Source organism: Triticum urartu, chromosome 3A, assembly GCF_056163025.1.
Source record: "Triticum urartu cultivar PI428250 chromosome 3A, HENAU_Tu73, whole genome shotgun sequence".
Lineage (NCBI taxonomy): Eukaryota > Viridiplantae > Streptophyta > Magnoliopsida > Poales > Poaceae > Triticum > Triticum urartu.
Genome location: NC_141875.1, coordinates 681131777 through 681203865, shown reverse-complemented (window position 1 = coordinate 681203865; position 72089 = coordinate 681131777). Strand labels below are relative to the sequence as shown.

Genomic DNA, 72089 nt, shown 5'->3' with positions numbered 1-72089 from the left:
AATAGTGATGGTTCTCCGAAGTCATTACCACCAAGCTGCTAGAGCTTCGTGATGAACTATAATATATCAGGGACATATATGTTGATCCTTGAGATATTCCCGATGTTTGACACCACAAAAGTAGAAATCAAGAAGGAGCATCAATTGTTGATGGTTGGTGAAACCACTAGTTTCAAGAAGGGCAAGGGCACGAAGGGATACTTCATGAAACGGCAATTCAGCTGCTGCTCTAGTGAAGAAACCCAAGGTTGAACCCAAACCCGAGACTAAGTGCTTCTGTAATAAGGGGAATAGCCATTGGAGCAGAATTACCCTAGATACTTGGTAGATGAGAAGGCTGGCAAGGTCGATAGAAGTATATTGGATGTACATTGTGTTGATGTGTACTTTACTAGTACTCCTAGTAGCACCAGGGTATTAGATACCGGTTCGGTTACTAAGTGTTAGTAACTCGAAATAAAAGCTACGGAATAAATGGAGACTAGCTAAAGGTGAGATGACGATATGTGTTGGAAGTATTTCCAAGGTTGATCAAATATCGTACGTTCCCTCTACCATCGAGATTGGTGTTTGCATTGAGCATAGACATGATTGGATTACGTCTATCGCAATACGGTTATTCATTTAAGGAGAATAATGGTTACTCTGTTTATTTGAATAATACCTTCAATGGTCTTACACCTAAAATGAATGGTTTATTGAATCTCGATCGTAGTGATACACATGTTCATGCCAAAAGATAATAATGATAGTACCACCTACTTGTGGCACTACCACGTAAGTCATATCGGTATAAAACGCATGAAGAAGCTCCATGTTGATGGATCTTTGGACTCACTCATTTTTGAAAAGTTTGAGACATGCGAACCATGTCTATTGGTGTATATGCATGAAGAAACTCCATGCAAATGGACCATTTGAACTCACTTGATTTTGAATCACTTGAGACATGCAAATCATACCACATGGGCAAGATGACTGAAAGCCTCGTTTTCAGTAAAATGGAACTAGAAAGCAACTTGTTGGAAGAAATACATTTTGATGTGTGCAGTCCAATGAGTGCTGAGGCGTGTAGTGGATATCGTTATGTTCTTACTTCACAGATGATTTGAGTACATGTTGAGTATATTTACTTGATGAATCACGAGTCTGAATTATTGAAAGGTTCAAGTAATTTCAGGGTGAAGTTGAAAGATCGTCGTGACAAGAGGATAAAGTATCTATGATATGATCATAGAGATGAATATCTGAATTACGAGTTTGGCACAGAATTAAGACATTGTGGAAATTGTTTCACAACTGATACAGCCTGGAACACCATAGTGTGATGGTGTGTCCGAACATCATAACTGCACCCTATTGGATATGATGCATACCATGATGTCTCTTATCGAATTACCACAATAGTTTATGGGTTAGGCATTAGAGACAACCACATTCACTTTAAATAGGGCACCACGTAATTCAGATGAGATGACACCGTATGAACTATGGTTTAGAGAAACCTAAGCTGTCATTTCTTAAAAGTTTGGGGCTGCAACGCTTATGTGACAAAGTTTCAGGCTGATAAGCTCGAACCCAAAGCGGATAAATGCATCTTCATAGGACACCCAAAACAGATGGGTATACCTCCTGTCTCAGATTCGAAAGCAATAAAGGATTGTTTCTAGAATCGGGTCCTTTCTCGAGGAAAAGTTTCTCTCGAAAGAATTGAGTGGGAGGATGGTGGAGACTTGATGAGGTTATTGAACCGTCTCTTCAACCAGTGTGTGGCAGGGCACAGGAAGTTGTTCCTGTGGCACCTACACCAATTGAAGTGGAAGCTTATGATAGTGATCATGAAACTTCAGATCCAGTCACTACCAAACCTCGTGGGATGACAAGGATGCGTACTACTTCAGAGTGGTACGTAATCCTATCTTGGAAGTCATGTTGCTAGACAACAATGAACCTACAAGCTATGGAGAAGCAATGGTGGGCCCGGATTCCGATAAATGGCTCGAGGCCATATAATCCGAGAGAGGATCCATATATGAAAACAAAGTGTAGACTTTGGAAGAACTACTTGATGGTCGTAAGGCTGTTGAGTACAGATGGATTTTTAAAAGGAAGACGGACAATGATGGTAAATGTCACCATTAAGAAAGCTCGACTTGTCGTTAAGAAGTTTCCCGACAAGTTCAAGGAGTTGACTACAATGAGACTTTCTCACTCGTAGCGATGCTAAGAGTATGTTGGAATTATATTAGCAATTACTGCATCATTTATGAAATCTTGCAGATAGGATGTCAAAACATTGTTTCCTCGACGATTTTTGAGGAAAGGTTGTATGTGATACAACCGGAAGGTTTTCTCAATCCTAAAATATGCTAATAAGTATGCAAAGCTCCAGCAATCCTTCTGAGGACTGGAGTAAGCATCTCGGAGTTGGAATGTATGCTTTGATGAGATGATCAAAGATTTTGGGTGTATACAAAGTTTATGAGAAACTTGTATTTCCAAAGAAGTGAGTGGGAGTACTATAGAATTTCTGATGAGTATATGTTGTTGACATATTGATGATCAGAAATGATGTAGAATTTCTGGAAAGCATATAGGGTTATTTGAAAAGTGTTTTTCAATGGAAAGCCTGGATTAAGCTACTTGAACATTGAGCATCGAGATCTATAAGGATAGATCAAAACGCTTAATGGTACTTTCAAATGAGCACATTCCTTGACATGATCTTGAAGGTGTTCAAGATGGATCAGTCAAAGAAGGAGTTCTTGCCTGAGTTATAAGGTATGAAGTTAAGACTTAAAGGCTCGACCATGGCAGAATAGAGAAAAAGGACGAAGGTCGTCCCCTATGCTTAAGACGTAGGCTCTACAGTATGCTATGCTGTGTACCAAACCTGAAGTGTGCCTTGCCATGAGTCAGTCAAGGGGTACAAGAGTGATCCAAGAATGGATCACAGGACAGCGGTCAAAGTTATCCTTAGTAACTAGTGGACTAAGGAATTTTCTCGGTTATGGAGGTGATAAAGAGTTCAACGTAAAGAGTTACGACGATGCAAGCTTAACACCTATCCGGATAGCTCTGAGTAGAGATACCGGATACGTATAATGGAGCAACAATTTAGAATAACTCCAAGTAGAACAGTTATTTGAAATGGCTCCAAATAGAGCGTGGTAGCTGCATCTAGGAGATGACATAAAGATTTGTAAAGCACACACGGATCTGAAAGGTTCAGACCCGTTGAATAAAACCTCTCTCACAAGCAACATGATCAAACCCAGAACTCATTGAGTGCTAATCACATAGTGATGTGAACTAGATTATTGACTCTAGTAAACTCTTTGGAAGTTGGTTACATGGCGATGTGACCTGTGAGTGTTAATCACATGGCGATGTGAACTAGATTATTGACTCTAGTGCAAGTGGGAGACTGTTGGAAATATGCCCTAGAGGCAATAATAAATTGATTATTATTATATTTCCTTGTTCATGATAATCGTTTATTATCCATGCTATAATTGTATTGATAGGAAACTCAGATACATGTGTGGATACATAGACAACACCATGTCCCTAGTAAGCCTCTAGTTGACTAGCTCGTTGATCAATAGATGGTTACGGTTTCCTGACCATGGACATTGGATGTCGTTGATAACGGGATCACATCATTAGGAGAATGATGTGATGGACAAGACCCAATCCTAAGCGTAGCACAAAGATCGTGTAGTTCGTATGCTAAAGCTTTTCTAATGTCAAGTATCATTTCCTTAGACCATGAGATTGTGCAACTCCCGGATACCGTAGGAATTCTTTGGGTGTATCAAACGTCACAACGTAACTGGGTGACTATAAAGGTGCACTACAGGTATCTCCGAAAGTGTCTGTTGGGTTGGCACGAATCGAGACTGGGATTTGTCACTCCGTGTAAGCGGAGAGGTATCTCTGGGCCCACTCGGTAGGACATCATCATAATGTGCACAATGTGATCAAGGAGTTGATCACGGGATGATGTGTTACGGAACGAGTAAAGAGACTTGCCAGTAATGAGATTGAACAAGGTATAGGGATACCGACGATCGAATCTTGGGCAAGTATAATATCGCTAGACAAAGGGAATTGTATACGGGATTGATTAAGTCCTTGACATCGTGGTTCATCCGATGAGATCATCGTGGAACATGTGGGAGCGAACATGGGTATCCAGATCCCACTGTTGGTTATTGACCGGAGAACGTCTCGGTCATGTCTGCATGTCTCCCGAACCCGTAGGGTCTACACACTTAAGGTTCGATGACGCTAGGGTTATAAAGGAAGCTTGTATGTGGTTACCGAATGTTGTTCGGAGTCCCGGATGAGATCCCGGACGTCACGAGGAGTTCCGGAATGGTCCGGAGGTAAAGATTTATATATAGGAAGTCCTATTTCGGCCATCGGGACGAGTTTCGGGGTCATCGGTATTGTACCGGGACCACCGGAAGGGTCCCGGGGGTCCACCGGGTGGGGCCACCTATCCCGGAGGGTCCCATGGGCTGAAGTGGGAAGGGATCCAGCCCAAAGTGGTCTGGGGTGCCACTTCCCTTAGGGCCCATGCGCCTAGGGTGAAGGGGGAACCCTAAGGAAGAGTCCCAAGGAGGGAAGGCACCTCCTAGGTGCCTTGGGGGGAGGGAAACCTCCCCTGGCCGCCGCCCCCTAGGAGATTGGATCTCCTAGGGCTGGCGCCCCCCCCCTTGGCCCTCCTATATATAGTGGGGGAGATGGAGGGCAGCTATACCTTTGTTTTTGGTGCAGCCCTCTCCCTCTCCCCCAAGTCCTTCTCCTCTCCCGTGGTGCTTGGCGAAGCCCTGCATGATTGCCACGCTCCTCCACCACCACCACGCCGTTGTGCTGCTGCTGGATGGAGTCTTCCTCAACCTCTCCCTCTCTCCTTGCTGGATCAAGGCATGGGAGACATCACCGGGCTGTACGTGTGTTGAACGCGGAGGTGCCGTCCGTTCGGCACTAGGATCATCGGTGATTTGGATCACGGCGAGTACGACTCCATCAACCCCGTTCACTTGAACGCTTCCGCTTAGCGATCTACAAGGGTATGTAGATGCACTCTCCTTCCCCTCGTTGCTGGTCTCTCCATAGATAGATCTTGGTGACACGTAGGAAAATTTTGAATTTCTGCTACGTTCCCCAACACCCTCCCCCACCCCTCTCTCTTTGCTTAGTTAGTAGATGATTTTAGTAGTAGTAGATGTTAATTTAGGGTTCATAGATAATGATTTTTAGCAGTAGTAGATATTAATTAGTAGTGGTGATGGTAAACTAGTTGTATAATTAGCAGTAGTAGATGTTAATTAGTAGTAGATGTTAATTAGTAGTAGTAGATGTACTAGTTTCTTTCTATTTATAGTAAGTTTATATTTAGTAAGAACGAGTTGAATTAATAGAACTAGTTTAGTTTTAGTTGAACTAGTTTAGTAAGTAAATTAATAAACTAGTTGAATTAATAGAACTAATGTATTTTTAGTAAGAAAATTAAAATAACTAGTTGAACTACTTTATTTTTAGAAAGAACTAGTTTTTCTATTTATAGTAAGTTTATATTTAGTAAGAACTAGTTGAATTAATAGAACTAGTTGAACATGTCATATTTGTTGTTATTTTTTAGTTTAAGTAATTATTCGGGATGTACTAGTTGAATTAATAGGGTTTTTGCTTTTGCATAAATCAAGGAGCCCCTCCATCATCCCCGTCGTCGTCCCCATCACCGACCCCCTCCGACCTCGAGGTGAGACCAGGCAAATCTCCATGTCAATATGAGTCCTTTATGAGTTTTAGGCGCTTGTTTTGCCGGAGTGCCCGGTCATGTTTTGGTTACACCTCCAAGTGGCCTATGTTTTGCCGGAGTGTTGATTAATTTCCGTTCTGGCAAATTTCAGGCACTCGATATGTCCTTTTTTAGCAAAGGTCATGCCGGATTTTTCCGTGAATTCCGGCATGACTTGTGCTAGAATATGTAAGAAATATCGAGTGGCCTGGATTTTCTCGAAAAATAATGATCTAATTTAGGTTTTTTAGTACATATATTTAATTGTACAAGTTTAATCTTTTAATTATGAACGTAGGAAATGTCGTACTCGGACGACGACAGTCTCCCGGGGGAGTGCAGCTGGTGCCACGACGATCGAGTTATGTGCGACAGGTTCGTTGAGCTGGATGAAGATCGGTGCTTCAGCATTAAGCTCGAGGAGACCTTCGATGTTGAAACGGTACGCAACAACGACAAGTGTTTTTTTCGTAATTAAGCATGACTTCAACTATTTCAACATCTAATTTTCATCTTTTACAATTCGACTAGCTTATCCCATGCTATGCAAGACGCTATGTCTTGGAGAGGATGGGTTTTGAAGACCATGAAAATTTTGAAACAAAGAAAATACACCTAAGGACCCATCATGATATCGATTTTGAAGTAAATCTGTACAATTCTTAGAGCGTAACCCATTTTGGTTGCCAAAATTGGGAAGCACTTTGCAAAATGTATGGTTTTTATGAGGGTATGATTGTCACCATGGATCTTGGTAATCCTGACATCGAGCAAGACAATATGGACATTTGGGTCCTTGTTGATACGCTTCCGATTCTACCACAATGTGAGTTTCTCAAACATAGTTATTAACTAATTTATATTGTTTATTTCAAAATAGTTGACAGCTTATTTCCATTGACAGCTTATTTTGAATCTTCAAAGAATGTGCAGAACATGGTAGACAAAACCCACTACACTGATGGCTCCGAATTAACTTATAAGGAGAAAAGTCATCTTGTTGCTTGTTGTACTTTTCTTGAGAATTGCAATACCTATTATCGAACTCCTCCAAATTATGGTGAATACGTGCCACTAGTGCACATGTTGAACCACGGTAACTTCTATGGAGATACCCTGGTAAGATTTTTTACTATTACGACATCCGTGCATCTTTTGCATACTTCTAAAACTAGTACATCATTGCCAGCTACGAAGTTATTACTATGTTTTTCAACAGGAAATCCTGATGGATTGTGTGCCTCATCTGATGTATCAGAATGGTCGCCTTGCAGTTATGAACCTATAGCCAGGTCAATCTAAGGAGCTCACCTGTGCATATCGGATTTCTAAAACCGGTGAACACATGCTAATCAAAGAATGGAAAAAAATTGGGCATTCGCAAGGAGGTTCTCAGAAGTAACATTAAGCGAAAGGCAAGAATTGGAGACAGGATAATCTCCATTCTCCATAATGGAGAGTCAGGGGCTATCTTGTTTTTTGCTATTTTACCTTAGAGAATATAGTAGGTCCTAAGAGAATGTAGTAGGTCCTATGAGGTACAATATGTTTATTATGTGATACAATGTGTTAGAGTTGATGACGAGGAGTACTTGTGATTACGACTAGTGACCAATTTGCTATGTGATGTCTCATTGATGAAAATGATGATCTTGAGGAGGTGTTATATGACAATGATGTATTATGATGATAAGTTGTTAATGATATGATCATGATGATATTTATTACATCACGGGGTGAAAGAACCGCGGATTAGTTTCAAGTGGATGTCCATCCACTTGAAACTAGTCCACGGTTCTTTCACCCCGTGATGTAATAACTCATTATGATTTCAAAACAAGTTCTAAATTCCTATTGTATGAAAACTTGTGTAAAGGTGTACGAATACAACATGAAATAAAAAAGAAATAAAATACGAAATAATAGTAGCAGCGTGGGCAGGGAGAAGCGCTACTACTAATTACCAGTAGCGCACCTCTAGGAACACGCTACTACTAAGCCGATTTAGCAGTAGCGCGGGCGGAGGCACGCTATTGCTATATGTTAGCTGTAGCGCCTTATCAGTAGCGCATCGACCCGCGCTACTGATAGGCCTAAAACCCGCGCTGCTGCTAGGCTTTTCCCTAGTAGTGGTTGTAGGTGTTATTCTAGGACAAAGAGTTGATAAAAAATTAAATGTTATTCAATATTCTAGTAAAACCCTAGACAATGCTCAAAGAAATTATGCTACCACTGAAAAAGAATTCTTAGCAGTTGTATTTGCTTGTGATAAGTTCAGACCTTATATCGTTGATTCTAAAGTAACAATTCACACTGATCATGCTGCTATTTAATATCTCATGGAAAAAAAGATGCTAAACCTAGACTTATTAGATGGGTTCTCTTGCTACAAGAATTTGACTTACATATTGTTGATAGAAAGGGAGCTGAGAACCCCGTTGCAGACAACTTGTCTAGGTTGGAAAATGTGCTTGATGACCCACTACCTATTGATGATAGCTTTCCTGATGAGCAATTAAATGTCATAAATGCTTCTCATATTGCTCCATGGTATGCTGATTATGCTAATTGTATTGTTGCCAAATTCATACCACCTAGTTTCACATACCAGCAAAAGAAAAAGTTCTTCTATGATTTGAGGCATTACTTTTGGAATGACCCACATCTTTATAAAGAAGGATTAGATGGTGTTATTAGACGTTGTGTACCTGAGCATGAATAGGAACAGATCCTACGCAACTGTCACTCCGAAGCTTACAGAGGACACCATGCTGGAGATAGAACTGCACATAAGGTATTGCAATCTGGTTTTTATTGGCCTACTCTCTTCAAAGATGCCCGTAAGTTTGTCTTATCATGTGATGAATGTCAAAGAATTGGTAATATTAGTAGACGTCAAGAAATGCCTATGAATTATTCACTCGCTATCGAACCATTTGATTTTTGGGGCTTTGACTATATGGGACCTTTTCCTGCCTCTAATGGTTATACACATATTTTAGTTGATGTTGATTACGTTACTAAGTGGGTAGAAGCTATTCCAACTAGTAGTGCTGATCATAACACTTCTATTAAAATGCTTAAAGAAGTTATTTTTCCAAGATTTGGAGTCCCTAGATATTTAATGACTGATGGTGGTTCACATTTTATCCATGGTGCTTTCTGTAAAATGCTTGATAAATATGATGTTAATCATAGAATTGCATCTCCTTATCACCCTCAGTCTAGTGGTCAAGTAGAATTGAGTAATAGAGAACTCAAATTAATTTTGCAAAAGACTCTTAATAGATCTAGAAAGAATTGGTCCAAGAAACTTGATGATGCATTATGGGCCTATAGAACTGCATATAAAAATCCTATGGTATGTCTCCGTATAAAATGGTTTATGGAAAAGCATGTCACTTACCTCTCGAACTAGAACACAAGGCATATTGGGCTATTAAAGAACTCAATTATGATTTCAAAGTTGTCGGTGAGAAGAGGTTATTTGATATTAGCTCACTTGATGAATGGAGAACCCAAGCCTATGAAAATGCCAAGTTGTTTAAAGAAAAGGTTAAAAGATGGCATGAAAAAATAATACAAAAGCGTGAGTTTAATGTAGGTCATTATGTATTGCTATACAACTCTCGTTTAAGATTTTTTGCAGGAAAACTTCTCTCTAAATGGGAAGGTCCTTACGTTAGTGGGGAGGTCTATCGTTCCGGTGCCATAAAAATCAACAACTTCGAAGGTACAAATCCGAAGGTGGTGAACGGTCAAAGAATCAAACATTATATCTCAGGTAATCCCATAAATGTTGAAACCAATGTTATTGAAACCGTAACCCCAGAGGAATACATAAGGGACACTTTCCGGAACGTTTCAGACTCGAAAATAGTTTCTAGGGCAATATTTCTCTGTTTTGGAATATTTAGAAAAATAGAAAAAATATTAAGCCGTCTGGGAAGGACATGAGGGCTCCACGAGGGTGGAGGGCGCGCCCTACCCCCCTGGGCGCGCCCCCTACCTCGTGTGCTCTCCGGACTCCGTTTTCGTACATGACACGTATTTTGGTCGGTAAAAATTCATTATATAATCTCCCGGAGGTTTTGACTCCCGTATCACGCAAAAATCTCCTGTCTTTGTTTCGAGCTGTTTTCTGTCAGGGTTGTCAAGGCCAGGCACTATGTCGTCTCCCTCCTCCTCCAACCATGATGGCAACGATGCTTGGCTAATGAAGATAGAGCTGAAGAGAGAAGAACCCATGGAGATCAACAAGGATGAAGGGATCAAGAAGTCTATGGAGGGCCAAGTTCCAGCAACAGAAGACACCCTTCAACCTGATCACAATCTTCTTACCCCAATAGAGATCGAAGCTTTCAAGATGATTGATTTAGCTCGTATACAAAATAAGTATCTCACACATGAAAATATTTTGTTGAAGGGGCATATCATCGCACTCAAGGGCATTATCCGCAAGTTAGAAGATCTCCTACACTCAATGTGCGACTATCCATCATCAACAACTCCACCTTCTTCACCAACAAAGGAGACATAACCACATGGGTATGGGCACTCCCCTTGGCAACTGCCAAGCTTGGGGGAGTGCCCCGGTATCGTATCCCCATCACTTTTATCTTTACCATTTTCCTTAGTTCGATCCTTTTGGTAATATCTTGATCTAGTAGAATAAAACTTCTTAGTGTGATCTAGTCGTGAGTTTTGCTTTATAATTCTTCTATGTAATCGAGTCCGTGACCTATATAATAAAGATTAGTGTTGAGTCAAGGGCTTGATTATTTTGCCATGATCTTAAGTGAATAAAAGAAAAGAGAAAGAAATAAAAAGAAACAAAGAGATCATGTGAGTATTATGGAGAGTAATGAGCTCACATAGAAAAAGTATGATGAATAAAAGTTGTTGAGGGTTGACAAACATAGTTTTCGTCATCGTTGCAATTAGTAGGAAGTAATAAAGAAAGAGAGGTCTTCACATATAGATATACTATCTTGGACATCTTTTATGATTGTGAACACTCATTAAAATATGACATGCTAAAAGAGTTGACGTTGGACAAGGAAGACAACGTAATGGGTTATGTTTTCTTACATCTGAGATAAATTATATTGTCATGGATCATCCAACATGGTTGAGCTTGCCTTTCCTCCTCATTCTAGCCAAATTCATCGCACCAAGTAGAGATACTACTTGTGCTTCCAAATATCCTTCAACCAGTTTTGCCATGAGAGTCCACCATACCTACCTATGGATTGAATAAGATCCTTCAAGTAAGTTTTCATCGGTGCAAGCAATAAAAATTGCTCTCTAAATATGTATGACTTATTAGTGTGGGAGAAATAAGCTTTATACGATCATGTGATACGGAAGAAATAAAAGAGACAGACTGCATAATAAAGGTCCATATCACAAGTGGCAATATAAAGTGACGATCTTTCACATTAAGATTTTGTGCATCCAACTACAAAAGCGCATGACAAGCTCTGCTTCCCTCCGCGAAGGGCTTATCTTTTACTCTTATCCCCTACATTGCATAAGAGTCATGGTGATCTTCACCTTCCTTTTTACATTTTATCCTTTGGCAAGCACAATATGTTCGAAAGATCCTGTTATATATGGCTAATTGGATGTGAGTTTTCATGAATTATTATTGTTGACATTACCCTTGAGGTAAAACGTTGGGAGGCAAAACTATAAGCCCCTATCTTTCTCTGCATCCGATTAAAACTCCATACCTATAAGAATTGCGTGAGTGTCAGCAATTGTGAAAGACTATATGATAGTTGAGTATGTGTACTTGCTAAAAGGCTCTTATATGTTGACTCTTTCCTATGTTATGATAAATTGCAATTGCTCCAATGACTGAGATTATAGTTTGTTAGTTGTCAATGAAGTTTATGATTCATACTTGAAATTGTGATTGAATTATTACTCTAGCATAAGAAATCATATGACAAGAATTATGTAAGTTGTTGTTCTAAGAATGATCATGATGCCCTCATGTCCGTATTTTATTTTTATCGACACCTCTATCTCTAAACATGTGGACATATTTTTCGATTTCGGCTTTCGCTTGAGGACAAACGAGGTCTAAGCTTGGGGGAGTTGATACGTCCATTTTGCATCATGCTTTTATATCGATATTTATTGCATTATGGGCTGTTATTACACATTATGTCACAATACTTATGCCTATTCTCTCTTATTTTACAAGGTATACATAAAGAGGGAGAATGCCGGCAGCTGGAATTCTGGCCTGGAAAAGGAGCAAATATTAGAGACCTATTCTGCACAGCTCCAAAGTCCTGAAACTTCACAGAAGACATTTTGTGAATATATAAAAAATACTCAGTGGAAGAGATTCACCAGGGGGGCCACACCCTGCCCACGACGGCGGGGGCGCACCCTACCCCCCTGGGTGCGCCCCCTACCTCGTGGGCCCCATGGTGGCCCTCCGGTGGACATCTTCTGCTATATTAAGTCTTTCGATGGGAAAAAATCAGAAGCAATCTTCTCGGACGAAACTCCGCCGCCACGAGGCGGAACCTTGGTGGATCCAATCTAGGGCTCCGGCAGAGCTCTTCTGTCAGGGAAACTTCCCTCCCGGAGGGGGAAATCATCGCCATCGTCATCACCAACGCTCCTCTCATCGGGAGACGGCAATCTCCATCAACATCTTCGTCAGCACCATCTCCTCTCAAAACCCTAGTTCATCTCTTGTATCCAATTCTTGTCTCTAATTCCGGGATTGGTACTACTAGGTTGCTAGTAGTGTTAATTACTCCTTGTAGTTGATGCTAGTTGGTTTAATTGGTGGAAGATCATATGTTCAGATCCTATATGCATATTAATACCCCTCTGATTATGAACATGTTTATGCTTTGTGAGTAGTTACTTTTGTTCCTGAGGACATGGGAGAAGTCTTGCTATTAGTAGTCATGTGAATTTGGTATTCATTCAATATTTTGATGAGATGTATGTTGTCTCTCCTCTAGTGGTGTTATGTGAACGTCGATTACATGACACTTCACCACTGTTTGGGCCTAGAGGAAGGCATTGGGAAGTAATAAGTAGATAATGGGTTGCTAGAGTGACAGAAGCTTAAACCCTAGTTTATGCGTTGCTTCTTAAGGGGCTGATTTGGATCCATATGTTTCATGCTATGGTTAGGTTTACCTTAATACTTTTGTTGTAGTTGCAGATGCTTGCAATAGAGGTTAATCATAAGTGGGATGCTTGTCCAAGTAAGGGCAGTACCCAAGCATCGGTCCACCCACAGTCCAAATTATCAAAGTACCGAATGCGAATCATATGAGCGTGATGAAAACTAGCTTGACGATGTTCCCATGTGTGCTTGGGAGCGCATATCTCTATATAAGAGTTTGTCCAGGCCTGTCCTTTGCTACAAAAAGGATTGGGCCACCTTGATGCACTTTATTTACTTTTGTTATTTGTTGCTCTTCACAAATTATCCTATTACAAAACTATCTGTTACCACTTATTTCAGTACTTGCAGAGAATACCTTGCTGGAAACCGCTTATCATTTCCTTCTGCACCTCGTTGGGTTCGACACTCTTACTTATCGAAAGGACTACGATAGATCCCCTATACTTGTGGGTCATCACCGGGTCCTAACGGAAACTAAGGGATATTAAGGCCTCCTTTTAATAGAGTACCGGACTAAAGCATTAACACATAGTGAATACATGAACTCCTCAAACTACGGTCATTACCGGGAGTGTTCCCGATTATTGTCACTTCGGGGTTGCCGGATCATAACACATAGTAGGTGACTATAGACTTGCAAGATAGGATCAAGAACTCTCATATACTGATGAAAACATAATAGGTTCAGGTCTGAAATCATGGCACTCGGGCCCTAGTGACAAGCATTAAGCATAGCAAAGTCATAGCAACATCAATCTCAGAACATACACTAGTAGAAAAAGGGTCAAACGTGAAGCACATTAGTGCCGGTTTGAATTTGAGCCGGCACTAATTGTACCATTAGTGCCGGTTCGAACGGCTATGCATTAATGCCGGTTCGTGTTGAACCTTTAGTACCGGTTCATGCCACGAACCGGTACTAAAGGGGTGATGGCAGGCTGGCGTCAGGCCGGGGCCCCACGATCACCTTTAGTACCGGTTCGTGTCACAAACCGGTACTAAAGGGCTAATCTTTAGTACCGGTTTGTGCCACGAACCGGTACTAAAGGGGTCTGACCTATAGTACCGGTTTGTGACACAAACCGGCACTATAGGGCAATTTTCAAACTCTACCCCCCCCCCATGTGTCGCCATTTCAGTTCTGAAAAAATCAAAATAAAATGATAAAAACTTCAAAAAATAAAATCCTTCGAGAGGTAGTTATATTACTACATCTACTAGTTAGGAAAATTTGAAAACTTAAATTTGGACATGTTTTGCAAAAAGTGTAGGGAAAATGTAAAACGGCTCTAACTTTTGCATACAACGTCGGAAAAAAAACGTATAATATATCAAAAAATTCAGCACGAAAATCCGCATCTGATGGAGACCGCCTACGGCCTGTTTGGAATTTTTTAGAATCCTCAAATTCCAAAAGGGAAAAAGATATGGTCAAATTTCAGTTTTTTAAAAAAAAATTGGTTAAATCTGGTCAAACTACTTATTCAAGAAGTATTAATGTTACTACATAATTATTCAAGAATATTAGTGTTACTAAATAATTATTTCAATTTTTTGAATTTTGGTCAAACTATGGTCAAACTGTGGTCAAACTATGGTCAAACTTATTCAAGAAATATTAGCGTTACTAAATAATTACTGTTATTTTAGAATAATAGTTTCAAACTCAAATGGTGAAATGTGTGACTTCATGCTCAAGCTAAACTCCTGAGGGTTAATAGGATTAACATCTTACTATTGTCAAGAAAACAACAAGTGCAGACTTGGAAACGAAGGAGAATAGAACCCGAAAGTTAAGCGTGCTAGGGCTAGAGTAGTGAGAGGGATGGGTGACCGGTCGGGAAGTTAGATGATTTGGAATGAGTTATCCACACTTGAGTAGTTAAGAGAGGTGATTAGAGACTAAATCATCAAATAATTCAGAAAAAATAAAAATCGAAAAAAAATCAAATTATTTTTCCAAAATTTTCAAAAAAAATTTTTAAAAAAACCTACCAGGGCGTGAGCTCACGCCACGTGGTGGTACTTTAGCGCCGGTTCGTGCCGAACCGGTACTAAAGGGGGGGCCTTTAGTGCCCACACTTTAGTGCCGGTTCCATAACCGGCACTAAAGGCCCTTACAAACCGGTTTTAAAGCTCCGTTTTCTACTAGTGATAGTGGATACTAGGGATCAAACCCTAACAAAACTAACTCGATTACATGATAAATCTCATCCAACCCATCACCGTCCAGCAAGCCTACGATGGAATTACTCACGCACAACGGTGAGCATCATGAAATTGGTGATCGAGGATGGTTGATGATGACGATAGCGACGGATTCCCCTCTCCGGAGCCCCGAACGGACTCCAGATCAGCCCTCCCGAGAGGTTTTAGGGCTTGGCGGCGGCTCCACATCGTAAAACGTGATGAATCCTTCCCTCTGATTTTTTTCACCCCGTAAGCAAATATATAGAGTTGGGGTTGAGGTCGGAGGAGCTCTAGGGGGCCCACGAGGTAGGGGGCGCGCCCACGGGGGTAGGCGCGCCCCCACCCTTGTGGCTAGGGTGTGGGCCCCTGGTCTTCATCTTTTGCAAGGATTCTTTATTATTTCCAAATAGACGTTCCGTGAAGTTTTAGGTCATTCCGAGAACTTTAGTTTCTGCACATAAATAACACCATGGCAATTCTGCTGAAAACAGCGTCAGTCTGGGTTCGTTCCATTCAAATCATGCAAGTTAGAGTCCAAAACAAGGGAAAAAGTGTTTGGAAAAGTAGATACAACGGAGATGTATCATGCATCATGTTCCTTATGCTTGAGCGGTTGGGAGTTTGATGTATGCTATGGTGTGTACAAGGCCTGGCATTGCTCATGCGGTTAGTACTGTGGGCAGATTTATGTACAATTTAGGAAGAACTCATTGGGAAGTCGTGAAGTGGATTTTGAGATATCTCCGGGGCAGCACAAATATGAAACTTTGCTTTGGTGGTGGTGAAGCCAAGCTGATTGCTTTTTCAGATTCTGACATGGCTAGAGATGTTGACAGAAGGAAGTCTACTTCAGGTTACTTGGTTACCTATGCAGGAGGAGCGGTGTCATGGCAAAGCAGGCTGCAGAAGTGTGTGGCATTGAACACAACTGAAGCTGAATTCATTTTTGTAACAGAGGCGAGCAAAGAGCTATTGTGGCTGAAATGGTTGGTTTGTGAGCTTGGTTTTAAGCAAGACAAGTATGTGTTGTTTTGTGACAACCAAAGTGCTATCCACTTGAGTAAGAATGCAAGTTTTCATTCAAGGTCAAAGCATATAGAAGTCCGTTATCATTGGATTCGAGATGTGTTGTATTCCAAGCAAATGCAACTTGAGAAGGTTCACACCGATGACAATGGGGCTGACATGTTGACTAAAGTGGTGACAAGGAAGAAGCTCGAAATATGCAGCCGGCTTGCTGGCATGGTTGCCGGAAGGCAGTGAGACCCTCCATGATGTCGGGAGGGGGAGTTTGTTGGGCTAAGTCCTTCCACATGGAGGTGTGTTGGCAGCCCAACATTAGCCCACATAAGTCCAACACATGTCAGCCGTTGATCTGCGCTGCATCCAACGGCTGAAAGCGCTTCCAAGGGAAGTGAAGCAAGAAGAAAACCCTAGGCACTCCACCCCTTGCTGGTGGTGGCTGCCATTCATGAGAGTGAGAGAGAGAGCACACAAGATAAACCACAACCTGGGAGAGAGGAAGAAGAAGTAGAGGTTCTGTCCAGATTTGCTGCATCTGACTAGACAGTGTTCAAGCTGGTGATTGGAGGCTCAAACATGCTTGGATCGACCCCAAACTTGGTGAGCTCATTCCTTACTTTGAGTACTTTGATTTGGTTAGCTGGTTTGAGGATTGGGTCAGTGGAGCATCAGATTTGAGAGTGGTTTTTTCAGCTCTGACTGCTGCAGTTTTAGAACAAAGTAGTTTTGAGAGATGAACAGTTTGGGTAGGCAAACGATGTCCGATTGAGCTGAAATTTGGAGGGGATCTCAGGAACTCGTGTGTCTACTTGTCTGCCAAACTTGGTGTTAGTTGGTTCAGCGTTTTAGGAGCAGTTTGCAAAACACTGAAGGGTTCAGAAGCTGTGTAAACTCTGCTTTGCTGAAATCTTGCTTCTTGTGATTGTTGTTGCTGTTGCCGGTTGGCAATGTGGAGAGTGTGTTGTAAATCTCTCTAGAGGTTCTAGAACAGACTTTGTACTCATTATTCTCATAGTGAAGTTGTGTGGACCGGTCAGTCCATAGTCGTGGTTTTTTACTCCTTAAGTTGAGGAGGTTTTTCCACATTAAATCATGTGTCACATGTGCAAGTTGTTTGTGTTATTCCACTGCTTACTTGTTGGTTGAAACTATCCTCAAAATTCATCACAAGTGGAGGGGGCTTTGTAGTGTGCATATTTGCCGTGTCGGTGACTTTGTGCAGCGCATTGTTACTGTCCAGCCCCAACACTCTCAAGGCGCGCACTGAAGAGCCAACCATGTGGACCATCATTCGTAGCAACCGCCTCGGCATCCATCTCCCAAGCCACCGCCACAACTCCACATCACACGCCCCAACCACTGTAGGAAGAGCAGAGGACCCAGGCGTCCACTTCTATCCCGACATCAGTCATCGAGTCTAGGTCGACACCTGCACTGTAGGAAGCATCAACGTCTACGTCCCCTGCCAATCCCAATGGACCGAGGGGGAGGACACAAACCGATGGGCAAGCAAGCCCTGGTCCTCTGACTTGATCAAGGCGAGCTCGCACGCCACTACACCAATGACCAATGGTGCTGCCCCGACCAATGGCACAACAGTTGCAGGGGACCGACGCCAAGACCAAGCAGCAGGAAAGGAGAGCACTCACGCGAAGGCACACACCAGCTTGGACTAGGTCGGCTCCCCGTACATGCTCACTGCCCAATGTCGTCCACAACTACCTTCACATATTTCCACACCGCAAACATGGCTGATGAGCCCGCCATCTCCTGCACGGAGCCTCCCCTTACATCGCCTTCTCGGAGCGTGGGCTGCACGAAGAACAACACCGCCACCTCCCGCCCCCCACCATCCAGCCGGCCGCACCACCACCGATCCACCACTCCAGCCGCACCCACGTCAGGCTCACCGGAGAAGGCCAGTGAAGGCCTACCTACAGAAACGACCACATGCCCCATTGCCAAGATCTGCACCAAACGTTGTAGCCACGAGCACGCAGCCGCTGCGCCACGAACCGCCGCCCAAACCGTCATCGCATTGCCACTCTGCAAGCACACCGCCACAACGCAGATAGGCCCTACGTGCATCTGACTCCTCCGCTTGGTCCGGTCACCCCGCGCCAATCACGTCCGAGACCAAGAGAGAAGGGTCCGCCGCCTGGCATTGCAATGTGCTTTGCCCTGGCGCTTCTGCCGCCAGCGGCGACGGAAAAGGAAGGAGAGGAAGGCGAGAAGACGTGGGTCGGTGGCACCGCCCGAGCCGCCTATGGTGGCTTTGTTACCATTCTATCTTGTAGGTGCCTTGAATTCTGGATGGCTCACCATTTTCAAATTTCAACAAGGTAAATGACGCAATCATCTGGAAGATTAACTCCCATCTGAATCAAGTGATTATTATACCCAGACATTTTGAGTATATGCTCACTGACAGAACTGTTCTCCTCCATCTTGTAGCTATAGAACTTACTGGAGACTTCATATCTCTCAATCCGGGCATTTGCTTGAAATATTAACTTCAACTCCTGGAACATCTCATATGCTCCATGACGTTCAAAACGTCGTTGAAGTCCCAATTCTAAGCCGTAAAGCATGGCACACTGAACTATCGAGTAGTCATCAGCTTTGCTCTGCCAGACGTTCATAACATCTGATGTTGCTCCAGCAGCAGGCCTGGCACCCAGCGGTGCTTCCAGGACGTAATTCTTCTGTGCAGCAATGAGGATAATCCTCAAGTTACGGACCCAGTCCGTGTAATTGCTACCATCATCTTTCAACTTTGCTTTCTCAGGAACGCACTAAAATTCAACGGAACAACATCACGGGCCATCTATCTACAATCAAACATACATAAGCAAGATACTATCAGGTACTAAGTTCATGATAAATTTAAGTTCAATTAATCAAATTACTTAAAGAACTCCCACTTTTATAGACATCCCTCTAATCCTCTAAGTGATCACGTGATCCAAATCAACTAAATCATGTCCGATCATCACGTGAGATGGAGTAGTTTCATTGGTGAACATCGCTATATTGATCATATCTATTATATGATTCACGCTCGACCTTTCGGTCTCCGTGTTCTGAGGCCATATCTGCATATGCTTGGCTCGTCAAGTATAACCTGAGTATTCCGCGTGTGCAACTGTTTTGCACCCGTTGTATTTGAACGTAGAGCCTATCACACCCGATCATCACGTGGTGTCTCGGCACGAAGAACTTTCGCAACGGTGCATAATCAGGGAGAACACTTCTTGATAATTTTAGTGAGAGATCATCTTATAATGCTACCGTCAATCAAAGCAAGATAAGATGCATAAAAGATGAACATCACATGCAATCAATATAAGTGATATGATATGGCCATCATCATCTTGTGCCTGTGATCTCCATCTCCGAAGCATCGTCATGATCACCATCGTCACCGGTGCGACACCTTGATCTCCATCGTAGCATCGTTGTCGTCTCGCCAATCTTATGCTTCCACGACTATCGCTACCGCGATAAAGTAAAGCATTACAACGCGATTGCATTGCATACAATAAAGCGACAACCATATGGCTCCTGCCAGTTGCCGATAACTTGGTTACAAAACATGATCATCTCATACAATAAAATTCAGCATCATGTCTTGACCATATCACATCACAACATGCCCTGCAAAAACAAGTTAGACGTCCTCTACTTTGTTGTTGCAAGTTTTACGTGGCTGCTACGGGCTTAAGCAAGAACCAATCTTACCTACGCATCAAAACCACAACGATAGTTTGTCAAGTTGGTGGTGTTTTAACCTTCGCAAGGACCGGGCGTAGCCACACTCAGTTCAACTAAAGTTGGAGAAACTGTCACCCGCAAGCCACCTATGTGCAAAGCACGTCGGGAGAACCGGACTCGCGTAAGCGTACGCGTAATGTCGGTCCGGGCCGCTTCGTCCAACAATACCGCCGAACCAAAGTATGACATGATGGTAAGCAGTATGACTTATATCGCCCACAACTCACTTGTGTTCTACTCGTGCATATAACATCAACACATAAAACCTAGGCTCGGATGCCACTGTTGGGGAACGTAGTAATTTCAAAAAATTTCCTACGCACACGCAAGATCATGGTGATGCATAGCAACGAGAGGGGAGAGTGTTGTCTACGTACCCTCGTAGACTGAAGCGGAAGCGTTGACGTAACGTAGAGGAAGTAGTCGTACGTCTTCCCGGTCCAACCGATCCAAGCACCGTTACTCCGGCACCTCCGAGTTCTTGACACACGTACAGCTCGATGACGCACCCCGGGCTCCGATCCAGCAAAGCTTCGGGGAGGAGTTTCGTCAGCACGACGGCGTGGTGACGATTTTGATGTTCAACTGTCGCAGGGCTTCGCCTAAGCACCACTACAATATGATGGAGAGGGGCACCGCACACGGCTAAGGAACGATCACGAAGATCAACTTGTGTGTTCTAGGGTGCCCCCCTGCCCCCGTATATAAAGGAGCAAGGGGAGGCCGGCCAGCCCTTGGGTGCGCCAAGGAGAGAGGGGGGAGTCCTTCTCCTAGTGGGAGTAGGACTCCCCTTTCCTAGTCCAACTAGGAATAGGGAGGGGAAAGGAAAGAAAGGGAGAGGGAGAGGGAAAAGGGGGGCCGCCCCCCCTCCTAGTCCTATTCAGACTCCCCATGAGGGGGGGGGGCACCTCCTGGGCTGCTTCCCTCTCTCTCCCCTCAGGCCCAATAAGGCCCATTACTTCCCCGGGGGGTTCCGGTAACCCCTCCGGCACTCCGGTTTTATCCGAAATCACCCGGAACAATTCCGGTGTCCGAATATAGTCGTCCAATATATCGATCTTTATGTCTCGACCATTTCGAGACTCCTCGTCATGTCCGTGATCACATCCGGGACTCCGATACATCAAAATACATAAACTCATAATGAAACTGTCATCGTAACTTTAAGCGTGCGGACCCTACGGTTCGAGAACAATGTAGACATGACCGAGACACGTCTCCGGTCAATAACCAATAGCGGGACCTGGATGCCCATATTGGCTCCTACATATTTTACGAAGATCTTTATCGGTCAGACCGCATAACTACATACGTTGTTCCCTTTGTCATCGGTATGTTACTTGCCCGAGATTCGATCGTCGGTATCCAATACCTAGTTCAATCTCGTTATCGGCAAGTCTCTTTACTCGTTCCGTAATACATCATCTCACAACTAACACATTAGTTGCAATGCTTGCAAGGCTTATGTGATGTGTATTACCGAGAGGGCCCAGAGATACCTCTCCGTCAAACGGAGTGACAAATCCTAATCTCGAAATACGCCAACCCAACATGTACCTTTGGAGACACCTGTAGAGCTCCTTTATAATCACCCAGTTACGTTGTGACATTTGGTAGCACACAAAGTGTTCCTCCGGGTGCATAATCTCATAGTCATAGGAACATGTATAAGTCATGAAGAAAGCAATAGCAACATACTAAACGATCGGGTGCTAAGCTAATGGAATGGGTCATGTCAATCAGATCATTCAACTAATGATGTGATCCCGTTAATCAAATAACAACTCTTTGTCTATGGTTAGGAAACACAACCATCTTTGATTAACGAGCTAGTCAAGTAGAGGCATACTAGTGACACTTTGTTTGTCTATGTATTCACACGTGTATTATATTTCCGGTTAATACAATTCTAGCATGAATAATAAACATTTATCATGATATAAGGAAATAAATAATAACTTTATTATTGCCTCTAGGGCATATTTCCTTCATCTTTCCCAGGCTCTCAACTAAATCTCGCCATGGCCGCCGGCGACTCGATGCACCTCGTGTGGATCGACGGCGCGGGATGCACCCCCTCTCCATGGCCGCTCGCAGCCACGGGTGTACTCGTTGCCTCGTCCGCCTCCGTCAGCAGCTGGATGTGCTCCCTCTCCATGGCTACCGCAACCAGGGTGCGCCAGTCGCCATGGCCAAGCTGCAACTGGCCTCGGCGGCGGCAAGTTCGTGCTGGAACCGAGGGGGTTTGCTGAATATTTTTTTGCTGGATCCACCTTTTTATTTTGCTACAACCCCTTTTATTTTTTTGCTACCACCCCATTCGATTTTTATGAACATCTTTGTTTTTTGCTGGAACCGGTGCCCTGATTTGCTACAACCAGCTGTTATATGTGCTACAAGGTCGATGCCTCCCCGGCGGAAGCTACATCCAGCGGTGAAGAGTGCTGCATCCAATGCCGTCGATGTCGGGATCTGCAACCGTGCATGTCGGAGCTGCGACCGGCTACTAGGGGAGCTGCAAGAGGGAAGGCCATTTTTTTGCGGATGCGTTTTCTTTTTGCCGAACCAATTTTGTTTTTGCTGGAACCGATGTATTTTTTTGCTGGAACCGAGATATTTTTTTGCTTCAACGATTGCAGAGCTCTCAAATGCTCATGTCGTTTTTGCTAGAACCTAAGTTTGTTTGTGCTGGAAGCGTTTTTGATTTTGCTTCAACCGACCGCGGAGAAGATTTTTCCTGGAAGATTTTTGCTGCTTCCGATTTTTGTTGCTGGGCACTCTGACCCCGGCGAGCAGGAGACGCAGAGATGCTACAACTAGCCACCCGAGCGCTATCACCACAACAAATTGTTCTGCTATCACCATCTTTTTTTTAACTGAAAACAACTCCAATTTTTTGCTTCCATTATGTTCTGTTTTTGTTGGATCCAACTATATTTTTGCTTCCACCACGGCGACCGGTGACCCGCAGCGACGATGGCGACCGGCGGGGAGGGCAGCAACAGGCGAGTGCGTCGGGCGGTGCTTCAAGGCTGGGCGCATAGCTCATCCATGGAGGCGCGATGGAATCTTTTTTGTAAAAGAAGACACCTACGAAAGAAGATAAGAGAATCGTGCGGCTACGCGTTATTTTATCGGACGATGCTGGTACCACCAGTCCAAAGTTGGGCCGGCGCGCCGACGCCTAGTGCCCCATATCTATATCGTCCAGGCCTAGCCCAGCTTGTTTGAGAAAGAAAAATGGGCTAACACTAGCTCAGCCCAAATGCATCCGCGAGAAAGACCTACCTACGAGTCTACGACTCCTCCCTCCGCCGCCGTCTCACAACCACAGTCCACAGTTCCCTCCACCACGGTTCCAGAGCACTCAGCCGGCAACCATGGCGGCGCCCGCTAGTGCAGCAGCATCACCTCCTCCCCACCATGGCCTCCCGGATGAGATCTTCATCTGGGAGATCCTCGTCCGCCTGCCCCCCAAAGCCCTCCTCCGCTGCCGCGCCGTCTGCCGCGCCTGGCGCAGCGCCACCTCTGCCCGCGACTTCCTCCTGTCCCACCACGGCCGTCAGCCCACCCTCCCCCTCCTCCACTGCTACAACTTTGTCGGCGACGAAGTTGACTCTCTAGACATGATCCCCTTCGACCACCGGGCAGGGGTCGTCGCCACCGACCAGCTCCAGTCCATCGCGCGACTTGGACACGCCTTCTTCCGTCCGCTGGCCTCCTGCGACGGCCTCGTCGTCCTCACCAAGAACTACGCCCGCTTCTCCATCTGCAACCCGGCAACACGTCAGTATGCTCCACTACCACTGCTTTCTGACTTCATTTTCTTGGGGATGTACCAGCACGGCCCTACCGGCGAGTACCGGTTATTGCTGGGGCCTGAAGCTCAAGATGGCTGCTTTGTCTACACATTAGGCTCCGACCTGCCCCCGAGGCATGTCGACATAGACTGCCCCGATGTGGAGGAAGAGGAACTGATATACCCCTCTGGATCTGTCCTGTTCCATGGTAGCCTGCATTTGTGCATAGGCAATATGATAATTGCATTCAACACCACTGCTGAGTCCTTCCGTCAGATGCGTGCTCCAGTAGATCCTTGGGGCGCTGACCTGTTTGAGATGGATGGAATGCTCGGAATGTCCATCTACAATGATGCGTCGACATCCATTGATATATGGAGGACGCAGGACTACGAAAGCGAGGTCTGGGCCTTGAAATACCGGGTTGAATTGCCGGTTGCAGAGTTTGGAAACTTTAGCAAACATTTGTGGGTGGTGGTCGTCTCTTCAGACGGTGATGTGCTTGTGCTAGTCAAAGTTGACGATCGGCTACTTCAGATTGACGTGGATGGCAAGATGGTTGCCAGTTTCCATCGCAGAGGTCTGGGCCCTACTCGACATCGGCTCAAGCAAACTCTAGTTTCACATACATTGTTTCCGCCACTAGAAGGTTACCTTGTGAACTCTTTGCCTTTCCTTTGACCAGATGATTATTTTGTGTACATTAGAAATTATTTTGTGAACATTAGCATTTCATCTGAGGGCAGTTGAGTGTGGTGCTTCTGCTTAACGGCCTAGCTATCCATATCCACATGAGCTGCAGTACGTATTAACTGAATCCGCTGTGAGCCTGCTAGCTTCTCTGTTGATTTATAATAAGTTCTGACCAAGAAGCTTTGATTGTTACATCGTTGCTGAATATCCTTTTGGTCTGGAGGGGCTGCCGTGAGTGTTGATCATTTTGCAGCATTTTGAAATGTTTGCCAATTGCCCTGACTCATGTTTATGTTTTCTTGAACTGAAGAATGACCATGCTATTTTTCTTTGTACACCCTCCGTCCCAAAATTCCTGTCTAACATTTGTCTAGATAAGGATGTATCTAACACTAAAACATGACTGCATACATCCATATTTGGACAAATCTAAGACAAGAATTTTGGGACGGAGGGAGTATTATATAGTGGTTTTTATAGTACTCAATCGTTAGCAATATAGCTGCCTCTTGTCTCTGTTTATTGAATTGAAGAAGTGTCTCTGTTTATTGAATTGAAGAAGTGCATTTCCTTTTATCGAGGTTTTCTTTTACAGAGATTACCCGGTAGTCTTGTTCACATTAAAATTTTGCAAATATACATGACTTTCCTGTTTCTATGTTTTGTTTTAGCTGTGGATGAATGAGGCAGATTATCCTCCTTGTTGAGTAGCGAGTTGCACCTGAGTTTTTACGAGAGTTCGGAACACTAGTTAAATTGAAAGATTGCATTATAATTCTTGTTAAGTATTGGAACATATACTATAGTTCTTCCTTTGCTGCATCATTTGGAATTATATTTATCATTTCACTTTAGCGGCTAACTATTTTAAGGAATCAATGCTTCATGTGATGTTCGATCTTACATATGCTTGAGAAATGGAACTTGTACTGATGAACAGAAGAAAGATTTATCATGGTCAGGCTCAAGTCCAGATTGTGTTCCCCTTTAGACTGACAGCCATATTATTTTTTCTAGCTATGACATGCTCAATACATATGAATTGGGTCCACTAAATAATTGCATTAGTCAACTTTCAAGTAATGTTCTGTTGCAGTTCATTCTTGTTCATAATTCGATTGCATCTGGTTAGATAATGAAACATAGTGTTATAGTTTTGCCCTTGTGTTGCATTGTTTGGAATTATATTTATCATTTCAGTTTAGCCGCTAACCATTTTAAGGAATCAATGCTTCATGTTATGTTCGATCTTAACATGCTCAAGAAATGTTGTACTGATGAGCAGAAGAAAGGTTTATCATGGTTAGGCTCAGGTCGCCGATTGTTTCCTTTTAGACAATGTAGCTGGCAGACATGCCCTTTTTTTTTTCTGTGACCGGCGCAATGCGTATGAATTGGGTCAAGTATGAGCCGCCTAGTTTTTTTTTTATGTATACAAGTTATGATCAAGAATCTCTGACTGTTTCATGGTTGCATGAAATTTATACTTGCCTGAATATCTGTTTGGTTTGAAGCCGCTAGCATGTTGATGCTTAAATTGTGAAGTCATTGTGGTCAGCGTTTGAGATAGTTGCTAATCGATTAGTCTCATGCCTCTATTTCTCTGAACTGAAGGATCGACTTGTTTTTTTTTTCATCGAGGTCTTCATTCTTGAAGATCATCCAGTGGTTTTCTAAGTATTTAGCCAATTTACATCTGCTTCCTGTTTCTAAGTATTGTTGTAGCTGAGATTAAATGTGGCAGACAATCCTCTCAGTTTGTTCAGTTGCTAGCTTTACCTGATCATTAGATGAGCTTGGAGCTAGCACCTGATCACCTGATCATTATACTCCCTCCGTCCTACAATATAAGATCGTTTTTAAGCTATATTAGATTGAAAAACGATCTTATATTGTGGGACAGAGGCAGTAGTAAACTTACCAGTGGAATGTTCTGTTGCAATTTATTCTTCTGCTTGTTTCCGTTGTATCTAGTTAGGTATTGAATTGACCTGTTATAATTTCATCTTTGCCATTTTGTTGTTTACGAGTATATCATGGGCAGGCTCAGGTCCTAGATTCTGTTGTTCTTTTTCTGGCTGTAACTGGTGCAAGGCCGTGTTGAGGAGTTGCAGGCTACTCTCAATTGCCTGTTGCACGTTTGCCCCTGTCTGGCATCGGCGTGTGTGTGTGATAAATATACCCACTGGAGACAAATTTTTTTTTTGAAGTGTGTTGTTACAGTTTACAGTCGATTCAATATACAAGTCAGCACCCGGATTAATTTATCCCAGTGTGTCTGCTATCTGAAACCAGTGAGCAGCTGAAGCTCTTCTAGAACAATTGCATGAGCTTCCATAACTGAATTTTTTGATTTCCTGCCCAAGGTTGCAGTTCTTCTAGAGCAATTACGTGAGCATCAACTGAATTCTTTGATATTCCGCACAAGGTTGTAGTTCTTCCAGAGTAATTTCTTGAGCATCTTTAACTGAATTCTTTGATTTTCCGCGCAAGGTTGCAGTTCTTATTGTACCAGAGCTTACCGGTTGACTGGCTGAGTGAGTGCATCTCTATTGGGGAGTGTGTGTTCCTCGATTCGTATCCTGACTTTAGTAGCTGAAGCTGGAGCGATGTTATTTTTTTTGGCGGTTGAAAGTTGGAGCAAGGTTAACTAGAGTTGAAATTCTCAGTTCAGAAAACCCAGTAGAAACTGACGGAAAAACGTGAAGCGTATTTGGAAAACAATGAAAGGAAACCAAAAGGAGGAATACCAGGGAGAAAAAAGTTTGAAAATAATAATAATCAAAACTGGGTGGAGTGAATAGATGGAACATACTAGGTTAAAAAACTGTTGTAAAATGTTGGGAACAAGTTTCCCAAGAGAAAATGCAGTAAGATACATTCTGAATAACATATCTGCTTCTCGTAGACATACATCAATTGCCCCGTATGTAGACATGAAAAAACTTTTTGTAAATATGTTCGCCTATCCTTTGAATATGTTACCTACTTAGGGAAAATACGTGTTTATCCAACTCATGCAAAATGTTCTTGTTCCGAGAAAAAGCATGATAAAGCCTATTGTGTTAGAATCAATTTATTATGTTCAAAATATATGTACACACATCTGATAATTTTTCTATTTCTGAAAAAAAATCATGAAACTGCATCAAAATATTACCCAAGTGTCGGTGGAACTCAAGAAAGCTAAATACAATAAAATAAAAGGTAAAAATATAAATATAAAATAAATTAAAAGTATTATAAACTCCATAAGAAAAAAATATAGAAGATTAATATAAAACTAAAAAGTAAAAAAAAAACATGAAGCAAAAATGCAAAAATACTGGAAGCTCAAACAAGGATATTTTGTTGGGCTTTGTTAAGGTAAGCTAGCGAGTTTTTTCTTTGACACTAAAGCTAGCTGATTTTTTTTTTGTGACATCAAACTTGCGGATTTTGTTAATTGTGACGATCAATCATGGTAATCAAAATTTTATTGTTTTAAGAACAAACATGATAAAATCGTTTGTTCTAAAATTAATATACTTTGTTCCAAATATATACACACACATGAGATAATTCCTTTTATTTCGTACAAAGCCAATTACAAAAATATTACGTACTGGTGGAACACATGAAAGCTAATTACAAAAAAGTAAAAGCCAACTCAAAAAAAGAAGTAAAAGGGGAAATATAAATATAAAATAAATAAAAATATTAGAAACCCCATAAGAAAAAAAAATAGATAGAACGGGAATATAGAAATGAAAAGGAAAAAAAACATGAAACTAAAATGCAAGAATGTTGGAAGATCAAACAACGGTATTTTATTGGGATTTTGTAAGGTAACCTGGCTGGTTTTTCTCTGAAATTTAAGCTAGCTGATTTTTTGTGTGACATCAAACTAGTTAATTATGTTGCGTATGCCTCCCCAAGAAAAGGCTAGGTTTTCTCTGTTTCCCATCGGCGTCAGCGCCGGTCCACCTTGTCTCCCGTGGCCTTAGGGCCATGGCGGCGCGGTGGATCCTGGTCCTTGCCGGCAGGAGGGCTCCATCTTTAGATGTTCCTTTGAGTTTTGTTAGGATTTGTGTCCTGCTTAGGAAGAAGAGCGGGTGGCGGCTCCCTGAAGATGGAATAAGGTCCTCCCCGCCCAGTCCTCGTCCCGGTGGTGCATCTAGCATTGTCGGTGGGCGTGTGGAGATGTGTCTCCAGTGGATCTGTCCCTGGTGCATTTGCTCGGATCTTGTCGTAGTTCGTCTACGTTCGTGTGTCTTTAGGTTGGATTCTCACTAGTAGAAAACAGGGCTTTGGTCCAGGCTGGGTCAGCCCATTAGTCCCGGTTCAGTCCAGAATCGGGACCAATGGGGGCATTGGTCCCGGTTCATGAGCCCAGGGGGCCGGCCGGGCCACGTGGGCCATTGGTCTCGGTTCATCTGGACCTTTTGGTCCCGGTTGGTGGGATGAACCGGGACCAATGGGCCTCGCTCCTGGCCCACAACCATTGGTCCCGGTTCGTGCCTCAAACCGGGACTAAAGATTAGACCTTTAGTCCCGGTTTGAGGCACGAACCGGGACTAATGGGGTTGAGACCTTTAGTCCCGGTTCGTGCCACGAACTAGTACTAAAGGTCCCATTTTCAAACTCTACCCCCCCTGTGGATCGCCTTTTCAGTTTAAAAAAAATAAATAAAAGAAAATGATGGAAATGTCAAAAAAAAAGTTTCCCATGTGATATGTGGTCTAGTTGTTGGTAAAATTTGCAAATGTGAATTTTGACTTTATTTGCAAAATCTCTCTGAAATTTGTAAAAATGGGCATAACTTTTGCATACTAACTCGGATGAAAAAGTTTTTTATATGAAAAATCATCTACTCGAAAAGTTACATCCGAATTTAATTGGGGGAACCCTGTTAAGCATTTTCAAAATCCTCAAAAACCTAATAGAAAAAAGTTACGGGGCTTTTAAGATCTAGAGTGAAAAAAATCGAAAAAAATTCAAACAATGGGCAAACTGTGGTCAAACAATGGTCAAACTAATTATTCTAGAATATTAGTGTTACTAAATAATTATTTCTGTTATTTCAATTTTGGTCAAATCTGGTCAAACTTTGGTCAAACTTTGGTCAAACTAATTATTCAAGAAATATTAGTGTTACTAAATAATTATTGTTTTTTAAAAACAATAGTTTCAAAATAAAACTATGAAATGTGTCACTTCATGCTCAAGCAAAATTCCTGAAGGTTAATAGGATTGACATCTTAGTATTGTCAGGAAAACAACAAGTGAATAGAACCCGGAAGTTAAGCGTGCTCAGGCTGGGGGAGTGGGAGGATGGGTGACCGTTTGGGAAGTTAGATGATTTGGAATGATGAGGGATGATTAGAGGATAAATTGAGAAGTGATGAGGGGTGGTGATTATAGACTAGAAGTTAAAATAATTCAGAAATTTGAAAATAAAAAAAAATTCAAAAAAAAATTAAAAAAAATCATAAAATTTCCTTTAGTCCCGATTGGTAAAGGTGGAGCTCCACGTGGCCGCGCCCTTTAGTCCCGATTCTGGATTGAACCGGGACTAAAGGGATAGGCATTAGTACCGACCCTTTAGTCTCGGTTCCAGAACCGGGACTAAAGGCCCTTATAAACCGGGACTACAGGCCCTTTTTCTACCAGTGTCTTCCGATCTACGGTACACTTCAACGATGGCGGTTGCTGTTTGGATGCGCTGATCCTATGGGGCCTTAACACGACGACTTTCTGACTATCTACTACAACAAGTTCTGCCCGGCTCCGACAAGGGAGAGGCATTTACGGCAGCGCGCCTTCGGCTCGCTTCAGTGCTTGTAGTCGTCGCTAGGTGATCTACCGATCTGCATGTAAGTTTTATGTTTTCTATTATTTGTTGTACTGCCATGATTGAAAATAAATAGATAGTAAGTTTTGTATGCAAAATCAAAACTAATTAATTATGTTAATTGTGATGATTCATCTAGTTAACTAACCTCACCACCGGTTTTTCTGGAACCGTTCTCGCCTCTCAAACTCAAGAGAGGTGATTTTCTAGATGCATCACGCCGCCATCTCTTGTCCGGCAGTAGGTTGCCGCCTCCTCCGCGTCTGGTATGAGAGTGCGGGGAAGCCCCGATCTACCAGATGGATCTCTAGTATTCCCCTCTTTGATGCTTTTACTAGCATTGCATGGCAGTGCCGTCGGTGTGGCGAATAAAATTTCCTCGAGCCTCCCCGCCATCTTGACAATGTCGGCTTCGATGGTTCGATGGCTCGTTGTCATTGATTTCTGTCGGCCTATCTATCCGATGAGGTGAGGGTTTGTAGATTTTGCTGACGTGGCAGTGCCGGCTGCTTCCCTTTGCTGTTTGGTGCTCCGACTACCACTCGTTGCTAGATCATCTCGGCTCACAAAGCAATGTTGCCGTACATTTTCGTTCAGTTGATGAAGAAGCAGCTGTGTAATGTATCTCGGGTTCACAACCTTTGGAGCTAGAGCATCTCGCCGGAATACAACCAGTTCAGCTATTTTTTCAACAAAGGATGGATTTTATTAACTCAAAATATAGCATCAAGAGAATACAAACACAATGAGCACACACCTAAGCTCTGCATAATTAGGATGCACACAATTAACACAAACTCACGCACACAAAAACACGCCAGCAATAGCAAAGCCATATAGGACCAAAGCTATGGACCAATTCAGCTATTAACTTGAACTAGTCCGGGCATCAATACGGTGTACTAACCATCTGCTAATACTGGCCCAGACATCTATCTATCTATCTATCTATCTATCTATCTATCTATACCTATACTAATTCTAGACTTCCAAGAAATTCCCACGTTAATTAGATTTTACGAGCCGTTAATCTAGTGGGACCGAATTATTACGGTGTAGATCAACTCATATGAAAAAAAAACTCAGGTATCTCTCCCACGACCCAACTCTCTCAAACCTCCCCATAAAAAAAAACTATCTCGATCTTTCACGTCCCATATCTCTCCAACTAGAAAAAAACTGACTTATCTCTGTCCCGTGACCCAAAACCTCACGTATCTCCAAGAAACTATCCCGTAAATTTTTTTCTCAGAGACAACAATGAAGCGTCCATATTAATATATATCTTATGTCTCGAGGGCCGTATCAATCTCCAGGACACGCTGCTGTTGTTCTCTCTATCTTCATCCATATCAGATGAATGACCCCAGGAGTCCTCGCCCACAATCCCACGCTGACCCCTCTATATAACAACCCAAAACCTAAAAAGTGCGCGCGCACGATCCGGAGGAAACAAGCGGCCGCGCTAGCCGACAGAAAAAGTCGTCGCTGACTCGCTATCTCTCTTCAGTAGCTGCCTCTCTTCAAAAAAAACAACTAATCCCCTTGCACGCATCTGGTGAAGCACGCCGCCCAGGAGCTTCACGAGCGGCCGTCTCGCCGGCGAACAGGATCCGCGTCACGCCGGTCCCCTCCTGCCTTCCCTCCTCTTTCTTCCTTCGCTCTCCCTATCAGCTCTCTCTCTGTTCCACACAGGTCGCCGCCGTGGAGGATCCACGCCTCGGGTCAAGCTCGCCCCCGCCGACCACCGCCACGCTGTGCCTCCTCTCCATCTGCATCGACTTTGGCGCGCCTCCGCCGCCGCCCCTCCCTATCTTCTCCATCGCCGCTGGATTTGAGATCCACGCATCCTACTTCCTCTCGTTCATCAAGGAGCTGCGTTTCTGCATTTGGATCGAAAAGAACACCAACTGTTCTCAAATCTTCTCCTAATGATAGTATCATTATACGGGTGTAAGACTGTAGTTAATTACTAGTTTATTAGTTGGAGACAAGGTGTCTTCTCGGGTGGATTTAGGCTGCAAAGTAGTACTACTATTATCTATGGATTTGTTTCTAATGTTGTTGTCAAGGAGTTTCAGATTTGTTCCAAACTGTTTAAGTAGTATACAATGCAATCTGGACATATCCGCCGAATCAAAGGTCCAGTTCTATGTATTTTTCATCTTCCTTGCAGAAACCTATCATTCAGTGGATGATTGGATGCTGAAATAGATGTTTTCTTTAGTCAACTAATACTGCAACGCTTGTATGTTTTGTAATTTAACAATCTCGGATTTTCTCTAACCATAGAAAGAGTTGCACAACCATACTTTCAGAGTTGCACATCGGCTGCCAGATAGTTGGTCGGGGTAGCCGTAGAAGTTGCATTCGTACTGCAAGGGGTAGTTGGAGTGGAGGTGACGCAGTGGTGCTCGAGGTGTGACTCACAAATCCATTATGGATGGGTTAACGGGTCATGTGGATTGTGGAAGACCCCTAGTCGTGGAGCCGGAGCAGTAGCGCAACTGACTGTCTCTTTTTTTCTCGGTGTTGGAGTTGAAGCGATATCATCGTCGGAAAGACACGTAAAGTTGCACAACGACTGCCAGGCAGTTGGTCGGGGTACTTGTCAAAGTTGCACATCCTATTGGTACGGAGTTGCTTAAGTTGATCTATTTTTTGCTAGTAATATTTTTTTGTTGACATCCGCAGTAGTTGTTGTTGCACACATAATAGTTCTCAATTGGATATTACCATTGAGAAGTTACACAACATGGTGATACTAAGTTGGCAAGATGATGACTCGCGCTTGCATTGCTTACTAAGTGTAGCTAGAGTGTGTGATGTTTGTAAGCACACCATAGTCGCACACGCACATCCATGGAGGTGCACACGTGCGTCGGTGCAGTCGCGCACGCTCGGCCGTAGAGGTGCACACTCTCGTCGGTGTGGTAGATCACGCATGAGTGTCCACATCCACGCTCGCAGTGGTGTTTAGGGTGCGACCGACAAATCCATTGTGGCTACGATTAGCAGGACGCTGGGAAGACCTTGGCCATGGAGCCAAAGCAGTAGCCCCCAGCCGCATCATGTCCTCCTTTTCTCTCGGTGATGGAGCTGGAGCGATGCAGTTGTAGGGAAGCCGCGCAAAGCTGCACACCATGATATCGAAGTTGCCCATCGACTGCCAGATACTTGGCTAGGATAGCTGTCGAAGTTGCACACTCTCGTCGGCATAGTAGGTCACGCACGACTGTGTGAGTTGCACATGTGCGGCGGCATAGTCGCACACGTGTGGTCGTGAAGTTGCACTCTCTCATCGGAATAGTAGCTCATGTCGGGGAGGTGCACATGCATAGCGGCATAGTCGCACACGCGCTGCTGTGTAGTTGCACACTCTCGCCAGTATAGTAGTTCACACACGACCACAAGAGTTGCTCACACGCGGTAGAGTAGTCACACATGCGCGGCGACGGAGTTGCGCACCCTTGTCGACATAATAGCTCATGCATGATTGTGGGATTTGCACACTCTTGTCAGCATAGTTTCTCGCGCACAGCTGCGGAGTTGCACACTCTCGATGACATTGTCACACACGCAAGGGGCACAGAGTTGCACTCTCTCGTCGACATAATTGCTCACGCACTGTACCACAACGTTGCACACTCTTGTTGAATAATTTCTCATGCGTGGCTGCGGATTTGCACACCCTCATTGCCGTAGTAGCTCATGCACAACTATGAGAGTTACTCCATCGTGCAATTTTAGTACAACATGGTTCAACTTTTTTCAAAACCATTTTTTAAAGTTGCATGATCGAAATTATTGTGAGATTTACAACCTAGTAACCACGACAACTAATTTTTAATGATGTGCAACTAGTCTACTATCTGGCCAACTACCTATTAGTCGATGTGCAACCCTCCCTTCCCTATACATGGATGATATACTTTTCCATTGTTGTCATACCATTGCCCCCACCTACCCCTACCAGCTATATGTGCAACTTACTCTATTGTTTTAGCTAATTCTTTAGTAGTCGAGGGGCAACTCCTTTCCCTCCATACTTGTGTATATGTAGTTTTAGTTGGCAGGGGCTATAGAAGTAGTTGCACATAATCTGCTAGGCAGTTGGCCAGGGCAACAGATAAAGTTGCACATCTCATTGGTATGCATTTGTTAAATGGTGAAAAAAATGGACAAAGACCATGAGGGTGGAGAAAAGTTGTCTACGGGTGAGAGATCCTCAAGATGCACATCTCACTAGCTGGGGTGGGGGGAAAGGGGTGCTAGCAATGAAAACTACACATCCACGGGTACTGGGAAAAGTTACACATACACATCAAACATTAGGTAGTTGGCTGAGACTGTTTCCGAAGTTGCACATCCACTGCTTGGCAGTTGACCAAGGTAGCAAACAGTGAAAATTGCACTTCCAACTAGAGGAGAAAAGTTGCACATCGACTACTAAGCAGTTGGCTGGGGCAGCAGACGAAGTTGCACATCTCACTTCATAGTGGGTAATTTGAGGTGAGGTGTTATCATTGAAAACTGCACATCGATAGATAAAGAAAAAGTTGCACATCGACTATTAGGTAGTTGTACATCAACAATTAGCCAGTTGCACAAAACGGGGACAAAATTGCACAAAAAAAAGTTTGTCGAAACATATCCATGTGGGATCTAGTTTCGAAGAGCACATCGCAAGGATTTCAGCGGTGAAAGCGAATCTTAATTTCGATGTTTCATTTAAAATTTATGGCTTTTCTATTTTTTTAAATCTGAATTAAATGCGTTCATACATGTTGGTGTGTGTGCTTTTACAATTCTGGTTAAACATGTTATATATATCTTTGTCTTTTTCTTGCTAGGAGGACAAAATAATTCCTAATTTGTTTGATTAAGATAAAAACATATCTAAAAAGGAGGGGCTGCCACGGATTGCTATCGAGCAACCAGCCGCTCGGTAGACACGTCCATATAACAAACTGTGGACAAAGATCCCGTGAAAGAGAAACTCTAGGCCAAGGAAAACGACTTCTTCCATGGGCTAGTTTGATGCAGATCGCGTGGCTGCGGTCTTTGGCGAGGCCGCTGGGCAGAGGAACTGTGGCGGCAGGTGGTGCAGCAGTTCACCTCCTCTAAAACTGTACTGAGTCCGAAGCACATTACTCCTGTGGTCCTGCACCAGACTCCATAGGCAAGTAACCCCATATCCTGAAAATTCATTTTTCTATTCTGCAACCGGCCAAGTTCATTACAAAAACACCAATAAGTTAGCTTAATTGTATTGTTTGGCCAAGAAAAAATCGTACTCTTTGATGTCTATCTATGAGCATCCTGATTGGGGGGTGTAGGAGACGAATGAAAGCCAGCTAGGGTGGTCTCCATCACCTACGGGAGCACCATAGGATCCCCACAGCAGGGCTTTGTTCGCTACAACAGTAAATTAAACATTGGCAAACCAGTTCAGCTCTAAGCAGGTTGTCGATTCTTATCGAAAGCTCAGTTTAGAGGTATTTTTCTATGTTACACCATGTTAACTGACAGATTTATGTAATGTTTCCTAAGCAGATGGTTTGCATGTTGCATATTGTTTCTTTTAAATACATGCTAAATCTTCAGTTATCGGCATGGTATGTATTCTTATTCTGCCTTGCAGCGTTAGGTAAACATATGATGATTATTATTTAAATATTTTTCTATTGATTTGACATTTAACTTAAGTTCACAGATTTGTCAGAACCATGTCTAACACAGTAATTTCTACACATGAAGATACTTGAGTGGTGGAGCGACATGCAAGTTGTCTGTGAATAAAGATCTTCCAGAGATCAATTATTTATTGAAAGGTATGGTCTTTAACATTTCTTTTGGTTCACACTTAGTATTTTGTGTTCCACGGTAAAGAGGTCATACCAACGTCTCTGACGTGGGAGAGTCAGTTACCGTGTCTCTTTATTCTGCTCAGTTGTCGTAGAGTTTCTGTTGCAATAAGCTAGCAGCACAGAGCACTTGAGTTGTACAAGTTTTAATTACATGATTGTTCCTATATTATGAATGTTAAAAGGACTCTGTGCTGATCTTCAATGAATCTTCCGTACAGTTGTATCTGTGATGTTCATATTTGCCAAGCCTGTTTCTAACAACATGCTTGATTATTTTTTTCAAATAGTTCCAACATTTAGATTCATAGCTGGTACTTATAGAAATATAGTAGGGTGCTTTCAGTTTCAGAAATAACCAATAGAAAGTACTTTTATGTCTTTTCATTTATAACAGTATGTCAGGTAGGTTGATTAATTAGGCTGTACATATAGGTCTTCACCATGATTTTGAAATTCCATAATGAATTATACCTACAGTTGTAACATTGTGAACAGAATATAGTTACAAACCGAACAGTTGTTCTTTTATCGGGGATAGACAGATTCATACTCTCAGCTTCCTATATGTGAGTTTTTTTAAATTTTCTTATAAAGTATTATCTATGTGATTGCCTTTTCCCTTTCGCTCTGATAGTTCTATGTCTGACATAGGTAGTTTCATGTCATTTTTATACTATTTAACCTTCACCAAGAGGGTACATGTCCCTCAGAATCTGTAGTTTTTTTTAAATAGACATATCTATTCAGTTAAATTAACTTTATATCTTATTACTACTACAACCACTTATACTGAGAGAGTACGAATCTATCAGAGCTGGAAGATGCTTAGCATTCCCACCCTCTACTGTAAGTACATCAGTACAATATGTTAGTATACGTAACATTAATTTGTAAAACCCTACTGATGTTCACTATATTCTAGGCTTACAACTATACTGCATCACCGGCTTATATACAGATTAAAGTTTCCTTTAGTTCGGCTTGACATATAACTGGTTTTTTACTCTTGACCAGATGTTAGGATGCAAGGGCGCCAAGTTGGTGCAATGGTTTACCAGAAAAACCATGGAAAAAATTCTTGCTATTTATCTTTCTCAGTATCTATTTGAAACCTAATTATTCTTTCACTTATTCCCTCTTTTTCGTGGTTAATGCGCTATACTTATCAACAATAGTTACAGGGGCATGCAGTGGAATATTCGACTTCTGACATGCTTTAACAATTTTAACACTGCTATGTTAAGTGAGTTACTCCAACCGCATTGATACCTGAGCTGTGTGAGCAAAACACCTAAACGGCAAATTTTTGTCTACCTGAAATTGTAAAGAAGGATGAGAGGTCACAGTGGAGATTTAAGTTATTTAGTAAACCACTTCTCCACCTAGGTACTAGATTCAAAAAATCGTGTAGTAGTATTATTACTACTGGTGGTATGATTGAAAAGCATCCCTTCTTCTGACTATCGTCATGTTTTGATAGGATAAAAGTTGTTTCTTCTCAATATGAACGCCTTCAGCTTATATAAGGTATATATTCAAGTTCTTTCTGTAGCAATATAAGATTTTGATAGTTGTACTTTTCTAAATATAGTATCCTATGGAAATTCTGAACATCAATTATAGAATTTGTTAACCATGGTCAGTGCACACTGCATGCACACCATGTTGTGTATTAGATACTGCTGTTTCCTCGAATTCTAAGCTTCAATGATCTCTCTCTCTCTCTCTCTCTCTCTCTCTCTCTCCCTCTCTCTCTCATTCAAAAAAATTCCAAACACAAGTTCTGGAGTTAGTATGCTATCCTAAATAACTTATTATGTCGTACAAAACATGTGTATATTTATTGTTAAATTACACTTATCTACAGAGGCTAATTATTATTCCACTGCAAATTAATTTTCATGCCAAGAGAGGGGATACTAAACATAGGTGCGCACACATTGTGAAAATCCAGTGGAATATGTCTTGCATGATGTGTGATATTGTTTTCTTCAATAGTGAAGTTTGCAATGACTAGGTGTGCATCAAGCTCATAGTTAACAACAGACTGGACTTGACAGCCTTTGGAGAACTGGCAAAAACTCATACCGAAGGGTCTACAATTACTGACAGAGATGATTTAACATTGTATTTGTGTGTACAAGGCCACTCCATTTCTATTTACAACGTGTATATATACATGTCTGTCGACCGTTCCATCATGCCTAAAGAGGCCAATATGTTGTTTTTATTTACTTCCATGAAACTAAATTGTCTCTAAAATAGAGGCATTGGATATGTGCTTCTCACCCATTGAACTTTTGTCAAGCAAAATACACATGTTATACTTCATAGCATACGGATCGAACAATTCATACATGTTATTTCCTATTAATTTAGGAAGACGTGTTTGTTTTCACTGTGGTTTTGAACAAATTATTTGTTATTAAGTATAATGGCTAGCCCGTGCAGACGCACGGGTTGACGACTAGTTAGAGCTAAAGCATTTATACGGTTGGTTTTCCATCGCAAAAAAATAAAAATAAAGCATTTATACGGATTTTGCCGTCCACATGAACTTGATCATCTGCTAATCAATTCTTCATGCACGGCTACTTGAGCCAACAACTCGATTACATGGGTGGAGTCAGTCGTTTACTTCCACTCCAAACTGAACTATGGAAACTTCGAGGTTGCCTCGCTCCTCTGCTCGTCAGTGGATGCTTGCCGGTTGAATTGCCTTGAAATACCGGGTTGAATTGCCGGTTGCAGAGTTTGGAAACTTTAGCAAACATTTGTGGGTGGTGGTCGTCTCTTCAGACGGTGATGTGCTTGTGCTAGTCAAAGTTGACGATCGGCTACTTCAGATTGACGTGGATGGCAAGATGGTTGCCAGTTTCCATCGCAGAGGTCTAGGCCCTACTCGACATCGGCTCAAGCAAACTCTAGTTTCACATACATTGTTTCCGCCACTAGAAGGTTATCTTGTGAACTCTTTGCCTTTCCTTTGACCAGATGATTATTTTGTGTACATTAGAAATTATTTTGTGAACATTAGCATTTCATCTGAGGGCAGTTGAGTGTGGTGCTGCTGCTTATCGGCCTAGCTATCCATATCCACATGAGCTGCAGTACGTATTAACTGAATCCGCTGTGAGCCTGCTAGCTTCTCTGTTGATTTATAATAAGTTCTGACCAAGAAGCTTTGATTGTTACATCGTTGCTGAATATCCTTTTGGTCTGGAGGGGCTGCTGTGAGTGTTGATCATTTTGCAGCATTTTGAAATGTTTGCCAATTGCCCTGACTCATGTTTATGTTTTCTTGAACTGAAGAATGACCATGCTATTTTTCTTTGTACACCCTCCGTCCCAAAATTCCTGTCTAACATTTGTCTAGATAAGGATGTATCTAACACTAAAACATGACTGCATACATCTATATTTGGACAAATCTAAGACAAGAATTTTAGGACGGAGGGAGTATTATATAGTGGTTTTTATATTACTCAATCGTTAGCAATATAGCTGCCTCTTGTCTCTGTTTATTGAATTGAAGAAGTGCATTTCCTTTTATCGAGGTTTTCTTTTACAGAGATTACCCGGTAGTCTTGTTCACACTAAAATTTTGCAAATATACATGACTTTCCTGTTTCTATGTTTTGTTTTAGCTGTGGATGAATGAGGCAGATTATCCTCCTTGTCGAGTAGCAAGTAGCACCTGTGTTTTTACGAGAGTTCGGAACACTAGTTAAATTGAAAGATTGCATTATAATTCTTGTTAAGTATTGGAAGTTTGGAACATATACTATAGTTCTTCCTTTGCTGCATCATTTGGAATTATATTTATCATTTCACTTTAGCGGCTAACTACTTCAAGGAATCAATGCTTCATGTGATGTTCGATCTTACATATCTTGAGAAATGGAACTTGTACTGATGAACAGAAGATTTATCATGGTCAGGCTCAAGTCCAGATTGTGTTCCCCTTTAGACTGCCAGCCATATTCTCTTTCTAGCTATGACATGCACAATACATATGAATTGGGTCCACTAAATAATTGCATTAGTCAACTTTCAAGTAATGTTCTGTTGCAGCTCATTCTTGTTCATAATTCAATTGAAACATAGCAGTGTTATAGTTTTGCCCTTGTGTTGCATTGGTTGGAATTATATTTATCATTTCAGTTTAGCCGCTAACCATTTTGAGGAATCAATGCTTCATGTTATGTTCGATCTTAACATAATCTCAAGAAATGTTGTACTGATGAGCAGAAGAAAGGTTTATCATGGTTAGGCTCAGGTCGCAGATTGTTCCTTTTTAGACTATGTAGCCGGCAGACATGCCCTTTTTTTTCCCGTGACCGGCAATGCGTATGAATTGGGTCAAGTATGAGCCGCCTAGTTTGTTTTTGATGTATATAAAAGTTATGATCAAGAATCTCTGACTGTTTCATCATTGCATGAAATTTATACTTGTATGAATTTCTTTTTGGTTTGAAGCCGCTAGCATGTTGATGCTTAAATTGTGAAGTCATTATGGTCAGCGTTTGAGATAGTTGCTAATCCATTTGCCTCATGCCTCTATTTCTCTGAACTCAAGGATTGACTTGGTTTTTTTTTCATCGAGGTCTTCATTCTTGAAGATCATCCAGTAGTTTTCTTAATACTAAATATTTAGCCAATTTACATCTGCTTCCTGTTTCTAAGTATTGTTGTAGCTGAGGATTAAATGTGGGAGACCATCCTCTCAGTTTGTTCGGTTGCTAGCTTCACCTGATCATTAGATGAACTTGGAGTTCTGTTGGTTATATTGAACTGCTGGTTATATTGAATGGAATGGTTGCATTATACTCCCTCCGTCCGGAAATACTTGTCATCAAAATGAATAAAAAGGGATGTATCTAGATGTATATTAGTTCTAGATACATCCCTTTTTATTCATTTTGATGACAAGTATTTTCGGATGGAGGGAGTAGTAAACTTATCAGTGGAATGTTCTGTTGCAATTCATTCTTCTGTGTGTCCATTGCATCTGGTTAGGTATTGAATTGCCCTGTTATAGTTCCATCTTTGCCATTTTGTTGTTTGGGAGTATCTCTATCATGGTCAGGCTCAGGTCTCAGATTCTGTTACTCTTTTTCTGGCTGTAACTGGTGCAAGGCCGTGTTGCAGAGTTTCAGGCAACTCTCAATTGCCTGTTGCACACTTGCCCCTGTCTAGCATCTGCGTGTGTGTGATAAATATACCCATTGCAGACAAATTTTTTTTTTGAAGTGTATCGTTACAGTTTACAGTCGATTCAGTATACAAGTCAAGGCCTAGAATAATTTACCCCAGTATGTCTGCTATCTGAAAGCAGCGAGCAGCTGAAGCTCTTCTAGAGCAATTGCATGAGCTTCCTTAACGGAATTTTTTGATTTCCTGCCCAAGGTTGCACTTCTTCTAGAGCAATTACGTGAGCATCCTTTACTGAATTCTTTGATATTCCGCACAATTTTGCAGTTCTTCTAGGGTAATTACGTGAGCATCTTTAACTGAATTCTTTGATTTTCTGCGCAAGGTTGCAGTTTTTATTGTACCAGAGCTCACCTATTGACTGGCTGACTGAGTACATGGCGATCCGCCATCGAGTGTTCCTTGATTCGTATCCTGACTTCAGTTTTGAAAAAAATAAATCAAAATTGAGCGGAGAGAATAGAAGTAACATACTAGGTTAAAAAAAAGATGAAAAATCTTGAGAACAAGTTGCCAAAAGAAAATACAGTTAGCCATGCTCAGGGTATATTCAGAATAACATTATCTGCTTCTTGCAGACTTGCACCAGTTGCCCCGTATGTAGACATGAGAAAACATTTTGTAAATATGTTCACCTATCCATTAAATCTGTTACCTACTTAGGGAAAAAATATGTGTTTATCCAACTCATGCAAAATGTTCTTGTTACGAGAAAAAGCATGATAATGCCTGTTGTGTCAGAATCAATTTATTCTGTTCAAAATATATGTACACACATCTGATAATTTTTTTTATTTCTCAAAAAATATCATAAAACTAATTAAAATATTACCCAAGCATCGGTGGAACTCAAGAAAGCTAATTAAAATAAAATATAAGGTAAAATATAAATATAAACAAATTAAAAGTATTATAAACTCCATGAGAAAATATATAAAAGAGGAATATAAAACTAAAAAGTAAAAAAAACATGAAACCAAAATGCAAAAATACTGGAAGATCAAACAAGGACATTTTGTTGGGCTTTGTTAAGGTAAGCTAGTGAGTTTTTTCTTTGACTCTTAAGCTAGCTGATTTCAATTTGTGACATCAAACTTGCTGATTTCTTTTTTTTTGCGAGAAAACATCTGATCTATTCATCTTCAGTCATGATAGTACAACGAACACTAAAAATAATAAAAATTACATCCAGATTCATAGACAACCTAGCGATGACTACAAGCACTGAAGCGAGCCAAAGATGTACCGCCGTCATTGCCCTTGCCTCACCGAAACCGGGCAAATCTTGTTGTAGTAGATAGTCGGAAAGTCGTCGTGCTAAGGCCCCATAGGACCAACAACACTTCAAAACAGCAACCGCCGCCGATGATGCGTAGCGTAGATCGGAAGGATCCAACATAAAGACACACAAGCGTAGACAAACGATGAATAGATCCGAGCAAATCCACCAAAGACAGATCCACCGGAGACACATACCACACGCCCACCGAAGATGCTAGATGCACCACCGGAACGGGGGGTAGGCATGGAGAACCTTATTCCATCTTCAGGAAGTCGCTGCCGTCTCGCCTTCTTGAGCAGGACACAAACCCTAACAAAATTCGAAAACACATCTAAGAACGGAGCCCTCCCACCGACGAGGGCCGGGATCCACCGCACCTCCATGGCTCTAAGGCCACCAGAGACGAGGCGGAGGAGCAGCTGCTTGAGCCCCTACGTGCGCGTGTTGTATAACTTGCTGATTTTGTTAATTGTGATGATCCATCATGGTAATCAAAATGTTATTGTTTTGAGAACAAACATGATAAAATCTTTTGTGCTCAAGTTAATGTACTTTGTTTCAAATATATACACAAACATGAGATAATTCTTTTTATTTCTCAAACAAATTATAAAACAGCATAAAAATATTGTGTACCGGTGGAACACATGAAAGCTAATTGCAAAAAGGCAAAAGGCAACTCAAAAAACAAAATAAAAATAAAAGTAAAAGGGGAGTATAAATATAAAATAAATACAAATATTAGAAACTCCATAAGAAAAACAAAATAGATAGAACGCAAATATACAAATGAAAATAAAAAAAAGACATGAAACTAAAATGCAAGAATACTGGAAGATCAAACAAAGGTATTTTATTGGCATTTTGTAAGGTAAGCTGGCTGATTTTTCTCTGAAATTTAAGATAGCTGATTTTTTTGTGACATCAAACTAGTTAATTATGTTGCCTATGCCTCCTCCCCAAGAAAAGGCTATCTCCCTCCTGCGCCGCCGCCGGTCCGTCTCGTCTCCGGTGGCCTTAGGGCCATGGCGGCACGGTGGATCCCGATCCTTGCCGGCGGAGGGCTCCGTCTTTAGATGTTCCTTCGATTTTTGGTAGGGTTTGTGTCCTACCGAGGGAAACGAGACGGTGGTAGCTCGCTGAAGATGGGATAAGGTTCTTCCCGTCTAGTCCCCGTTCCGGTGGTGCGTCTAGCATCGTCGGTGGGCATGTGGAGGTGTGTCTCTGGCGTATCTGTCCTTGGTGGATTTGCTCGAATCTTATCGTAGTTTGTCTACGTTCATGTGTCTTCAAGTTGGATCCTTCTGATCTACGCTACTCTACAATGGCAGCGGTTGCTGTTCTAGTGCACTAGTCCTATGAGGCCTTAGCACGACGACTTCCCGACTGCAAGTTTTGCCTGGCTCCGGCGAGGGAGGGGTGTCGACGGCGGCGCATCTTTGGCTCGCTTCAATGCTTCTAGTCGTTGCTAGGTGGTCTATGGATCTGGATATAATTCTTATTATTTATAGTGTTCGTTGTACTGCCATGATTGAAGATGAATAGATTGTGAGTTTTTTGGCCAAAAAACTAGTTAATTATGTTAATTATGATGATCCATCTAGTTAACTAACCTCAACACCAGTTTTTCTGGAACCGTTCTCACCTCTCAAACCCCGGAGAGGAGATTTTCTGGATGCACCGCGCCGCCATCTCTTGTCCGGTGGTAGGTCGCCACCTCCTCCACTGCTGATATGGGAGTGCGGGAAAGCCCTGCTCTATCATATGGATATCTAGTATTCCACTCTTTGATGCTTTTACAAGGATTGCGCGGCAGCGCCGTCGGTGTGGCGAATAAAGTTTCCTCGAGCCTCCCCATCTCGACAATGTCGGCTGCGATGGTTTGATGGCTCGTTGTCGTAAATTATTGTTGACCTATCTATCTGGCTAGGTGAGGGTCTGTTGATTTTGCCAGCGTGGCAATAACGTCTGCTTCCCTTCGCTGTTTGGCGTGGCAGTGACCATCTCGGCTCATAAAGCAGCGTTGCCGTAGATTTTCGTTCAGTACATGAAAAAGCAGCTATGTATCACGGTTTACAACCTGTTCAGCTATTAACTTGAACTAGTCCGGGCATCAAATAATATGGTGTACGATACGTATAGGCTTACGGTGCTGGCATGCACGTGGTTTTGGATCGATCTTGCCATCCCACTTGAACTTGATCATCTGCTAATCACTTCTTCATGCACGGCTACTTGACCCAACGACTTGATCGATTACATGGGCGGAGTCGTCGTTTACTTCGACTCCAGCTCTTGCTTGCCATCGGCAGTGAAAACAACTTGCCCACGTCGTTAACCCGGCTGGCCTATCCTAGCCCACGGTTAATCATCTATAGCTAATTAGTAACATGCATGCATGCATGGTTATTTGACCGTAAGATAAAATGGTAATCATGCATGCAAGTAGCATAAACAGGCATTCAGTGGTGGTGTAGGCTTAATTACCTTGACAAGATGATCCTTGGTGCCGGCATGAACGTGGTTTGGATTTTTGCCATCTGCTAGTACAATACCCTCCAACTCCAAATTCAACTACGGAAACTTCCACGTTGCTGCCTCCTATGCTCTAATGTCAACTATTCAAGCCTGGAGCTAGATGTGTTCATCAGTGGATGCTAGCATGCATGTGTTTTAGAACTATTGACCCAACGTGGATGCGATCACGATTAGAAGTCAGTCATCTCGTTTACTTTTACCTGCACCAATTAAGGCACTAATTATTCTAAGCCTCCACCTACAGTTGAGACATGACTTCGTCAACAACTCCACCAACACCCCCAACATGCATGGCCGGAAGCACCACTATAAATATCCATTGATATTTCGCTTAGAACTCATCTCATCTTGCAAGAGTACACACTTCCATAAAACACACACAATGGTAGGCACAAAGCTAGTAGCCCTCGGCTATGTTGTCCTCTTGAGCATTGGACTGGCCAATGCTGCAAGGGTGGTTAGATTCGGCAGTGGAAGCGCCACGGGAACGGGGGCGGGAGGAGGAGAGGGTGGGGGAACTGTAAGTGGTGGTGGCTCGGGTGCTGGGAGTGGAACTGGGTCTGGCGTGAGTTCTAGTAGTGGTAGCCATGCAAGCGGTGGAGGTGGAGGTGGCGGCGGAGGCGGTGGCCAAGATGGTGGAACTGGATATGGTAGCGGGTCCGGCTCTGGCTCTGGTTCCAGTCAATACAGTCAAGGATCTTCATATCCTTATGGTGGTGGCTATGGTGGATATACTAGCGCTGACGGTGCCGGTGGTGGCGGTGGTGGAGGGAAAGCTAGTGGTTATCAAGGATCTAGTGGATATGGGGCTGGTAGTGGCACTGGTTCTGGCTCAGCTACAACTACTAACAATTGGTATAGACAAGGTAGTACAAATGCAGATGCTGGTGGAAACGGTGGTGGCAATGGAGGAGGAAGAAATGGTGGGAGTGGTGCAGGCAAAGGTGCTGGATCTGGGTATGGCAATGCCAACCCCTAGTCCCCTTCATGTGAGGAATCTAAAAAAATGGAGCCCAACCTACTGTACCATGTCAAATTGATAGCTTTGACTCTTTTTTCATTTATTTGTTATCATCTTACATATTATCAAATAAGGGCTTCATTGTTCTAGTGGAAAATGTACTAGTGTCCGTGATATATTCCAAGAATGTTAATTGTCAATGTATCACTATTTATATGTACTAAGTTATATACCATCGGTTTGGCCAACCGACTTGCAATGGAAACTCTTTGCGTGTCTTATGGTTATGTAACATAAGTTGCTCACTTACGGTTAAGTACCAAAAAATTATCATTTCAATGATACATGTCGTTTCACGAATGGCGTCAGTCATGTAACACATATCTCACATACACCACTTTAGTTTTGCGTAAATTTCTCTCGCTGGCTAGTGCTTCTTGGGAGTTCCAAGGCTACGAACCCCCATCGTGAGACCACACCCCAATATCCTTCACATCCTCGGTCACCGACACATTGCTTTGAGAGAGTGGTGATCATCACAAGCCGTACTAGGTCACACCTATCATGACTTTGTGCCATGAAGTCACGAACGGTGGGAAGGTGCATGGTCTAATTTTCTTTTATTCATATTTTTATTGCACTTTCATTTTTTTGTATGATCCACTTGTTAGATTAGAAACTTAGCTTTACAACTTTGGCTCACTTATATCGATCACAATGGCAAAAATTGTTATTCCAATGTTGTGCTTTCAATTTTTTTAATGTCGACATATCTTTTAAAGTTATGGTTGTCCAAAGTTCCTTTTTGGGGTCAAAGTCGTTACTTATTTTTATCAAGCCATGTATTAATTTTTTTTGAAAGCGTGCATGGTTTTTGACAGTTGTGGCTGTTCTTACACTTTCCGAAATTTGATTTCCACTCAAGATGCAAAGTTTGTTCTCCAGTCTCCAATAGTTTTTGTTGAAATGTCTAGGGGCTCAGAATAATTTTTCTACAAAACTATCTTTTTTTCCCAAACAAGGGGTTTCATTAATTGATAATAATGTATTTACAATCCTTCAGAAGGAGCTAAAAAATAGCAGACAGTGCATCTAGGATCCAGATGGATTTATTTGCACTCATATTACAGTGGATTAAGCCATGGAAAAGTTATATTACAGTAGCTACAATGAAAAAACAAAATATGAATTGGTTTGCAATAGTACTTAGAGTAGTGATTTTCTTTATTATACTAACGGATCTTACCGAAATTTCTGTTGAGTTTTGCGTGGATGAAGTGATCAAGGATCGAGGAGGTCTCGATATGAGGAGAAGGAGGGGAGGCAAGATCTCAAGCTTGGGGATGCCCAAGGCACCCCAATTAAATATTCAAGGAGACTCAAGCGTCTAAGCTTGGGGATGCCCCGGAAGGCATCCCATCTTTCTTCAACAAGTATCGGTATGTTCTCGGTTTCGTTTCGTTCATGTGATATGTGCAATTCTTGGAGCGTCTTTTGCAGTTAGTTTTCATTTTCATTTGATGCACCATGCTGGTATGAGATAGTCCATGGTTGATTTATAGGATGCTCTTTGCACTTCACTTATATCTTTTGAGTATGGCTTTATAGAATGCTTCATGTGCTTCGTTTATATCATTTGAAGTTTGGATTGTCTGTTTCGCTACACATAGAAAACAGCAATTTGTAGAATGCTCTTTTGCTTCACTTATATTTGTTAGAGCGTGGGCATATCTTTTGTAGAAAAAATTAAACTCTCTTGCTTCACTTATATCTATTTAGGGAGTTGACATGAATTGGTCATTCACATGGTTAGTCATAAAATCCTACATAAAACTTGTAAATCACTGAATATGATATGTTTGATTCCTTGCAATAGTTTTGTGATATAAATATGGTGATATTAGAGTCATGCTAGTGGGTAATTGTGGGTTGTAGAAATACTTGTGTTGAAGTTTGTGATTCCCGTAGCATGCACGTATGGTGAACTATTATGTAACGAAGTCGGAGCATGATTTATTTATTGATTGTCTTCCTTATGAGTGGCGGTCGGGGACGAGCGATGGTCTTTTCCTACCAATCTATCCCCCTAGGGGCATGCGTCTAATACTTTGTTTCTATAGCTTATAGACTTTTGCAATAAGTATTTGAGTTCTGTATGACTAATGTTCAGTCCATGGATTAAATGCACTCTCACCCTTCCATCATTGCTAGCCTCTTTGGTACCATGCATTGCCCTTTCTCACCTCGAGAGTTGGTGCAAACTTCGCCTGTGCATCCAAACCCCGTGATATGATACGCTCTGTCACACATAAGCCTCCATATATCTTCCTCAAAACATCCACCATACCTACCTATCATGGCATTTCCATAGCCATTCCAAGATATATTTCCATGCAACTTCCATCATAATCATATACATGACTTGAGCATTTATTGTCATATTGCTTTGAATGATCGTAAGATAGCTAGCATGATGTTTTCATAGCTTGTCCGTTTTTTGATTTCATTGCTACGCTAGATCATTGCACATCCCGATACACCGTCGGAGGCATTGATATAGAGTCATATCTTTGTTCTAGTATCGAGTTGTTATATTGAGTTGTAAGTAAATAAAAGTGTGATGATCATCATTATTAGAACATTGTCCCATGTGAGGTTATCAAAATAAAAGTGGCCAGAGAAGCCCCAAAAAGAGAGAGAGAGGCCAAAGAAGCCTACAAAAAAAGAAAAAAAAGAAAAAATGAGAGATAAGAGAGAAGGGACAATGATACTATGCTTTTACCACACTCGTGCTTCAGAGTAGCACCATGTTCTTCATATAGGGAGTCTCTTGAGTTATCACTTTCATATATTAGTGGGAATTTTCATTATAGAACTTGGCTTGTATATTCCAACGATGGGCTTCCTCAAGTGCCCTAGGTCTTCATGAGCATGCAAGTTGGATGCACACCCACTTAGTTTCAGTTTGAGCTTTCATACATTTATAGCTCTCGTGCATCTGTTGCATGGCAATCCCTACTCCTTGCATTGACATCAATTGATGGGCATCTCCATAACCCGTTTATTAGCCGCGTCGATGTGAGACATTCTCCCTTTTTTGTCTTCTCGACACAACCACCATCATCATATTCTATTCCACCTATCGTGCTATATCCATGACTCACGCTCATGTATTGCGTGAAAGTTGAAAAGGTTTGAGAACATCAAAATTATGAAACAATTGCTTGGCTTGTCATCGGGATTGTGCATGATTTGAATATTTTGTGTGCTGAATATGGAGCATAGCCAAACCATGTGATTTTGTAGGGATAACTTTCTTTGGCCATGTTATTTTGAAAAGACGTGATTGCTTTATTAGTATGCTTGAAGTATTGTTGTCTTAATGTCAAATGATAGACTATTGCTTTGAATCACTCGTGTCTTAATATTCATGCCATGATTAGATTACATGATCAAGATTATGCTAGGTAGCATTCCACATCAAAAATTATCTTTTTTTTTCATTTACTTACTCGAGGATGAGTAGGAATTAAGCTTGGGGATACTGATACGTCTCTGTCGTATCTATAATTTTTGATTGTTCCATGCCAATATTCTACAACTTTTACATATTTTTGGCAACTTTTTATACTATTTTTGGGACTAACATATTGATCCAGTGCCCAGTGCCAGTTCCTGTTTGTTGCATGTTTTTTGTTTCATAGAAAATCCATATCAAACGGAGTCCAAACGGGATAAAAACTTACGGAGATTTGTTTTGGAATATATGTGAATTTTGGGAAGTGGAATCAACGCGAGACGATGCCCGAGGGGCCCACGAGGGTGAGGGGCGCGCCCTAGGGGGTAAGGCGCGCCCTGGGCCCTCATGGCCACTCCGTAAGGCGGTTGGTGCCCTTCTTTCGCCGCAAGAAAGCAAATATTCGGATAAAAACGTACCAAAATTTGAGCCCAATTGGAGTTACGGATCTCCCGAAATTTAAGAAACTGTGAAAGGGCAGAATCAGGGAGCGAGAAACAGAAGGAAACAGAGAGAGAGATCCAATCTCGGAGGGGTTCTCGCCCCTCCGCCGCCATGGAGGCCATGGACCAGAGGGGAAACGCTTCTCCCATCTAGGGGGAAGGTCAAGGAAGAAGAAGAAGAAGGGGGCTCTCTCCCCCTCTCTCCCGATGGCGCCGGAACACCGCCAGGGCCATCAACGCGACAACGATCTACACCAACAACTTCACCGCCGTCATCAACAAATCTTCCCCCCTCTATGTAGTGGTGTAACCTCTCTTTTACCCTCTGTAATCTATACTTAAACATGGTGCTCAACACTATATATTATTTCCCAATGATGTATGGCTATCCTATGATGTTTGAGTAGATCCGTTTTGTCCTATGGCTTAATTGATGATCGTGATTGGTTTGTGTTGCATGTTTTATTAGTGGTGTTGTCCTATGGTGCTCTCCGTGTCGCGCAAGCGTGAGGGATCCCCGCTGTAGGGTTTGCAATATGTTCATTATTTTCTTATGGTGGATGGTGTGAGTGACAGAAGCCAGACCCAAGTAAGTAGTTGTTTGCTTATGGGAGTAAAGAGGACTTGATGCCTTATAAGGCTATGGTTGAGTTTTACCTTAATGATCTTTAGTAGTTGCGGATGCTTGCTAGGGTTCCAATCATAAGTGCATATGATCCAAGAAGAGAAAGTATGTTAGCTTATGCCTCTCCCTCAAATAAAATTGCAATAATGATTACCGGTCTAGTTATCGATTGTCTAGGGACAAATAACTTTCTCGTTTCATACAAAGTACTTCTAGTTTCATACTTGTTCTAGGTAAGGCGAACGTTAAGCGTGCGTAGACTTGTATCGGTGGTCAATAGAACTTGAGGGAATATTTGTTCTACCTTTAGCTCCTCATTGGGTTCGACACTCTTACTTATCGAAAGAGGCTACAATTGATCCCCTATACTTGTGGGTTATCAGCCGCCGCTACACAGACCCAACTAAGAAGTTGAACCAAACAAGAACGAGAACAGTTTCCCTCCCGTCGGCGAGGGGCCGAGGTCCTCTGCACCTCCATGGCCCAAAGGCCATCGGAGATTGGGTCGACCGGTGGCGGCGCTGACGGGAGGATGAGGAAAGCGTGAGATCTTTTTTTGTGGAGGAGAAAAGAGAAGGTTTCCTATTTAAAGAAATCTAGATGCGGGCTTCTGAATTCTCATACTAAATATCTTCATTCATTGTTACCCAGTGATGACGGAGTCACTTGCTGGGACGCGCATGGAAAATAAAGGCAATGATATGAAAGATGGAGGTGAGGCTAGTTAAGGCGACCTTGCAAGAAAACGAGAGAGCATATGTTGCACCCCCGACATAAAGGTTACCCCGGTGCAATTAATGATGTCCACTATATTGGAGATGTGTGACCTAGCAAAAATGCCCATATAAAGCTTAATTAACAAGAAATGAGAGATATACTATATCTTTATATATATATAATAGTGTATTGATTCAATATTATAGAACATACAACTTCAGATACATTGAGTCCGCCCTAAACAAATGGTGAAACGGGTAGTAATGGCTACGTGATGTATCTATTCATTACCTACGTGATGTATCCAAGTCCACAAGCACTAATTAAGGCGCTAATTAATTTATGGCCCCACTCCGACTTTGCTAACAAGTCCATACCACCAATATATTCTTGGTCGGAAGCTCTTTCCAAACCAATAGCGGAGCTGATGGCATATTGTCAAAGATTCTTAATTATAATCAATGGATGCCTACTGCATGCAGCGGCAAGTAAGCGCTCAAGTAAGTTCATTTAATTACATCGGCGGAGTCATCGTTTACTTCGATTCCAGATCTTGCTTGCCATCAGGCAGACTAGCGACCACTTGTTAAGCCGGCCCAAGGGGATCGGTCGACCAATCGAGCAAGTTGCATGCTCATGATAAAATGAGCGCTTACCCAAGCCCACTTGATTGTCCATCATCCAACTAATCAGTTCTTCATGCATGCATGGTTACTTGACCACAGGATAAGCACAACCAGTAGCTACGCTTATGCACCGTTTCGTGGATTTTTGCCATGTGTGACATGAACAAGTAGACGATCCATGGTGCTGGCAAAAACGTGGTTTGGAATTTTTCCATCAGCTATGGCACCCGCGGATATACATGCCGAAGTCAATTACGGGAACTTCGAGGTCGTCTCTGTACCGTCAACTACTGGAGCTAGCTGTGTTCACCATTGGATGCTTGCATGTGTGTGTTGAATGGATGTCAATGTACAGAGCATCCAAAGAAAGTTGTGCATCTAGACCTCATGAAACCGGAGCTTGCATTCTTTGCCGAGAGGGACAAGGAGCGCATGAAGGGGGAGGGATGGATAAAAAAATTGTCGACGAGGTCGATGAGATGTTTGATGAGCTCAAGAGGGAGGGCTTCTATGAGAGGTAAGGAGGACGTGAAATTGTCTACTGACAATGAGCACGAGGCAGGCCCCTCCAACGACCACCAGAGGCGAGCAACCTCGATGACGACGATGACAACGATGATGACTTCAAGTTGTACGAGTACCGTAGGCATCATGTTCTGTGATGATCTACTCAAGTAGTATGTCCGTAGTAGTGCTGGTCTTTCCTAATATTATATAATTATGTTGAAATTTTTCATGTTCAACTAGAGTTAGAAATTTCAGAATGTGCTATGAATCATGTTCAAGTGACCATGTGTATGGCACCAGGTGCCCAAAAATGTTCAACACACCCGAGTTCCGATGTGGCGCGCCGCTGAGATGGTTACGCCCCGACGAAAATCTTTTGGGTTTCATCTCCATAAGAGTGGCTGAGTTTTTACGTTGGCTCGCCAAGCCTATCACAACCCTCCTCCTTTACCCGGGTTTGGGACCGGCTATGTTGAGACAACATAGGGGGAGTTAAAATGTATGTACACACATGTGATCAATTTTTTATCTCTCAAAAAATATCATAAAACTGCATCAAAATATTACCCAAGCATCGGTGGAACTCAAGAAAGCTAATTAAAATAAAATAAAAGTTAAAATATAAATATAAACAAATTAAAAGTATTATAAACTCCATGAGAAAATATATAAAAGAGGAATATAAAACTAAAAAGTAAAAAAAACATGACACCAAAATGCAAAAATACTAGAAGATCAAACAAGGACATTTTGTTGGGCTTTGTTAAGGTAAGCTAGTGAGTTTTTTCATTGACCCTTAAGCTAGCTGATTTCAATTTGTGACATCAACCTTGCTGATTTCTTTTTTTGCGAGAAAACATCTGATCTATTCATCTTCAGTGTCATGAAAGTACAATGAACACTAGAAATAATAAAAATCACATCCATATTCATAGACAACCTAGCGACGACTACAAGCACTTAAGCGAGCCGAAGATGTACCGCCGTCATTGCCCTTCCCTCACCGAAACCAGGCAAAACTTGTTGTAGTAGATAGTTGGAAAGTCGTCGTGTTAAGGCCCCATATGACCAACAACACTTCAAAACAGCAACCGCCGCCAATGAAGTGTAGCGTAGATCGGAAGGATCCAACATGAAGACACACGAACATGACAAATGATGAATAGATCCGAGCAAATCCACCGAAGGCAGATCCACCGGAGACACATCCCACATGCCCATCGAAGATGGTAGATGCACCACCAGAACGGGGGGTAGACATGGAGAACCTTATTCCTGAAGGAAATATGCCCTAGAGGCAATAATAAAGTTGTTATTTATATTTCCTTATACCATGATAAATGTTTATTATTCATGCTAGAATTGTATTAACCGCAAACTTAGTACATGTGTGAATACATAGACAAACAAAGTGTCCCTAGTATGCCTCTACTTGACTAGCTCGTTAATCAAAGATGGGTAAGTTTCCTAGCTATAAACATGTGTTGTCATTTGACTTATACATGTTCCTATGACTACGAGATTATGCAACTCTCGAATACCGGAGGAACACTTAGTGTGCTATCAAACGTCACAACGTAACTGGGTGATTATAAAGATGCTCTACAGGTGTCTCCGATGGTGTTTGTTGAGTTGGCATATATCGAGATTAGGATTTGTCACTCCGATTGACGGAGAGGTATCTCTGGGCCCTCTCGGTATTGCACATCACTATAAGCCTTGCAAGCAATGTGACTAATGAGTTAGTTGGGGGATGATGCATTACGGAATGAGTAAAGAGACTTGCCGATAACGAGATTGAACTAGTTATGATGATACCGACGATGAAATCTCGGGCAAGTAACATACCGATGACAAAGGAAACAACATATGTTGTTGTGCGGTTTGACCGATAAAGATCCGCGTAGAATATGTAGGAACCAATATGAGCATCCAGGTTCCGCTATTGGTTATTGACCGGAGATGAGTCTCGGTCATGTCTACAAAGTTCTTGAACCCGTAGGGTTCGCACGCTTAACGTTCGATGACGATATGTATTGTGAGTTATGTGATTTGATGTATCGAAGGTTGTTCAGAGTCTCGGATGTGATCACAGACATGACGAGGAGTCTCGAAATGGTCGAGACAATAAGATTGATATATTGGAAGGTTATGTTTGGACACCGGAAAGGTTTCAGATAGGCTCGGGCATTTTCTGGAGTACCGGGGGGTTAATGGGCCTTCATGGGCCTTACTGGAACAGAGGAGGAGGCAGCCAGGTGGAGGCGCGCGCCCCTGATGTCTACTACACAACCTTCTTGTAGACGTTCTTGGGCCTCTAAGTTCAGATGTTTGTAGGACAGTAGCAAATTTCCCTCATGTGGATGACCTAAGGTTTATCAATCCGTGGGAGGCATAGGTTGAAGATGGTATCTCTGAAGCAACCCTGCAACCAAATAACAAAGAGTCTCTTGTGTCCCCAACACACCCAATACAATGGTAAATTGTATAGGTGCACTAGGTCGGCGAAGAGATGGTGATACAAGTGCAATATGGATGGTAGATATAGGTTTTTGTAATCTGAAAATATAAAAACAGCAAGGTAACTAATGATAAAAGTGAGTGTAAGCGGTATTGCAATGCGTTGAAACAAGGCCTATGGTTCATACTTTCACTAGTGCAAGTTCTCTGAACAATAATAACATAATTGGGTCATATAACAATCTCTTAACATGCAACAAAGAGTCACTCCAAAGTCATTAATAGCGGAGAACAAACGAAGAGATTATTGTAAGGTACGAAACCACCTCAAAGTTATTCTTTCTGATTGATCTATTCAAGAGTCTGTAGTAAAATAACACGAAGGTATTCTTTCCGTTCAATCTATCATAGAGCTCGTACTAGAATAACACCTTAAGACACAAATCAATCAAAACCCTATATCACCTATATACTCCAATGTCACCTCAAGTATCCGTGGTTATGATTATACGATATGCATCACACAATCTCAGATTCATCTATTCAACCAACACAAAGAACTTCAAAGAGTGCCCCAAAGTTTCTACCGGAGAGTCAAGACGAAAACGTGTGCCAACCCCTATGCATAAGTTCACGAGGTCACGGAACTCGCAAGTTGATCACCAAAACATACATCAAGTGGATCACATGATATCCCATTGTCACCACAGATAAGCACATGCAAGACATACATCAAGTGTTCTCAAATCCTTAAAGACTCAATCCGATAAGATAACTTCAAAGGGAAAACTTAATTCATCACAAGGAGATAGAGGGGGAGAAACATCATAAGATCCAACTATAATAGCAAAGCTCACGATACATCAAGATCGTGCCGAGTCAAGAACGCGCGCGCGAGAGAGAGAGAGATCAAACACATAGCTACTGGTACATACCCTCAGCCCCGAGGGTGAACTACAACCTCCTCATCATGGAGAGTGCCGGGATGATGAAGATGGCGACCGGAGAGGGATTCCCCCTTCGGCAGGGTGCCGGAACGGGTCTAGATTGGTTTTAGGTGACTAAAGAGGCTTGCGGCGGCGGAACTCCCGATCTAGGTTATTTTCTGGAGGTTTCTGTATTTATAGGAATTTTTAGCGTCGATCTCATGTCAGGGGGTCTCCGAGTCGTCCACGAGGGTGGAGGGCGCGCCCTACCCCCTGGGCTCACCCTCCTATCTCATGGACGGCATGGGACTCTTCTGGCCCAACTATTTTACTTCGGGGGATTCTTTTGGTCCATAAAAAATCATCAAAAATTGGCACGTCAATTGGACTCCGTTTGGTGTTCCTTTTCTGTAAAACTCAAAAACAAGGAAAAACAGAAACTAGCACTGGGGTCTAGGTTAATAGGTTAGTCCCAAAAATCATATAAAATAGAATATAAATGCATATAAAACATCCAAGGTTGATAATATAATAGCATGGAACAATCAAAAATTATAGATACGTTGGAGACGTATCAAGCACCCCCAAGCTTAATTCCTGCTCGTCCTCAAGTAGGTAAATGATAAAAAACAAAATTTTTGATGTGGAATGCTACCTAACATATTTATCCATGTAATCCTCTTTATTGTGGCTAGAATATTCATATCCATAAGATTCAAGACAAAAGTTTAATATTGTTATAAAAATAATAATACTTCAAGCATACTAACTAAGCAATTATGTCTTCTCAAAATAACATGGCCATAGAAAGCTTATCCCTACAAAACCATATAGTTTGGCTATGCTTCATTTTCATCACACAAAAATGCTCTCATCATGCACAACCCCGATGACAAGCCAAGCAATTGTTTCATACTTTAGTAATCTCAAACTTTTTTCAACTTTCACGCAATACATGAGCGTGAGCCATGGACATAGCACTATGGGTGGAATAGAATATAATGATGGGGGTTGTATGGATAAGACAAAAAAAGGAGAAAGTCTCACATTGACGCGGCTAATGAACGGGCTTTGGAGATGCCCATCAATTGATGTCAATGCGAGGAGTAGGGATTGCCATGCAACGGATGCACTAGAGCTATAAATGTATGAAAGCTCAACAAAAGAAACTAAGTGGGTGTGCATCCAACTTGCTTGCTCACGAAGACCTAGGGCATTTGAGGAAGCCCATTGTTGGAATATACAAGCCAAGTTCTATAATGAAAAATTCCCACTAGTATATGAAAGTGACAATATAAGAGACTCTCTATCATGAAGATCATGGTGCTACTTTGAAGCACAAGTGTGGAAAAAGGATAGTAGCATTGTCCCTTTTATTTTCTTTTTTTCTTTGGACTTTTTTTCTTTTTTTAATTTGGCCCCCTTTTTTTGGCCTTTCTTCTTTTTTTGGGACAATGCTCTATTAATGATGATCATCACACTTCTATTTATTTACAACTCGGTACTAGAACAAAGTATGACTATATGAATGCCTCCGGCGGTGTACTGGGACGGGGAATGAATCAAGAGTGACATGTATGAAATTATGCATGGTGGCTTGGCCACAAATACGATGTCAACTACATGATCATGCATGGTAATATGACAATGATGAAGCGTGTCATAATAAACGTAGCGGTGGAAAGTTGCATGGCAATATATCTCAGAATGGCTATGAAAATGCCATAATAGGTAGGTATGGTGACTGTTTTGAGGAAGATATAAGGAGGTTTGTGTGTGACAGGGCGTATCATATCACGGGGTTTGGATGCACCGGCGAAGTTTGCACCAACTCTCAAGGTGAGAAAGGGCAATGCACGGTACCGAAGAGGCTAGCAATGATGGAAAGGTGAGAGTGCGTATAATCCATGGACTCAACATTAGTCATAAAGAACTCACATACTTATTGCAAAAATCTAAAAGTCATCAAAAACCAAGCATTACGCGCATGCTCCTAGGGGGATAGATTGGTAGGAGAAGACCATCGCTCGTCCCCGACCGCCACTCATAAGGAAGACAATCAAAGAACACCTCATGTTTCAAATTTGTTACACAACGGTTACCATACACGCATGCTACAGGACTTGCAATCTTCAACACAAGCATTTCTCAAATTCACAACTACTCAACTAGCACAACTCTAATATCACCACCTTTATATCTCAAAACAATTATCAAGTATCAAACTTCTCCTAGTATTCAATGCACTTTTATGAAAGTTTTTATTATACCAATCTTGAATGCCTATCATATTAATACTAATTTCATAAGAAGAGAAAATTACCATGCTGTTCTAAAAGACTCTAAAAATAATATAAGTGAAGCATGAGAGATCAATAATTTCTATAAAATAAAACCACCACCATGCTCTAAAAAGATATAAGTGAAGCACCAGAGCAAAATTATCTAGCTCAAAAGATATAACTAAAGCACATAGAGTATTCTAATAAATTCCAATTCATGTGTGTCTCTCCCAAAAGGTGTGTACATCAAGGATGATTGTGGCAAACTAAAAATCAAAGACTCAAATCATACAAGACGCTCCAAGAAAAACACATATCATGTGGTGAATAAAAATATAGCCTCAAGTAAAGTTATCGATGGATGAAGACGAAAGAGGGGATGCCTTCCGGGGCATCCCCAAGCTTAGGCTTTTGGTTGTACTTTAATTTTACCTTGGGGTGCCTTAGGCATCCCCAAGCTCAGGCTCTTGCCACTCCTTATTTCATAATCCATCAAATCTTTACCCAAAACTTGAAAACTTCACAACACAAAATTTAAACAGAAAATCTCATGAGCTGCGTTAGTATAAGAAAACAAACCACCAGTTAAGTTACTGTAATGAACTCATTATTTATTTATATTGGTGTTAAACCTACTGTATTCCAACTTCTCTATGGTTCATAACCTCCGATACTAGCCATAGATTCATCAAAGTAAGCAAACAACACACAAAAAACAGAATCTGTCAAAAACAGAACAGTCTGTAGTAATGTGTATGTTTAGAATACTTCTGTAACCCCAAAAATTCTAAAATAAACTTCTGGACGTGAGGAATTTATCTATTAATCATCTGCAAAAATAACCAACCTAATCTCACTCTCTAGTAAAATATGGCAGCAAATCTCGTGAGCTCTAAAGTTTCTGTTTTTTACAGCAAGATCGCAAAGACTTTCCCCAAGTCTTCCCGAAGGTTCTACTTGGCACAAACACTACTTAAAACATAAAAAACACAATCATAACAGAGGCTAGATTAATTATTTATTACTAAACAGGAATGAAAAGCGAAGCACAAAAATGAAGTTGGGTTGCCTCCAGGGGCGGAGCCAGGATTTAGACATAGGGGGGGCCAAGCCAAGTTGACAAAAAAAATCTAGCGCAATTTTTTCTTATAGTACCATAACAAGGACGTGCTTTGATGCTATATAAACATGTACATTTGTTTTGGTTTAAATTTGACTCCATGATTGATAGTAAAAAGGAAGATATTAATAATTTCATCAGCATGGATCTTAGCTGTTAATTTTCAATTTTTCTTTTTCAAAAAAGGGTTTCCCCACCACATTCTATTAGAAAAAGAGGCATCTGTTAATTATCTTTCAATGTAGATTATCAAGCAATAACAAAGCATGCCATCTCACATTTTATTTCTAATACATGTGTTCATAATTTTAATATAAAAAAATCCGCTTTGCACTTGCCGTTGAGATAGGGAGAGTTATAACTAATTGCAGCAACATGCTTTGAAATGAATTAATCCTGATGATATTTGGTACTTAGCGCTTTTCTCTTCATAGCGGCTGAACTGAAGTTTCAAAACTCCCTATATTGTCTATAAGCTTGTCATATGATAATTTGCATTACGGTGATTTCTAGAACAAATACAATATAGAAACTCTGACGGCATCACAGATCACCCAAACAATGTAAATAAATTATGTTGTATAAGTTCAACACATGAAAAATAAAGAATTGAGAAAGAATCAATACATACAAAATAAATCACAGATCACTAATAAGCTTAGAAAATATACTGCAGGGCCTTAACCTTGGCAAGTTTAGTACGTTGGCTCGAGCCTAAAGAATCGACGAGTGAAGCACCTGCGCCGCCGTTTGAATCCAATCTGATCCTGAGTTGAGCAGGGAGGGCAGAGGCAGGCAGGGGGAAGCGGATGTCGGCGGTGGAAGGGCTAATCCCACACACTCACTAATCACGGGAGAGCGCAATCACCTAGGAAACTACTAGCGGACGAGGCCATCTGGCCATTAGCGGGCTTTCTCATGGGCCCTTTGCCTTTCCTAGAATTTACGTTTACGTGATAGGGGGGGCCAGGTACAAGTGTTCACCCTTGTTATCGCTAATTACCTTGAAGCTGGTAAGTGCTTGCTCGATCATTAGGGGGGCCAGGCCCCTGCTCGCCCCCCCTTGGCTCCGCCACTGGTTGCCTCCCAACAAGCGCTATCGTTTAACGCCCCCAGCTAGGCATGATGATTTCAATGATGCTCACATAAAAGATAAGAATTGAAACATAAAGAGAGCATCATGAAGAATATGAATAGCACATTTAAGTCTAATCCACTTCCTATGCATAGGGATTTTGTGAGCAAACAACTTGTGGGAACAAGAATCAACTTGCATTGGAAGGTAAAACAAGCAAATCTTCAAGATTGTCAACACATATAGAGGAAACTTGATATTATTGCAATTCCTACAAGCATATGTTCCTCCCTCATAATAATTTTCAGTAGCATCATGAATGAATTCAACAATATAACCATCACATAAAGCATTCTTTTCATGATCTACAAGCATAGACAATTTACTACTCTCCACCTAAGCAAAATTCTTCTCATTCAAAATAGTGAGAGTATCATAAGAAACTCGAATACTATAAATTGTTTCCACTTTAAAAGAGTAATGTTCAGAAAAAGGGTAATCATAATCACGACAAGTTTTATAAATATAATCATCACTACTTTTTGTAGGATAAGTGTCATCACAATAATCATCATAAGTAGCAACTTTGTTCCCATTATAATCAATAAGATTCATCACCCTCCAAAATAGTGGGATCATTACTTCCTAAAGTTGACACTCTTCCAAACCCACTTCCATCAATATAATCATCATAAATAGGAGGCATGCTATCATCATAATAAATTTGCATATCAAAACTTGGGATGTTAAAAATATCATCTTCATAAAACATATCATCCCCAAGCTTGGGACAAACATTAATTGCAGCAGATAAATTCTCAAACATAGCATCCCCAAGCTTGGGCCTTTTCATATCATAAGAATAATCACTCTCATCATTAATAGTATGGATAGCACCAACATTATCAAACTAATATCATCACAATGAGTAGTAGGAGCAACATCATTTGAGAGGGATGCCTTTTTACCTTTGCTTCTCCGTCTTTTCTTTTTCTTCTCCACATCATGTGTGGGTTTAATCCTATTTTTGGAGCTCCTTATTAATGAGATTGGTTGAATAGAAGGCTCCTCCTCATTACCTGATTCGTCATAAGAAATAATAGGAGGATATTGGGAAGTCTCTTCCCTTTCATTAGTATTATCTTCATCTTCTATTTGTTTTCTTGTCTTTATGTAATTGGCAATATAAGGATTTCAATGCAATTCACCGCACAATACATATAAATTTCCTCTGGATCAAAATCAAGAACATTATCGAGGGAAAATTCTGGAATATCCTTAATTATACATTTCATTTCTTCATAACCCAGAAGCAAACTAAGTTCATTATGTTGCGCAAGGGAAACCAGTTCATCACAATTTCGGGACACGATTCGATCATGAAACAATTTGCATTGGATATTTAAATGACGGCGTTCATTGCAAAGTTCACAAGGATGGCTAAGAAAAATTTAAATTTTCAACACAAACATCTAGCCTTTCTTGAAACCATTTAGTTTCTAAATACTTATGCCTCTTGCAAAATCTATCTTCCCTATTTGGTGTGTACTTGCAAACTCTATGCACTCCACAAAAATTGACATGCTTATAAGAGACATTTTCATCATGACTAGTGCAATCATTATTAGTATCATGGATATTCAAAGAGTTCGTACTGACAACATTGCAATCATGCTCATCATACAAAGATTTAGTGCCGAACATTCTAATGCATTCTTCTTGTAGCGACCCGACCTCAAACGGTCAAGTCTCTATGCTTCAGTGTCATCCCTGGATCGGTAATGCTGACACACACAGTACTCGAAGGATTTATAACAGAGTGGCAATCACACACTTATTACATCGAATGTCTCAAGAGAGAACTTATTACAATAAATATGGCTTAAGGCCATCTAATACGATAACAGCGGAAGGCTTGGAAGATAAAGTGAGTGCATCAACTCCAACGGCATAGCTGAGTGCATGACAAACGACCTATCACACCTTACTCCTCGTCTGAAAAGTCTGCAACATGATACGTTGCAGCCCGAAAACGGGTCAGCACATGGAATATGCTGGCAATGTAACACAGGAGAGTAATGAACAGATAAAAGCTATCACTACATGCATATATGGCTGGTGGAGGCTGTATGGTTAATATGTTTTGCGAAAAGCCATTTTTTCCCTACAACAAAGGAATATATTTTATTTAACTATCATGGTAGTTCAACACTATTGAGAAGGTTCCTCCAACACAATCCCAGTTAAAACTAATTATCAACCCAACAAATTTATTTAGAGTGATGAGATCCATATGATAATCCAAGAGCCAGATACTCACGATGTCCATAACCGGGGACACAGCTAACCATGATTAGTTTATACACTCTGCAGAGGTTTGCGCACTTTTCCCCACAAGACTCGATCTCCTCCGTTGGATTTCTCGCACTACAGGGTGTTTGAGAAAATGGATGACGGAGACACAATCTTTCAGAAGCATTTATTCTCTACTCCAGGTGGACCGGTACACCTACAATCCCCTACATCTGCTAGTCCACCTCTTCAAGAACTCACGCAACTTACTCAATTATGCCCGAGCCCATAATGTCTTATGGCTACACACAGAAGTTTCTAGCATGAATAGTCTTATGATCCCTTTGAGCCTGGGTGGCGGACCGTAGGATGATCACACGGGGACTCCGGGATATCCTAGGGCAACACTGGATTCTCCAGGTGCCCATAAGCAATCCACCCAGATGTGTATTAAAGTTGCCACCTTAAGTTAAACCATTAATTAACAACTCACATCTGTTATGGATACACTCAAATCCAATCCACGTCTACGAGCATAGCATGACAATATAAGCATAACGTAGAAGTAACTCCCAAGGGTTTGATAACAAAACGGATAATAGGTTCTACCTCATTATCTACTTCTCGGACCCACATGTTAAGAGATCCTACTCATGCAATGTGTGAATGTTGAAACTAATGCATAAAACTGGGTGATAAAGGGGTATGATCGAAGTGTTACTTGCCTTGCTGACGATCTGCAAATCCTAAGGACTCGTAGTAGCACACTTCGCACTCCGGGTGTTCTATCGCAAACAAACAATAGCACACATAAGCAATCAAGCAAGGATGCATGGGTAAATCTCAAATAAGAAGATCTAACCAGAAAATTCAACTGAGGAACTACGGTTCGCAAAATGAAACAAATCAAACGGAGCAACGAAACTCAAATTGCGAAAAAATAAGATCCGACTACTAATCTGGACTAAAGTCAAATTTTACAGTACCGAAATCTTGTTCAAGTTGGTTAAACAGAAAGAGGGCTTCGAGACGAAGATCCAGTCGTTTGAATTGCCAGATTCCGATAAACGAGCAAAAAGATAAACTAAAACTAAGATCAGGGCAGAAATCGCGATAAAAAATAATCGCGGAAAACCCTGGAAAAAGAAAAACTGACGAACAAGCTAACGAATGGACGTCCGCTGTCTCTGACTAATGGATGAACGGCGTTCGTTAAAACGAACGTACGGACGAACGTCCGCAAAATAAATAAACCCAGAAAACCAAAAAACCGATCTAATAAAAAAACTAGATCTAGGTTTACGAAAAACAATCGGTTTTTCTAAAAAAACCACCGGCTACCTCATAGAATGGGACGGCGGCGACGGCGTACTCCGGCGGCGGCAGCGCTGGCAGGGCTCGGCTAGGGTTCGGCAGATCGGGGCGGGCCTGGCGGCTCGGGCCTCGGCCTTTTAAGAGGCTGGCCGGGTCGGTGTCCCAGGCGGACACGGCCCGGTAAGGCGGTTCGTTTTTTTAAATCCGACGCGCAGAAAAACGAAGAAAAGAAATACTAAACGGACTCCAAAAATCCTGAAATAAATTTTCCCCGTCCTCTAAAAATACGTCGGACAAGGTGAACATTTATTTAGGCCTCTAATACAATTTTAGAAAATGCATATTTTCCTAATTCAAATAAAATAGCGGTAAAACCCAAATAAAAATACAAATTGATTTTAATATTTTTCCTCCAACATTTCATTTATTTTGGAGAAGTCATATTATCTCCTCTCATATAATTTTAGTATGAAATATTTTTGTGGAGAAAAATAATTAAAACCAAAGTGATCCTTGTTTCAGTATTTGATAAAACTCAAATATGAGAACGAGGGAACATCCCAACTCTCTCCCAGGGTCCATGAGTTGCTTAGGATTTTGTGGATCACAAAACGAAAATGAACTAAAATATGATATGTATAAATGACCTATGTATAACATTCCAATTGAAATTTTTTGGATGTTACACTTCTTCTAAAACTTTGGCACAATTATCGAAATCCTTATTTTCATGAAAGACATTAAAAAGATGAATCATATGAGGTACCCTCAATTCCATTTTTTTGTTTTCTTTTATAGACTAAACTAGTGATAAAACAAGAAACAAAAAGATTCGATTGCAAGATTTAAAGATATACCTTCAAGCGCTAACCTCCCCGGCAACGGCGCCAGAAAAGAGCTTGATGTGTACTACACAACCTTCTTCTTGTAGATGTTGTTGGGTCTCCAAGTGCATAGGTTTGTAGGACAGTAGCAAATTTCCCTCAAGTGGATGACCTAAGGTTTATCAATCCGTGGGAGGCGTAGGATGAAGATGGTCTCTCTCAAGCAACCGTGCAACCAAATAACAAAGAGTCTCTTGTGTCCCCAACACACCCAATACAATGGTAAATTGTATAGTTGCACTAGTTCGGCGAATAGATGGTGATACAAGTGCAATATGAATGGTAGATATAGGTTTTTGTAATCTGAAAATATAAAAACAGCAAGGTAACTAATGATAAAAGTGAGCGTAAACGGTATTGCAATGCGTTGAAACAAGGCCTAGGGTTCATACTTTCACTAGTGCAAGTTCTCTCAACAATAATAACATAATTGGATCATCTAACAATCCCTCAACATGCAACAAAGAGTCACCCCAAAGTCACTAATAGTGGAGAACAAAGGAAGTGATTATTGTAGAGTACGAAACCACCTCAAAGTTATTCTTTCTGATCGATCTATTCAAGAGTCCGTAGTAAAATAACACGAAGGTATTCTTTCCATTCAATCTATCATATAGTTCGTACTAGAATAACATCTTAAGACACAAATCAACCAAAACCCTAATGTCACCTAGATACTCCAATGTCACCTCAAGTATCCGTGGGTATGATTATACGATATGCATCACACAATCTCAGATTCATGTATTCAACCAACACAAAGAATTTCAAAGAGTGCCTCAAAGTTTCTACCAGAGAGTCAAGACGAAAACGTGTGCCAACCCCTATGCATAAGTTCACGAGGTCACGGAACTCGCAAGTTGATCACCAAAACATACATCAAGTGGATCCCGTGATATCCCATTGTCACCGCAGATAAGCACATGCAAGACATACATCAAGTGTTCTCAAATCCTTAAAGACTCAATCCGATAAGATAACTTCAAAGGGAAAACTCAATTCATCACAAGGAGATAGAGGGGGAGAAACATCATGAGATCCAACTATAATAGCAAAGCTCGCGATACATCAAGATCGTGCCGAATCAAGAACACGAGAGAGATAGAGAGAGATCAAACACATAGCTACTAGTAGATACCCTCAGCCCTGAGGGTGAATTACTCCCTCCTCATCATGGAGAGCGTCGGGATGATGAAGATGGCCACCGGAGAGGGATTCCCCCCCTCCGGCAGGGTGCCGGAACGGGTCTAGATTGGTTTTCGGTGGTGCTACTGCTTAACGGCCTAGCTATCCATATCCACATGAGCTGCAGTACGTATTAACTGAATCTGCTGTGAGCCTGCTAGCTTCTCTATTGATTTATAACAAGTTCTGACCAAGAAGCTTTGATTGTTACATCCTTGCTAAATATACTTTTGGTCTGGAGGGGCTGCCGTGAGTGTTGATCATTTTGTAGCATTTTGAAATGTTTGCCAATTGCCCTGAGTCATGTTTATGTTTTCTTGAACTGAAGAATGACCATGCTATTTTTCTTTATACACCCTCCGTCCCAAAATTCCTGTCTAACATTTGTCCAGATAAGGATGTATCGAACACTAAAACATGACTACATACATCCATATTTGGACAAACCGAAGACAAGAATTTTGGGACGGAGGGAGTATTATATAGTGGTTTTTATAGTACTCAATCGTTAGCAATATAGCTGCCTCTTGTCTCTGTTTATTGAATTGAAGAAGTGCATTTCCTTTTATCGAGGTTTTCTTTTACAGAGATTACCCGGTAGTCTTGTTCACACTAAAATTTTGCAAATATACATGACTTTCCTGTTTCTATGTTTTGTTTTAGCTGTGGATGAATGAGGCAGATTATCCTCCTTGTCGAGTAGCAAGTTGCACCTGAGTTTTTATGAGAGTTCGGAACACTAGTTAAATTGAAAGATTGCATTATCATTCTTGTTAAGTATTGGAACATATACTATAGTTCTTCCTTTGCTGCATCATTTGGAATTATATTTATCATTTCACTTTAGCGGCTAACTACTATAAGGAATCAATGCTTCATGTGATGTTCGATCTTACATATGCTTGAGAAATGGAACTTGTACTGATGAACAGAAGATTTATCACGGTCAGGCTCAAGTAAAGATTGTGTTCCCCTTTAGACTGCCAGCCATATTCTCTTTCTAGCTATGACATGCACAATACATATGAATTGGGTCCACTAAATAATTGCGTTAGTCTACTTTAAAGTATTGTTCTGTTGCAGCTCATTCTTGGTCATAATTCAATTGCATCTGGTTAGATATTGAAACATAGTGTTATAGTTTTGCCCTTGTGTTGCATTGGTTGGAATTATATTTATCATTTCAGTTTAGCCGCTAACCATTTTGAGGAATCAATGCTTCATGTTATGTTCGATCTTAACATACTCAAGAAATGTTGTACTGATGAGCAGAAGAAAGGTTTATCATGGTTAGGCTCAGGTCGCAGATTGTTCCCTTTTCGACTATGTAGCCGGCAGACATGCCCTTTTTTTTCCGTGACCGGCAATGCGTATGAATTGGGTCAAGTATGAGCCGCCTAGTTTGTTTTTGATGTATATACAAGTTATGATCAAGAATCTCTGACTGTTTCATGGTTGCATGAAATTTATACTTGTCTGAATTTCTTTTTGGTTTGAAGCCGTTGTGAAGTCATTACGGTCAGCGTTTGAGATAGTTGCTAATCCATTTGCCTCATGCCTCTATTTCTCTGAACTCAAGGATTGACTTGGTTTTTTTTCATCGAGGTTTTCATTCTTGAAGATCATCCAGTAGTTTTCTTAATACTAAATATTTAGCCAATTTACATCTGCTTCCTGTATCTAAGTATTGTTGTAGCTGAGGACTAAATGTGGGAGACTATCCTCTCAGTTTGTTCGGTTGCTAGCTTCACCTGATCATTAGATGAACTTGGAGTTCTGTTGGTTATATTGAACTGCTGGTTATATTGAATGGAATGGTTGCATTATACTCCCTCCGTCCGGAAAATACTTGTCATCAAAATGAATAAAAAGGGATGTATCTAGATGTATATTAGTTCTAGATACATCCCTTTTTATCCATTTTGATGACAAGTATTTTCGGATGGAGGGAGTAGTAAACTTATCAGTGGAATGTTCTGTTGCAATTCATTCTTCTGTGTGTCCATTGCATCTGGTTAGGTATTGAATTGCCCTGTTATAGTTCCATCTTTGCCATTTTGTTGTTTGGGAGTATCTCTATCATGGTCAGGCTCAGGTCTCAGATTCTGTTACTCTTTTTCTGGCTGTAACTGGTGCAAGGCCGTGTTGCAGAGTTTCAGGCAACTCTCAATTGCCTGTTGCACACTTGCCCCTGTCTAGCATCTGCGTGTGTGTGATAAATATACCCATTGGAGACAATTTTTTTTTAAGTGTGTCGTTACAGTTTACAGTCGATTCAATATACAAGTCAAGGCCTAGAATAATTTACCCCAGTGTGTCTGCTATCTGAAACCAGCGAGCAGCTGAAGCTCTTCTAGAGCAATTGCATGAGCTTCCTTAACGGAATTTTTTGATTTCCTGCCCAAGGTCGCACTTCTTCCAGAGCAATTACGTTAGCAGCCTTTACTGAATTCTTTGATATTCTGCACAATTTTGCAGTTCTTCTAGGGTAATTACGTGAGCATCTTTAACTGAATTCTTTGATTTTCTGCGCAAGGTTGCAGTTTTTATTGTACCAGAGCTCACCTATTGACTGGCTGACTGAGTACATCGCGATCCGCCAGCGAGTGTTCCTTGATTCGTATCCTGACTTTAGTAGCTCAAGTTGGAGGAAGGTTAACTAGAACTGAAATTCAGTTCAGAAAACCCAGTAGAAACTGACGGAAAAACGGGAAGTGTATTTGAAAAACAATGAAAGGAAACCAAAAGGAGGAATACCAGGGAGAAAAAGGTTTGAAAAAAATAAATCAAAATTGAGCGGAGAGAATAGAAGGAACATACCAGGTTAAAAAAAAGATGAAAAATCTTGGGAACAAGTTGCCAAAAGAAAATACAGTTAGCCATGCTCAGGGTATATTCAGAATAACATTATCTGCTTCTTGCAGACTTGCATCAGTTGCCCCGTATCTAGACATGAAAAAACATTTTGTAAATATGTTCACCTATCCATTAAATCTGTTACCTACTTAGGGAAAAAATATGTGTTTATCCAACTCATGCAAAATGTTCTTGTTACGAGAAAAAGAATGATAATGCCTGTTGTGTCAGAATCAATTTATTCTGTTCAAAATATATGTACACACATCTGATAATTTTTGTTATTTCTCAAAAAATATCATAAAACTGCATCAAAATATTACCCAAGCATCGGTGGAACTTAAGAAAGCTAATTAAAATAAAATAAAAGGTAAAATATAAATATAAACAAATTAAAAGTATTATAAACTCCATGAGAAAATATATAAAAGAGGAATATAAAACTAAAAAGTTAAAAAAACATGAAACCAAAATGCAAAAATACTGGAAGATCAAACAAGGACATTTTGTTGGGCTTTGTTAAGGTAAGCTAGTGAGTTTTTTCTTTGACCCTTAAGCTAGCTGATTTCAATTTGTGACATCAAACTTGCTGATTTCTTTTTTTTTTGCGAGAAAACATCTGATCTATTCATCTTCAGTCATGATAGTACAACAAACACTAGAAATAATAAAAATTACATCCAGATTCATAGACAACCTAGCGATGACTACAAGCACTGAAGCGAGCCAAAGATGTACCGCCGTCATTGCCCTTGCCTCACCGAAACCGGGCAAATCTTGTTGTAGTAGATAGTCGGAAAGTCGTTGTGCTAAGGCCCCATCGGACCAACAACACTTCAAAACAGCAACCGCCGCCGATGAAGCGTAGCGTAGATCGGAAGGATTCAACATGAAGACACACGAGCGTAGACAAACGACGAATAGATCGGAGCAAATCCACCAAAGGCAGATCCACCGGAGAGACATACCACACGCCCACCGAAGATGCTAGATGCACCACCGGAACGGGGGGTAGGCATGGAGAACCTTATTCCATCTTCAGGGAGTCGCTGCCTTCTCGCCTTCTTGAGCAGGACACAAACCCTAACAGAACTCGAAAACACATCTAAGAACGGAGCCCTCCCACCGACAAGGCCGGGATCCACCGCGCCTCCATGGCTCTAAGGCCACCAGAGACGAGGCGGAGGAGCAGCTGCTTGAGCTCCTACGTGCGCGTGTTGTATAACTTGCTGATTTTGTTAATTGTGATGATCCATCATGGTAATCAAAATGTTATTGTTTTAAGAACAAACATGATAAAAACTTTTGTGCTCAAGTTAATGTACTTTGTTTCAAATATATACACAAACATGAGATAATTCTTTTTATTTCTCAAACAAATTATAAAACAGCATAAAAATATTGTGTACCGGTGGAACACATGAAAGCTAATTGCAAAAAGGTAAAAGGCAACTCAAAAAACAAAATAAAAATAAAAGTAAAAGGGGAGTATAAATATAAAATAAATACAAATATTAGAAACTCCATAAGAAAAACAAAATAGATAGAACGCAAATATACAAATGAAAATAAAAAAATACATCAAACTAAAATGCAAGAATACTGGAAGATCAAACAACGGTATTTTATTGGCATTTTGTAAGGTAAGCTGGCTGATTTTTCTCTGAAATTTAAGCTAGCTGGTTTTTTTGTGACATCAAACTAGTTAATTATGTTGCCTATGCCTCGTCCCCAAGAAAAGGCTATCTCCCTCCTGCGCCGCCGCCGGTCCGTCTCGTCTCCGGTGGCCTTAGGGCCATGGCGGCATGGTGGATCCCGATCCTTGCCGGCGGAGGGCTCCGTCTTTAGATGTTCCTTCGAGTTTTGGTAGGGTTTGTGTCCTACCGAGGGAAACGAGACGGTGGCAGCTCGCTGAAGATGGGATAAGGTTCTTCCCGTCTAGTCCCCGTTCCAGTCGTGCGTCTAGCATCGTCGGTGGGCGTGTGGAGGTGTGTCTCTGGCGGATCTGTCCTTGGTGGATTTGCTCGAATCTTATCGTAGTTTGTCTACGTTCATGTGTCTTCAAGTTGGATCCTTCTGATCTACGCTACTCTACAATGGCAGCGGTTGCTGTTCTAGTGCACTGTTCCTATGAGGGCTTAGCACGACGACTTCCCGACTGCAAGTTTTTCCTGGCTCCGGCGAGGGAGGGGTGTTGACGGCGGCGCATCTTTGGCTCGCTTCAATGCTTCTAGTCGTCGCTAGGTGGTCTATGGATCTGGATATAATTCTTATTATTTATAGTGTTCGTTGTACTGCCATAATTGAAGATGAATAGATTGTGAGTTTTTCGGCCAAAAAACTAGTTAATTATGATGATCCATCTAGTTAACTAACCTCACCACCAGTTTTTCTGGAACCGTTCTCACCTCTCAAACCCTGGAGAGGAGATTTTCTGGATGCATCGCGCCGCCATCTCTTGTCCGGTGGTAGGTCGCCACCTCCTCCACTGCTGATATGGGAGTGCGGGAAAGCCCTGATCTACCATATGGATATCTAGTATTCCACTCTTTGATGCTTTTACAAGGGTTGTGCGGCAGCGCCGTCTGTGTGGCGAATAAAGTTTCCTCGAGCCTCCCCATCTCGACAATGTCGGCTGCGATGGTTTGATGGCTCGTTGTCGTAAATTATTGTTGACCTATCTATCTGGCTAGGTGAGGGTCTGTTGATTTTGCCAGCGTGGCAATAACGTCTGCTTCCCTTCGCTGTTTGGCGTGGCAGTGACCATCTCGGCTCATAAAGCAGCGTTGCCGTAGATTTTCGTTCAGTACATGAAAAAGCAGCTATGTATCACGGTTTACAACCTGTTCAGCTATTAACTTGAACTAGTCCGGGCATCAAATAATATGGTGTACGATACGTATAGGCTTACGGTGCTGGCATGCACGTGGTTTTGGATCGATCTTGCCATCCCACTTGAACTTGATCATCTGCTAATCACTTCTTCATGCACGGCTACTTGACCCAACGACTTGATCGATTACATGGGCGGAGTCGTCGTTTACTTCGACTCCAGCTCTTGCTTGCCATCGGCAGTGAAAACAACTTGCCCACGTCGTTAAC

At 41.6% G+C, this 72089-nt stretch overlaps 2 protein-coding genes across 2 annotated transcripts; both read left to right on the top strand.

The window, feature by feature from the left end:
- The first annotated feature begins 23247 nt into the window (after nt 1–23247).
- Nucleotides 23248–24536, top strand: LOC125530946 (F-box only protein 8). The gene has a single exon (XM_048695362.2). The coding sequence runs from the start codon at nt 23348–23350 to the stop codon at nt 24446–24448; it is 1101 nt and encodes a 366-aa protein (XP_048551319.2). The 5' UTR covers nt 23248–23347; the 3' UTR covers nt 24449–24536.
- A 20989-nt stretch (nt 24537–45525) lies between these two features.
- LOC125549162 (uncharacterized) lies at nt 45526–46358 on the top strand. Its single transcript, XM_048712637.2, has one exon. The coding sequence runs from the start codon at nt 45580–45582 to the stop codon at nt 46174–46176; it is 597 nt and encodes a 198-aa protein (XP_048568594.2). The 5' UTR covers nt 45526–45579; the 3' UTR covers nt 46177–46358.
- The last annotated feature ends 25731 nt before the right edge of the window (nt 46359–72089 follow it).

What these genes read in the sequence shown, in the direction of transcription:
- LOC125530946 (XM_048695362.2), top strand. Translation starts at nt 23,348, where the DNA reads ATGGCGGCGCCCGCTAGTGCAGCAGCATCACCTCCTCCCCACCATGGC.
- LOC125549162 (XM_048712637.2), top strand. Translation starts at nt 45,580, where the DNA reads ATGGTAGGCACAAAGCTAGTAGCCCTCGGCTATGTTGTCCTCTTGAGC.